At 43.0% G+C, this 72,089-nt stretch overlaps 1 protein-coding gene and 1 long non-coding RNA gene across 3 annotated transcripts; one reads left to right on the top strand and one right to left on the bottom strand.

The window, feature by feature from the left end:
• The first annotated feature begins 41,245 nt into the window (after nt 1–41,245).
• On the top strand, nt 41,246–52,543 carry LOC127681413 (uncharacterized). Its single transcript, XR_007977119.1, has 3 exons — nt 41,246–41,385; nt 50,660–50,770; nt 51,168–52,543. It is a non-coding gene; the product is annotated as an uncharacterized LOC127681413 (long non-coding RNA).
• A 5,926-nt stretch (nt 52,544–58,469) lies between these two features.
• Prss23 (serine protease 23) lies at nt 58,470–66,943 on the bottom strand. Of its 2 annotated transcripts, none has more exons than XM_052159085.1 (2): nt 66,795–66,943; nt 58,470–60,243 (listed from the first exon to the last, which is right to left on the bottom strand). In XM_052159085.1, the coding sequence occupies exon 2, from the start codon at nt 60,230–60,232 to the stop codon at nt 59,084–59,086; it is 1,149 nt and encodes a 382-aa protein (XP_052015045.1). In that variant the 5' UTR covers nt 60,233–60,243; nt 66,795–66,943; the 3' UTR covers nt 58,470–59,083. The 2 variants fall into 2 exon arrangements, with proteins under 2 accessions (XP_052015045.1, XP_052015051.1); XM_052159091.1 differs by lacking the exon at nt 66,795–66,943 and adding an exon at nt 66,450–66,608.
• Nucleotides 66,944–72,089: the final 5,146 nt, after the last annotated feature.

Genomic DNA, 72,089 nt, shown 5'->3' with positions numbered 1-72,089 from the left:
GATGGGGAGCTGTGGGGGGGGGCAAGAAGAGGAATCCAACTGGAATGTAAAATGAATAAATAAATTAATTAATGAATGAAAAAAGTCAGCGATTTGAAGAACATGAAGAAAGAGCAAAAAAATTTAACAGTCTTAGCAACAGGAAAGGCATTATCAAGAGTCTAACATGCATACAATTGTGAGTGAGTCAGAAAACTTGGCAGAAAGCATTTTTGAAGAAATTATGCTTAAAAGCTTTCCAAATGTAACAAAAGGCACACTTACAGAGTCATGCTTAATGGATCTCTGAACAGACTAAGTACAAAAACAAGCACCCCAGAGTTCAGCAGCAAACAGCAACAAAACCTGTGGTCGCTTATAATCACGCGGTGAGACCTTGTACTTCTCCACTGGACACTAACCTCTTTCTTTGGAGATGGACATGAACAAACCACCTTAAGAGCCACATCTTTTTAACTGGTAGTGCAGGAAGGCAAGTGGCATTGCTGATATTGTTGGTTCTATGGCAACACTTTTGAAATGTAAAACCCAGTTTGAGGGGGATGTGACAGAAGAAGACAGAGATGAAAGTTCAGGATCATTACATACAAAATATTTTCCACTTCCTTTTCCTCTTTATTGTAATACAATCATTTGCTGATTCATGTATTCATTCATCATGAAACTAGTGTAGGTACCCACCAAATATGGGAAGATTCCTAGGACATGATTAAAAAGTAAGGTCACACTTAGTATTTAGATCTTACCATATCATGACCCCTATTGGTCACTTACATTCTGCCGTGTATTCAAATAACTTATTATTTTTACTTCATATTGCACAAGGAATAAACAGGACATTTAGAAGACATCAGTGATCAATACTTCTTTATTGAGCCTGCATTTTGTGCTGGCAATCATACATAATAGAATAATAGAAGGAAGAGGAGCTGGGAAAATGGGTGAGAAAGACGGCTCAATTACCAAGCCTGAGAATCTGAGGATATCTAGGCACAAGTAAATAGTTGGATATTGAAACCAGTTATGGCTCTGTGCACAGCCATAGCCCAGGTGTTGAGGGGACAGAGACAGGAGATTTGCTGGGGGGGTACCCGCTGCTCTTATAGTTCCACATTTAGCAAAAGACCCTGTCTCAGGGAATAAGACAAAGTGGGAGAAGAGGACCCACTCACCATCCTCTGGCCTCTTCACATGTATGTACAGGTGTGCTCACTCACATACATGTACACATATACCATGCTCAAACATATACCTGTGTGATATTTTTTTAGAAACTGTGCCTTTTGTTTTAATAGATGAGTTATACAAGAGAAAAGTAAATAAATGGGTATGTAATACAGTGATGTGGGGATTTAAAGAAAATGAAGCCCATACTTATTGAACAATAAATAAAATATTTACAGTGATAAATATGGGCATTCAGAGGATGTATTTTGTTTTCTTAGTGGTTAAAGAAGGCCAACGCACTAAAAGTACAAAACACACTGGAGAACATAGACATTTCTGTGTGAGATTTCAGTATATGCCGTTGGGTTACATATAGGCACACAACCACAAACCATGAGTCATGTTCTCTGTCTGTAGGATATGTTCTAGCTGGGCTGCCTTGTCTGACCTCAGTGGGAGAGGTTGCACCTAGCCACCTAGAGACTTGAGTACCAGGGTAGGGGATGGCCAGGAGAGCCTTCTCAGAGGAGAGGGCGATGGGGGTGGGTGGGGGCAGGGTTATGGGAGGCAGTGACCAGGTGTGGGGCAGTGAGTGGGATTTAAAGTGAATAAGTAATAAATGAATGAATGAGTGATGCAATGAGTGACTAAGAAGAGTCATCTTCTGCAGGGAGTACTCCTACTGTCCCTCCCCTTCCCTACCTGGAAAGCAGCAGGAGGGCTCTCCTATCCCGGCAGTTTCCAGTGCTCTCAGCCATGTGCCCATGTGTCCCAATATCTGTTGCTGCCCCTCAAGCTGGCCTCTCCTAGTTCTGCTCTAGCTTTGATACTTGAGCTCAGTCAACTTCCCTTCCAACTTGATTTCCCACTTTGAACGTGTGTGTGATTGAACTAGCTGAGAGTCAAGATGGCTTCCCAATGAGGGACCTTCACTTCTGAGGTGGGTCACACCCTCATCTCCTAGACTGGGAATCCGGTGAACACCACAGGGACTAAGGGCCTGTCCTCAGGAACCTCAGCTTGTTGACTCCTTCCCATGAAGTCAAATCTAAAGAAAATATTAGGTGACTCACTTCATACCACAGACTAGAAGCCAGGTACGCATACCTAAGCCAAGCAGGGTGGGGTAAATTTTGTTTGACTGGGGCTCATGAACAGAAGATGGGCATAAGCTTATCCTAAATTATGCTTGTCTCTGGGAGGTCACTGAACTACAATTTCATTTCCTCATGTGCAGAATGGAGATAGCAACTTCTGTGCTAGCCCACACTAGGGCTTGAAGACTTAAGTGAGGGAGTTCATTTAGTGGACATCTTTGTTCTTTAAAAACAGGGTATGTTAGGAACAGCCACTGAGAATCTGCCACTTTCTCATTGCTGTGACCCAATATGTGACAGAAGGAACTTAGGGGAAGAAACGTTTATTTGGTTCATCCTTTCAGGGATGTTTCCATTCATGGTGGACTGAGGCCTCATGGGTCACGGGGTTCTGGGAAGCACAGCACACTTCAGAGTAGCAGAGAAAGCTAGACCAGAAGCAGAACTGGCAACAACTAGCAGCATCCAGCCAACCGGACCTACCTCTGCCATCTGGCCCCGCTTCACAGATGCACCACAGCTGCTCCAGAAAGAGCCATCAGCTGGGAAACAAGTTTTAAATACATTATCCTGTGAGGGACATTTTACATTCAAAGTCTAATGTGTGTTAAAAAGCAAACTGATTCTGTAGGCCTAGTATGATGGCTACTCTTGGTTGTCAACTTTACTCCATGTGGAATTCACTAAAACCCAAATGACTGGGTACACCTGTGAGGGAATTTTTTCCTTAACTAAGTCAGCTGAAGTGGGAAGACCCCACTAGTCTAGGGTTTTTGATGTGAGAAGATACACCCTTAATTCATACCACATGGAGGAAGGAAGCTCTCTTTCTTTCCCTGCCTGCTCTCACCCTTGCTAGAACATTAGAGTCTGCTTCTTCAAGATTCTGGCGAATACTGAAGACCAGCTGAGACAACCAGCCTCTTGGACTGAACAGCTACTGTATTCTTGGACCTTCCATTTATAGGCAGCCATTGTCCAATTAGCTGGACTACAGACTATAAGTCATTCTAATAAAGTTCATATATACATATATCTATATCTATATATAGAGAGAGACAGAGAGATAGACAGAGACAGAGAGATAGACAGAGACAGAGAGATAGACAGAGACAGAGTCAGAGACAGACAGAGACACAGAGAGAGATTCATTCTATAAATTCTGTTTCTCTGGAGCACCCTGATTCATACACCTGGAACTGAAAACTTCTCTATTTCTCCAAAGCGCTAGGGTGAGTCTGGCTGGTGGCGCCACTGCTGAAGCAGGCCCCATTCTGGATGGTAGTGATGCATGCCATTAACTGTTCTGAAAGTAAAAGCATGAATAAATGAATCCCTGTTGCTCACACTATTTTAATATAAGCATATATTTTAATATTTACATGTTTCTACAATTGTTGACTTTTAAACTTCTGTAATCATTATTTTCAAACCATATTCCATGTTGAAATAGCATTTATGCACTTATATCTGCATTTATGCATTTATATCTGCACCAAGTCGCCTGCTCACCACAGGAATATCCAGGAAGGGGAAACACCACAAACACCTGTCAATATATAAATAGACAAACAGCACGTACTGTATACATACTGTGGGGTGCTTTTCAGTCTCTGAAAAGAAGAAAATCCTGCCGTGTTCTACGTGAAGGAACTTGGTGATGACACCAAGTTAAGTGGAAGGATGTGGCAATAGAAAGACAAACATTACATGGCTTCACCTCCATGAGGTCCTTAAAACTCAGACGTTAAAATAAAAAGGTAAGTGCCAGCATTTGGGGGAGGAGAAATGAGAGCAGTATCTCAACTAGTACCGTTTCAGTCCTGCAGAAAGAAGCAGTTCTAGAGGGACTGCGACACGGTGCTGCGGCCTGCAGTATTGGATTCTGTACTCAGAAGTTTAAGAGAATAAAGCTTGTGCTAAATAAAGACTATTCCTCATAGAAGAGAAAGGACAGCTGGATCAATGTTACCATTAACATTTTGATTTCTTAATTTTCAATCTCAATTTGTTCCATGTACATTCACTGTAAATTTAGAATATACCAGGTATGTACAGTGCTAGGTACTGAGGACACTGCAAGGAGCAGTCTGTGGGCATACATACAGAGTTTATGATATTTATTTAGTAAAGTCACTCATAACACAAATTGTTTCCATTCACAGTACTTATGTGGAATGTGGAAAGAAAAACAAAATCATTAGTTATGTCCAGGGTGAATTAATGATTATGTTCTGCTGACCTGGGTGCGCGCATGCGTGCGACACACACACACACACACACACACACACACACACACACTTTTGATAATGTGAGAAAGATCATAGATGCTGGGGTAGATCCATGGAACCATGTATTTCCTGGTGTCAGTGAGCTCTTTTTCCAGGGCAGAGTGGATGGAAGGCCATGCTGCTCTTGTCTATTCCTGTTTGACCTCCCTGTGATCTATATTCCTCTAGAAACTATGTGCAAATGCTATCTTGGACTGAGGAGAATAAATGAAAAACATGTATATTCAGCAAAGTTATATATAAGGGCCCTAGCACAAGAACTCCATCAGTAGTTGACATTACTGCTTGCATCATCATGTGTGCTAGTGACAGAGGGCACAACAGTTCAAAAATTCCCTTGTAGTATATTGATTGCAGTGCTGCAAAGTCATCATGCCTTCAGAAAAGGCCAGTATCACAGAGTGAGAAGATATCCCAGCAAGGGGACTTTCCTCTTTCTATTATTTATTCAGAGGTCTCCTATGTCCTCAGCTTGGGGGATCCAGACCTCTCTCCCCATTTCATTACATTTTCTTCTTGTTCTTCTTGTTCTTGTTCTTGTTCTTGTTCTTGTTCTTGTTCCTGTTCCTGTTCCTGTTCCTGTTCCTGTTCCTGTTCCTGTTCCTGTTCCTTTTCCTATTCCTGTTCCTGTTCCCCCTCCTCCTCCTCCTCTTCTTCTTCTTCCTTCTTCCTTCTTTCTTCTTGTTCTTGTTGTTCTTGTTGTTCTTGTTGTTCTTGTTGTTCTTGTTCTTGTTCTTCTTCTTCTTCTTCTTCTTGTTCTTGTTCTTGTTCTTCTTCTTCTTCTTCTTCTTCTTCTTCTTCTTCTTCTTCTTCTTCTTCTTCTTCTTCTTCTTCTTCTTCTTCTTCTTGTTCTTCTTGTTTTTCTTCTTGTTCTTCTTGTTTTTCTTCTTGTTCTTGTTGTTGTTGTTCTTCTTGTTGTTGTTCTTGTTTTGTTTTTCTTCTTCTTCTTCTTCTTCTCCTCCTCCTCCTCCTCCTCTTCCTCCTCCTCCTCCTTCTTCTGAAGTAGCAGCAGCAGAAGCAGCAGCAGCAGCAGCAGCAGCAGCAGCAGCAGCAGCAGCATGTCTCTGTGTGAGACAAAGAACAAGAACAAGAACAAGAACACATGGGTGTGAGACAGCACCCATGCAGAGGTTAGAGGACCAGTTTGGGGAGCTGGATTTCTCCTATATATTATATGTAATGAGAATTGTGGTCTCTTTAAAAGTACAAATGTTATGGGAATATGTTTTTGTTTTAATCCCAGGTGTATGATATGGGGCAGCTTCCAATTGTTCACAGCAGCAGACTATGGTTTCCCTCATGCCCTGGCAGGGGTATGATTTTGTCAACTGTAGACAATTCCTACAAATGTTTAGCATTTGGAATTCTGGGGGCTCTTGAAAGGGTACAAAAATGTAAGAGCCTCGGGAACTGTGGTGGCTCCTGCTGTTCCTGCTCCTGCTGCTGTTCTTGCTGCTGCTCCTGCTGCTTCTGCTGCTGCTCCTCCTGCTCCTGTTCCAGCTGCTGTTCCTCCTCCTGATGCCACTGCTCCTGCTGCTTCTGCTGCTGCTCCCACTCCTGCTCCTCCTCTCCTGTTCCTGCTCCTCCTGCCCCTGCTCCTCTTCCCCCTGCTTCTGCTCCTCCTCTTGCTCCCCCTGCTCCTGCTGCTTCTCCTGCCCCTGTTCCTGCTCCAGCTCCTGCTCCTCCTCCTCTCCTGCTCCTGCTCCTGTTCCTTCTTCTGCTCCTGCTGCTGCTATTGCTGTTGCTGCTGCTGTTTGCTTGTTGGATATTTTGAATATGAAGATCAACATTGTCCCAAGAAACTCAATGCCCCTAATCAGCAGGAAGTAGTCTAATAAGATCGATACCCCCCTTTCCCCTCTAACCTTCTTTCTCTCCTATCCAGTCTTGGGAATTTGGCAGGGATTGGGGTGTAGAAGGGTGGTGGAAAAGGAACCCATAAAGTAGCCAACCAAGAGTCCGGCTACAGTTACATGGCTTGAAGACTGAACTCTGGTCATCAGGCTTAAGTGGCAAGCATCTTCACTAGTTGAGCCACCTTGCTGGCCCTAGACATTACTTTTATTAACCTTGACAATAGACTCTACAGATGTAAATACAGACATTTTCAAAGAATAAGTGGAAGAGAATTTATTAAAGAAAAGCTGAAAGAAATGGAGGAGGCAAAGCCTCGGCTCTAGGCTCTCAGAGCATCTCATGCATCTGAGGGTGGCTCAGGGCTTCACTAGAAATGCTTCAACTCAGAAAACGCCCCTAGGAAAGCTTGTGAAATGCAGAGCATCAGTCATTTCCTCTGAGATGTTTAAGTCTAGGGGGAGCCAGATTTTTAGGCTGGCTTCATTCTGTGTATGCTTCTGGGAGAACATTTCATGCACTATCCAACTCCCCACTCTCCCAGAAAGACCTTTGGTGATGTTCTCAGAGCAAGCATGAAGCTGTGTTTCTGGGAGATTTTCTTACTGAACCATAGCTTCACATGGTTTTCCATACACAAATGCCAATGAAGAAGATGGGAGATATTATTCCCATTCCTCACAGTTGTCACTTCAGACATGGAATGGTCTGTAAGGTTTAAGTATAGGAGGTACAAAGATAAGCAAGACCTCATCTCTGTCCTTAGGTGATAATCCAGTCATGGATAATAAGGACTTAACACAGATGTACACCTATGACTATTAGGTCATGTGAATGAATGCTCCTGAGAGTTAAAAGATGCGGGTGTTGTTCTCCTTTTAGAGACCAGAAATGTGCAGAGAGGTTAAGTGATATATTCAAAGACACAAAGCTGGCAAACTCCACTTTTCAATCCACTGAAGGAAGGTAGTAACAACTTACTGGATGGGAATTATGAGAATGCAACTTATAAATCATGAAAATAAAGACACTACTATGGTGTCAGAGAGCATCTTTCACATCTCCAAAATGAATGTGGGATCTCACCTGTTCCTAGGAAGGTGCCCTAGTCAACAATGTATGGTCTGCCCAGAGGAAGCTGCGCCTGGCTCATTCCTCCTGGTTTCCATCCTTTCACACACTTTCATTCTTCTTTTGTGTCCCCTCTTACAGCACACACTCAACTCCCCCTTCCTGCAAATTCCTCATCTCCCCTCTGTTGATCAACTGGAGAGTCTTCTTGTGGTTTCAACAAAAACATTACATGTTATTGGGACACACTTGTCTCCCCAGTATGGTGTATCTGCCTCAGGACAGGAACTCATAGAGCAACAGGAGTGGAGATTCCATTTGCTATTTCTCCAGACAATGCAGGGACCTACCACATTGACCTGAATGGATTTCTCAAAGGGCCTCTTTCCCTGCATTCAGTCTAATGGAAAATGGTGTCCTTGGCATTATGCTCCCCAATAATCTGTCTGTCTATCTGTCTGTCTATCTGTCTGTCTATCTAATATATATCTATAATTATATATTATATTATCATGAATATATAGTCTTCTTATAAAACAAATAGACTCTAATGAGTTATGGTAGCATTCTAAGATAGTTTTATACAGTATTTAGGAAGGAATAAATAGATCAGAATAATTTTCTTGTCCCATCTGGTTCCATTTTGGGATCTTCTTCATTATTATGTTTTCAAACATGCCCGGAAATGGAGGCAAGTGAACCCTTGCCTCTCCACTGCACTATTGATATTATACCTGGGACTTAAATTATAACTGTGAGGTTCTCATTGAAATGAAAGGTTTGCCTTGGGGATTAAATTCCTAGCTTGGTGTGTAAGATGAGCCCCTCTTAAAAACTAGCAATGAGAAAACTTGGGATTTGGTTTTGAAACATTTCCAAATAATCTATGGGGGGTATTATAAGTCTATAGCACTACTGTTGGATTTAAAGCAGAGTTTATCTATCTGTTTTGCTAAAGAGATTTCACGAGGGGCTAGGAATCGTGTTGATTGCTGCCAGCCATTTATGTCTCCAATTGGCTCTCCATTGATATTGGTTTGAAAAAGAATGATGAAAAGACACTCAAGGAGAAAAAAAAGAAAGAAAGATAAAGCCATTTTTATGTTCTTTGACAGTGATGGTCATGGGGATAGTTACTAAGTATCTGTGGTAACTATCTTGCTAAGTTGTATGCTGTTTATCAAGCACTGTGCCAGGTCCTTCAAATATAGCATCTCTCTTTCCCATGCTTCTGTATGCCACTCATTTTTATTAAAAAGATAAGTGCTCAGAATCAGTAACAGAATCATCTATTGTCTCCAATTTATATGTGGCATTTCCAAGGGAACAGTTCGGACCTCATTTCGAATTGCTGAGTTCATTTTTCAAAAGAACTAAATTCTATGCCTATTTCACAAAAATAACAGGGCTAAACGTTTTAAAAATATTTCGTGTGTTCTTATTTCAGCTCCTTTATAATGTAACCCCATGGGGTAGGGTGGGGGGGTTGTAAAGAGTAAATCATGGGGAAAAATTAAAGATACATATATCAGTTTAACCCTGAAGGGTTAAACAGAATTGCAAGGGTTCAACATTACAATTCAAGGCAGGAAAGTGTTAGGAATTTGCCTTCCTCTGCACCACTGGGTTTTTGCCAAAGCTGCAGGGTAGATGTTACATTCATAGAAGATGGATTTGATGCAATAAGGCATCTTCCTGGTCCTTGTGCATGATTAGTCTGCATCGCAGTCGCTTGGTAACAATTTGGGATGGAGTTTGTTAGAAAAACATAGCTTTGTCTGGGCTGAGCCCAGAAATGGGTGACAGATGTTTATGCTGAGCGACTGAACAGATGTTTGGGGGAGAATTACAAAAAGGGTTTCTATCACACAGGATCTCAACCTTAACCTTCCTGGCTGTGCTGAAAGGAGTGCTTGTTTGTGAAACACGTTCTTACAAAACTGTTTGGCGGGTTGTGACAAAGATGAATGGCCGGATGCTATAATTTAAATTTAAAAATGAGGTAAATGGGAGTCCTTGTTTGCATGTGCATGTATATTACATTTCTTTGACATGGGTCAATGCCTTATTAAAGAATGGGAAAGCTGAACAAGCCAGCCCACTCTGCATTTCTCATTTTCTCATCCCCTCCCCCAAGCAGGAAAAGCAGGCAGTAAATGGCACCATACCTTAAAGTTCAATAAACTCAATAAAACACCATTCCTTATACACTTCCTGAAGTAGCTGCCTTAAAATTACATTTGGAAAAGAGGGGTGTGTGTGTGTGTGTGTGTGTGTGTGTGTGTATACACGCGCGCACAAACTAAATTTGTAGTCTTAATTAGAATATTTGAGATGTATTAAAATGTGTGTGGTTTGTATATATGCGTGTGTGTGTTTGTGTGTGTGTGTGTAGGTGTGTGTAGGTGTGCACACACACGCATGCTCACACATATGCCTGAGTTCACTGTGCTCTTTTATCCTTCTCCATTTGTACTCTTTTGAGACAAGGTCTCTCATTAAACCTGAAGTTCCTGAATTCAGCTAAGCTGGCAGACAGATGAGCTCCTGGGATCTGCCTGTCTGCCATCCCCTCCTGAAGCACACGCTGCCTCACTAAGATTTTTATATGAGGTCTGAAGATCAAAGGTCATGTCCTATGTTTGTGTAGTCAACGTTTTACTTATTTGATATCTTTTAAGACCCTTATTTAAATTGTTTTAGGAGACTCAATCTCTCTCTTTCTCTCTCTCCTCTCCCTCAGTATATATATATATATATATATATATATATACACAAATATATATGTGTGTGTGTGTGTGTGTGTGTGTGTGTGTATTGGATTTCCTTTTTTGCCATTTCACATAAAGATGATAGAATTGTGGTACTTCCTGTCAATTTGCTTTAAAAAAAAACCCATGGATTAATCAGAAGCATTCATTAGTTCATCTTAGTTCATAGGTCAAAATTAATATAAATGTGATCTTTTATTAATTCTGTGTTTCCATAATGATGCCAAACATCTGATTAAGTATATAAATGCAGTAACAAATTTAGATGATATATTTAGTGATGATTATCATTGAATTTATGACAGAGACCTCTATATATAATAACATCATATATCACAATAACCTGTAAGATGAATTTACTATTGCTATTTAATGTACAAGAAAGCAAAAGCCTAGAGAAGTTAAGAGACTTGCCCCAGGTCACAATGTGATTAAGTACAGTATCAGCACTGAATATCCCTTGGTGTGGGATAGTCAAATTTCTTCTCCTTTCTAATAAGTCAAACCACTGTGATTTAAGCAGATATTTAATTCTCTGATTGAATCCTTATGGGTTACTGTAATGTCACAATAGAATCAGATATAAAGTTGTGATTATCAAGCTCACTTTAGTATTATTCAAAAAGAACTGTGGATTCTGTGCAGATGAAAGGAGAAGCACAAGGCTCCCTTTCTTGCTCTGCAGTGCGGAGGGTCTGATGGGCAGCAGGGTACAAATGTGTACAAGGACAGTAACGGAAGCAGTGGTGTACCAAAAGCTGTGTGGGTTAAAATGATAAATAGGATACTTGGAGCTTACAGAAGAGACAAAATCAAAACATGAATAAACAATACGTGGTGAGACAGAAGGCCAAATAGCAAGGAGTAGTAGAGGTTGGGAGAAAAGGAGATCTTAGCTATGGTGATGGACCAGGCTGCTTGGAGGAGACAGGCTGTGAGCTCTGGGCTTAAGATACCCAATAAGGATTTATTTTCCTTCTTCCTTCAATCTGATTTGTCCTTTCTATACTTAATCCACACGTCAGGAGAACATCCTCAGTATTACCAAACTTCTTAAAGAAGTAATAAAATTGTTCTGCCTTCACTTCCATATTTCTCATTAATCCTTTAACCCACAGCTTGCTACTTGTCTTTTAATGCCTACTTTGTCTGTGATTTTTTCAAAGAGATATCTTCATTTGTATCTGGGCACATGAAAAAAAAACCCTGTAATTGGCAACCTCTCCCACAGCAAGTTATAGACATATGTTACTTGTGCTTAGTAGAAAATGATCACAATCCCTGGGTGATAGCCTTAGAAGGAAGTGGGATTCCTCTACATAAATCCCTTTCCTGTTGAAAGCAATGTAGTTATGGCATTGATCCTGGTCTGTATAAAGCAATACCCAAATGATTGGAAGGGAAAAGATTAAGGGAGTTTGTCCCTGACAGTTGAAAGTTAGCATACTCTTGCTAGAATGAATACACAAAGGCACAGACACATACATATACACATACAGAGACACACACATACACACAGAGAGACACTGAGAGACACAGAGACACATGAACACAAAGACACACATATACACATACACACACAGACACACACTTTCTTGTCAAGTACACAAGGGAATTTTTATTTTATTTTTTAACTATAAGACATTTCAAAATTTTCAAAGACCCTCTACCACCTTTTAAACCTTTTAGTATTCTAAAGAAACTGGCCAGTTTTCCTTTGGGGGCATTATTAATAGTGATAACCAGTACATAATTTCCCTAAGTATTTTGCATACAATTTACTTCAGTCTTCTAACCGGTTACTGTGTTGATCAGGGCATCTTTAATCTGCTTCCACCTTCTTCCTGTCTCGGAGTACCTCCCTTTTGCTAACCTTGGCCATCTAATTTTATTGACTCCTTAGCTTCCTACTTCCAAGGGTGAAAAAGATCATATTCTGTCTGTGTGCCGGTGGTCTAAGAGCCGGTGGACAGCAAAAGTCTTAGAGAAGTGAAGTAAGAGGTTAATGAAGCAAAGCTCCACCGAGGTGATCCAAGCCTCACTATAGGAGTTTTCCACAGAAAGAAGACACACACACACACACACACACACACACACACACACACACACAGAGAGAGAGAGAGAGAGAGAGAGAGAGAGAGAGAGAGAGAGAGAGACAGAGACAGAGACAGAGACAGAGACAGAGAGAGACAGGCAGGCAGACAGACACCTCACTGAGGCCTTTAGTGATTTTAACAAAGCAAACCCTGATAGCATCAGAGCTGGGGTTCCTCTTCCTTCAGCTTAGGTTACCTGTTTTGGCCATGATCCTTGATGTGATGCTATGTGTCACATGGACAAGATGCTCTGTTGTGTGGATAGGACCTAGTCTGGAGCAAGATCATAGGAGGAAGAGTAAAAAGTTTGATTACTTAGCATAAGGAAGCACAACAAAGAGAAGAAAGACCAACTTTCAGATTCTCTCTCTGTCATGCTGTTAGCTGAACTGGGCACCTTTGGAGGGCCCAGGGAAAAGGCTGAAAGTCAAGGACAGCTATGTTCCTAGGCCCAGAGAAGCTGTCAGCAGCCACAGGAGCTAGACAATTACACAGTGTTATCATTTCCCAAGTGATTAGGAGGGCTCCCTTTGGGAAACGGAAAGATAGCTGCTCATTTCTCCAAACCAGGACCTCAAAATAAGAATTCATGGATGAGGGGGCAATGGAACCATCGGAATGTGGCTTTGGTTTCATTCCATCTTATTAGACCTGAGGTAATTATCCAGGTAATTCAGAAAAAATAAACTGCCATGGCCTGACTTACTCAGATAATCACATCCATGTTCCATTCCAGGCCAGAGCCAGCTGTAGATGTCTCAGGGGCCTCCACATGATAACTCAAAACAGGCGCAGTGACTGAGGAGCCAGGGTGAAATATGCACGCCCCTTGCCAATAGCGGGAGCCTGGGTGTTTTGGGTCAGGCTCTGCCGTGTGCTGTCTGCTTCTTCCTGCGAGCCTGTCTGCCTTCTTACATCACATGGCAAGTGCCTGGGCAGTGTAAGCAATAATTATGAACAGCATTTTGCTTTCATTCGTATCATCAGCAACTGATATAAAGTCTGGCATAAGGCTAGATACAAACATGCATGCTTTATATTGAACTGTGAAATTCCAGGACAATATTTCTAAACATTAGTGCCAACAATGATTCCTCTGGGGAGCTTTAAAAAAAACTGAGACTTTCCCAGGCTCCAGACCAAATAAATTTAAACCTCTGGGGTGTATTCTTCAATTTTGTACTTTAAAAAATTTAACCCTGATTAAAATGAGTGCTATCATTTTGATTACAGTACTTGTCATGACACACCACACACACACACACACACACACACACACACACATGCTTATGGATATGTGTAATTTTAATTTTTTTTCAAACCTTATTTTTAAATGCCTTAACCTCTGTTGTAGCCCACCATCTACCAGAGGTAGTAGAAAAAGAAAGGATGCCGGGAAGTGGACCTGTTTAGAAACGTTCTTTGGAGCAACTCCTGTCTGTGTTGTCTGGAAATCGGCAGCTCAGTTTGCAGGGTAGCGGCAGCTCGATCCACAGCAGTGACACAACCTACGAGATTCACCCAGGCCCCAGCACTGGCTCAAGTCAGCAGAACGGGGGAAGTTGAGCCTCTCTCAGGGAAGCAAACATCAGTGAAGACTTGAGACCCACAAGTGTGGCACAGATAGCTGTACCCGCCAGCCAAGTTCCCGCTCTGTCACTCTGCCGATTCCTGTTTCTACCCTCCAAACATCACGTGTCCTCCACGTGCCTGGCCTCAGCACAGGTCTTGCTTCAGCATGTGCATCCTATCAGCCCCATTCTGAGGAGCCCCAACAAATGCAGCTCAACTACTCAGTGTAAGGTGGACCAATACATGCTTGTCCTTAGTGACGAATCCTTCATCGCGTGTCCTTTCACGTGTTTGCTTTAGCAGAACATCCTTTCTCCCGTGTCTGCTTCAGTGAAACAGTCCTTCACAAGTCTGCCTTAGTCTTTCACCTGTGTCCACTTCAGGAAAACCCTCTTTCATGTGTTTGCCCCAGCAGAACACCATCCAACACAACTAACTCTCCAAAGAACGCTTCCGTTTCGCTCAGGCATGCATACAAGTACGTGCACATGTGTGGGAAGGCTGGAGCAAGCTGGGGCGTCGTTCCTTAGCAGCTGTCTACCATGTTTTTGAGACAAGAAAGTGAGACCTGAGGCATGCTTATTAGGATAGACTTGGTGCTCAGCAAGCCCTCAGCATAGCCCTGCCTCTGTTTACCAAACGAGCTATCTCCCCAGCCCTGGCATTGGTGTTTTAAAAGATTTTTTTTTATTTACATTTGTGTGGTGAGAACACACCTGTACACAGGTGACTGTGGTGAAGAAGATGTTGGGTCCCCTGGAGCTAGAGTTACAGGCAGTTGTGAGTAGCCCACCAGCGTACTGACAATGGAACTTAGTTCTTCTGGAAGAGCAGTAAGCTTTCTTAACCAGCAGCTATCTCCCGAGCCCAGACATTGGTGTTTGTAGAAAGCTCTCTGGCTGATTTAGGGGGACAGAACTAGTGCACAAAAGAAAAGGATTCAGAATAGGGGAGGAGGTGTATTTCTATTGTTCATGGGTTAGATCTAAGGTTTGGCATGTATTGTGGTAAAAGTCTCAGGGTGGGAAATAAGCTGTCTGTCTGGTCAGTCTGTTCCCCCAAGAGTTGCGGGCAGGAGTGTCTTTCTTGGCTGGGCCTTGGACTGAATGTGTGTGTCTCTCCAAACTTCACATTGACCTCTGTCCTCCAGCACAGCAGCATCAGGAGGCATAACCATTAAAAAGCAACTGGGTCTTCAGGGCTCTGCCTCACAGGGGGATTTAACTTTTATGAACCATCTTAAGCAGGTGAATTCAGTTCTATCTTTTGCCTCTTCTGGCCCCTCTGTCAAGTGAAGTCAACTGCACTTGTCCCCTCTGGGTGATGTAGCAACACGTAAGGCTGTTGGCAGACAGCAGTTCTGCTGGCAACCACAGTCTTGGCCTTCCAAGCTGGAATTGTGAGAATTAAAATTCGATTCCGTATAAATTGTTCAGTCTCTGTATTTTTGCTATAAGCATGGGAACAGACCCTCATTATAATGAATTCTTTTGCTTTAGTGCTTTGGGTGTTTCCTGCGGTGCAGAAAATACCAAGACAGAGACTGACTCTCTGGGCAGCAGAGGTCCCTGATCTGCAGGGCAAGGGGTGAGCTTGCTGTGTCCATCTTCTGGCATTCACTAACTAGACAGGAAGTGTGAGTAACAGAAGGACTGTCAAAAGCCTCTTAGCTTCTACTAGCGATTAACAGAGATGGGCAGAAACCATCATTTCCACTTCCTTTAAATCTTCAAAAACATCCCCTCTGAAGGATTCCGGCCAGGCACATCCCCAGGTCTTTGTAAGGTGTACTACATCAACATCCATTAAAAATAACGAGGCAGTAACTGCAAAAGACATGACTTCATCCTGGCAGCAAATGCTCCGCAAGTGCAAACGTGCCATCTGCTAGGCAGTGTGACGAGTTAATACACTCTTCCTTCTGAAGTCATTCAGTTGGATCCTCCTGCTTTGAAGCATCTGGCCAGTAGCTGTGCTGTCAGCATGAAGCTACCTTCTCAATTTCAAACACCCTCTTGTTGGAGACTGGGGATAGAATTCCTGTGGTCTAGACACAAAAGCCCACTACCAGGACCTCAGATGGGGCTCGCCATTAAGCATTGAGGGTTGTAGCTCAGAAATGATTGAGTAACCTTTCAACAAAGTCTCAGGAGTGATCAACAGTCTCTCAGAATGCAGAAGACCATCTGCTTCCTGCATGTAACTCCGCCAATGAGGCTGCCTTCCCCACACACGTGCTTGTCCTGCAGGGTTTTTATAACATGTGAATTCAAAGGAGGGCCATTTCTTTTGCTCCCTGACAAACCTTTCAAGGGGTGAACTGCCTGGATTTACAGCAATTCTCCCAGAGGATTTTCCTCCCAGTTGTTGAAATCTGGAAAATAACAAGTGTTCATCATCTATTGTCAAACAGTGAAGTAAGGACTCCTTGTGTTCTGCACCAGAGAAAAGCACAAGATAATGTGGGTCCTCTCTTCTATGCAGGAAAGAGGAGTGCCTTAAATACAGATGGCTCTGTTACCCTTCAAAGACTCGTGCAACTGTCACCTCTGCTGAAAGCCTTCTGAAGTCCTCTTGCACCAACACACCTTTGTTGTCCAGTTTACACTTTGTACTAACTTGATGTTCAGTAACACTGTGTGCTGGCTTTTGTCTGTTCATTTGCTTTTTCTGAGCTTCTCTTGTTCTTGTGTATGAGTATCTGTGTGTAGTATCTGTGTATGTGCATGTGTGTGCACTTGTGTATGGGTGTGTTCCCCTGAGCATGCTTGTGTAGAGGCCAGGCTGTCTTCTGCTATCATTGCCCACCTTACTTTTTGAGATAGGGTCTCTCGCTGAACTTGGAACTCATCATTTTAATGAAAATGGTTGGCCAGTCGACCCTCCCGGGATATGCCTGTCTCCACTCACTCAGGGATGAGATTTGAGGCATATGCTACTGTACATGTAAACTTGGTGCTAGGAATTGGATTCATGTCTTCATGTGTGCTCTGCGTGCCACTTATGCATTTACACAGACACACCCCCAGCCCCTTGTGTGGAAGGCTGGTTTGTTGTTCAGTCTCTGAACCCACCTCTATTCCCATACACTGGACTTCAAGCTTCTGAAGTCAGAGATCAAATGGGTACAAAGCAAATATTGCATGTATTGCATTGAACATGATTGCTAGGACAGTTGTATTTTTATAGTGGCTATTTGGGCTCTTTGACTATAAGCTGTTTTGATAAAGCTATATCTGAAGTGCTTGCAAGAAATGTTTTCTAAATCTTCTCATCTCTCTCCTTGTGCTCTTCTCTGTGGCTATGAAAGTTCTGCTGTGACACTCGACTTTTTTCCTAAGACTTTAATAGTTGTTTTCTTCCGGGACCCCTGTTTTTCCTCATGACCCTTCCTGGCTTTCGTAAGTGCAATCTTATATGTTGGGCACAGCTGACATTTGATTACGGCTCACTACTCACCCAGGCTGGTACTAAATTTTACCCAACAGGGTTAATTCAACTAAGCTATCTAACATCACTCTGTAGAACAATCCAAGGTGCATTCCCAATCTGAGTGTGACTGACACCAAAACCATTCCCACCCTACTCATTCTGTCCTTTTCTAATCACCAGAGCCTTTCTTCACACAGTTTCAGGAAGTAGGTAGACAGTGGATAGGGACAGGGTTGCTCTGTTCATGGAGTTCTTCATATGTAATAGTTAAACTGAGAACATTTTTGAGCTACTCATTGCTAGGAAAATCCCATGTTGTAATATAGTATGTGGAATAGTACTAAACAGAGGGACTGTAGATTTTGACTATTTGTTTGAAACCAAACTTTACCTTAGCACAGGTATACAAAGAATAGTAGAATACATATTCTGATTCCAGAAAGCATTTTATAACAAAAATATATAAGGCAGTATAATGAAGGAATTGCTTTATTGAGGATACAGATATAGTATATTTTGAGTATTGGAGAAGTAATTTAAGTGTGTCTAGGATATGAAAAGTGCTTTCTGGGGGAATAGACTCTAAGTGATGCTTCAAAGATACCAATTGGAAGAAATGATAACCATTCAAGATCATGGAAATATGAAAGAGACAGACATGTTCAATAATTTGCATATATTCTGTAAGTCTAAAGTAAGATGCGACAGTAGAGGGGCACTGGTGAGACATGATGCTGGCTAATGAGTCAGTGGCAGTATCTTGGAAGCTTATACTATGACAGGGAGTCCAGAGATTGTTTCATAGGTGTGAAGGTTTGAATGACAATGGTCCTATAGTCTCATCTGTTTGAATACATGGTCCCCAGTTAGCGGAACTGTTTGGAAAGGATTAGGAAGTTGTGATGATTTATATATGCTTGGACTAGGGAGTGGAACTATTTGGAGGTGTGTTGTCACATTGGGCGTGGACTTTAATACCCTCATCCTAGCTGCGTGGAACCCAATCTTCTTCTGGTCGCCTTCAGATGAAGATGTAGAACTCTCAGCTCCTCCTGCACCATGCCTGCCTAGACACTGCCATGCTCCCACCTTGATGACAATGGACTGAAACTCTGAACCTGTAAGCCAACCCCAATTGAGTGTTGTTCCTTTAAGAGGTGTCTTGGTCATGGTATCTGTTTGCAGCAGCAAAACCTTAACTAAGACAGAAGTGTAGTCTTGTCGGAAGAGATGTGTTACTGGGGGAGGGCTCTGAGGTTTCAAAGGATCCCTGCTAATTCCCAGTGTACTCTCGTCCCTGTGCTTGTGGCTCAAGATGTGAGCTCTCAGCTGCTGCCCCAGCCACCAGACTCCGTGTCCTCACTCCAACATCGCAGACTCTAGCCCTCTGGAACTGTAAGCCCAATTAAACAACCCTTTATATATATATATATATATATATATATATATATATATATATATATATATATATATATATATATATATATATTGCCTTGGTCACAGTGTCTTTGTAAAAATAGAATCCTAGCCAAGCTAATGGTGAATGAGGTCTTTAGGAAAATAGTATAATAACATATGAGTAGAAGTATGGTCTGGCAGTGTGGAAGATGAATTGGAAGTGTTGATACAATAGGAAAGGGCTGATAGTTCAAACCATAAGGGGAGAGATGAAGATGGGTTGTATTTGAGGACAGTGTTGGTAGAGATTAAAAACAGAGGCTAGTATACGTGGGAGAAGTGTGTGTGTGTGTGGGGGGGTGAAGGCAATAAGGACAGGTAAGACTTTTGTCTATAGTAACAAGAGAGAAGTAGGTGGTATGAGATGTTTCTAGGGTTTCTGTTTTGAGGAGTTAGCTAAATAATGATTCACTTACAATGCTAAAGATTGTAGCATGAGCACCAACCTGAAGTAGAAAAGGGTAAAATAATGTTAATTGACATTAGGAATCCTAATTGAGGTGACTGGAAATCATGAGGTTGATTGAAATTCATAAAATGTGTAAACAAAACCATGTGCTCAGACTTTCTGATTGCAATGCTCAACCAAGTTACACTAATGAATACTGAAATACTAGAATTAGGGTTGACATGGTTGAATGGACAGTCATATTTCTGATAAACTCTTTTCTGGGGGTGGGAAGAGTGGTAAATAATCAACTTAGTGAGAGCAAAGAATAGTCTTCTTAGACAATGGTATCAGGACAATTAAATAATCGTATGCAGTTGAAACACTTCTTGTATTTCCTACTGTCAATAAAATTTAAAATCGATCAAACATCTGAATGTAGCATGCAGCACCATGAACACCTAAGTAAAAACAGGTTGATGTCTTTGCTCACTCCTATTACATCAGCAGCAGCCATTTGAACATAACATTAAAACATAAACAACAAAGGAGGAAACATATGTGATAAACATTAGTGCCGGCGTTTCAGATGGTATGCTGGAGAAAGTGAAAACACAACTCAAAGAATGGAAGAAAATACTTGCAGACCACACGTGCGGTACAAGTCCATATCCATAATCCAGAAAATATGGGAAATTCAGAGTATGGAGAACTCATACAGAACAATATAGAGACAATCCATACATATCAAAGGGTTTGAACAGACATTCACAAGTTATGGCAAAGACATTAAAAGATGCTAAGAATTAGTAGCCATTGGAGATAACAGTCTTTTTCTTTTTCTTTTTTTTAATTTATTCTGTATATTTTTTATTTACATTTCAAATGATTGCCCCTTTTCTGGCTCCCCACTCCCCGAAAGTCCCATAAGCCCTCTTCCCTCCCCCTATTCCCCCATCCACCCCTTCCCACTTCCCTCTTCTGTTTTTTCAATGCTCTTTATATTATATAATATTCCCCTCTTACATTTATCCAATATTTACTAATATTATTTATTAATATTGGATAAATTAGACAATTTTGTAAAGCCTAAATTCAGTGGCTGTTTCTTATTTAAATATCTAGAGTGGTTTGATTATTTGAACTTTTGGTGTTGAAACAAATTATGAGGCCATAATTTTTCACAGGGTATTTTGGTATGAAGAAACCTTCATAAAAGTATATTCATTAAAGAAAAATGTGTGGGGTGGGGATTGTAAGCAAAGGACTGAGAGAACTTGTCTGAAATATAGAAGGTATTGGGGCTTGATCTCCATTACTACAAATAGTCATTCAGGTAGCAAGTCATAATCAATTAATCAATCAAAATCTATAACTTATGTATATGCAAAGACTAAGAATTTCTGAGATGGGTACGCATGCAGAGGGGCCATGGAAATGCTAGAACTATCTAAAGAGCAGGAAAGGGTACCATATTGGATGGAATGGACATAACCCATCTATTCACTCTGCATCATAGTGATGCTGAGAATTTAGGACTTGCAGAGAAGATACACATCTTTACCTTAGCCCCAAGAGCTCTGCAGTGCAATGGAGGAAACCAGCATGAACAGAATAGAGGACCTGATAGACAAGGAGGGATGAAGTGGGGTAAGTGCTTGTTGCCCGGCCTACATACTGCCATCTTGGCTTGATTTTGGTTACCACAGTGACCCAGTGTAGCATGAGGCATCTTGTTCATCCACTGAGGTGACTAAAATGACTTCTGTGGCCAGGCCTCACCCACGCAGGAAGAGAAGAGGCCACTCATCTCAGGCTAATAATAGAGACTCTTTATGTGTTCAAAATCCCACAACTCCCGGGAAGTTCTAACTAAACTAGTTCCCATAGGGGCCCGCTTTTTCATCCTCCCTCTTGCCCTCCTTCTTTCTCCCCCTCCCTTCCATTTTTTCAAACAAATTCAGACCCCCCTGCCACTACTGAAAATTATGAAGTCAAGTTTCTCAAATCTAGGGAAATTTTAGGGGATAGCACATCAAGAATGCAATGACCTTGTGATTATAGTATCTCCTCTGCCAGAAAGTTGGGAGATTATATGTATAGCACAATACTCTGTTGCTCTGTCTTTCTCCATTTTCCTCTGTGTCTGTCTTTCTGTGTCCCTGTCTGTCTCTGTCTTTATCTCTGTGTGTGCATGCATGTAGAGGCCAGAGGACAATATCAATTGTTATACCTCAGGTACCACTCACCCTGTTCAGGAGTCAGAGGCTCTTGCTGGCTTGAAGATCATTAAGCAGACCAGGCTAGATTTTATTAGGTTATTTTGCATTGGTCAATAGGTCACTTTATAATGGATCTGGAATTGTTCTATAGCCTCTATCAGACTATACTTCTTTTAAATAGGTCACTGAATCATTGGCAGTCTCTATAAATTCAGATTCTGTGGGTCTGGGTGAAACTTGAGACAAATTTCTAACAAACTTCGAGACAACATCAATACTGATGGTCCATGGTTCCTTTTGAGTAGAAGGGTAAGATTATATCTTTAATGTTTTAATATATATCAAGAACTTCAGGGCCTACCCCCGCAGAGACTTAATGGGGATATTCAGAGGGTTTTCCACCCTCTCAGAGGAGAAGGAGAGGGGGTGGGGTAGGGACTGTGTATGGGGAGACCAGGAGAGGAGGGCAGTGATCAGGATGTAAAGTGAATAAAAAAAGAACTTCAGTGATTACTATTTATGTATTTAAAAATCTCATCAGAAGCTAATGTGCTTATGTCATTGTTTTTGCAATGACAGAGGACGCTGAAGGACACACTCACTGGCGAGTGAGAGGGAGTCAGGAAATGCTGTAGCTGGAACTCGGCTTTCCAGTCAGTGTTTGAGTGATTTGGAGCAGACATGGTTCTGCCCTTCTTAGCCCTGATCATCTCATGTCAGGACGTGTTGTTGATCATCTCAGTGCTTGGCAGCAAGCATCTGATGGCGGTTCATCCGGAGTTTCTTCTTTAGGCCCAAAGTTACTGTCCAGTGTCTCACAGCTTCATCTAACACTTGCAGATCCAGTTCTCACAGAGCCGCACACGTGGAGGAAACTACAGAAAGCTACCTGGATAGGCATGAACCAGGGAAGTAAAATTTGAGTCTATTTTTGTCTCTTGAAGGAACTCTGTTTTAATTCACTTTTAAATTACAGAGCCATTTGTACTTCCCACAGTGAAGGAGTACTGGTCAAGAAACTCTTTGTCTATGACTGGCGTCGACGTTGTCAGAAGTCTTTAGGAACTTGACCGTGAGAATGAAAATTGATCTGCACAAGATGTCTGAAGATAAAAAGGCATGACCTCATCTTCCGTGTGCACACACTCCCAGCTGCTGCCGCTGCCACCCCCAGCTTTATACCAAATAACAGAGAATAATTGATGAAATTAGCGGGCTCTGCCTAAAAGGCAAATCAACTTGGTCTGAGGTTCCTGCTATCTATGCCATTGCTTAAATTTTTAATCAAAGATTTTGTTAAGAAATAGTGCAGAACAAAGTTAATGGTCGTCTGGAGTTCTTGGGGGCCAGTCTGAAACAAGGCTGGGGGAAAACTCTGTGCTGGGGGCTCACAAGCACTTTGCTCTTTGTGAGAGAGCTGCTTCTTGCCAGTGGAGAGTCTTTGAGTGACATCAAGAGGCACAGTGAGTTTTTAGCAAAGATGCTCTTAGCTTGGTCGATACATCCATATGGCATGTTAACAGCTTGCCTATAAGATCTTTCAGATCAAAAGAAAAGTCTCAACCACTTACTTCTTTTTGGATACAGGGTGGCTTGGGATTACTTTATCCAGTAGGATGCTACAGAAAAGAGGCTAAGCTCAAACCATGCCATTTCTGCCTTGTTTACTGAACATGTAAAAAAAAAAAAAAAAAGTTCAGTTATCCCAGGGACGGCCATGTTGGAGGAATTCCTACCCACAAGGAGCAGACATGTATAAGTGTTCTGGTTGGTATCACAGCTGAATTCGGTCTTCAAATCAGGCCAATCTGGACATGGGATGGCACGTGAGGGAAGAAGCTTCCAGGTGCTTCCGTCTATTGAACACTTGTTCTCTGCATGCCAGGTAAGGCGTAAGCCATGGTGGGGCAGATATAAGCCATCGTCATTGTAATCTGTCCTAATTAATGATTGGCAGGATTCATAGGCATAGTACTATGGTTTTTATTTTTACACTATGAGTTTCAGGTGATTTGTTTGTATTAATAATAGTAGTCAGGACTCCTTGGGCTACAAGTCATGAAAACAACAGCACACTAGCTTAAGATAAGAATCTACTATTTAAGAAGATAAATTTGGGAAGAGCACCAAAGAAGTCCCAAAGCGCAGCTCTGCCACTGTGAGAGCGAAATGACTCACAGTCCCTTTGGCTTCAGTAAGATCCATTAGCCCCGACTCCTCTGGCTCCCTCTGCATTTTCTGTCACCAACATCTGCAGAGCTTACATGTCATAGTAATAGCCAAGGAACCCCACATGAATGAAATAATTTTGACTAACCAAGCCACAGTGATAACTCTGGATAGACTGAGGGCCAGGGTCTCAAGTCTTCCCCATCACCTTTGGCCCATTTCTCCTTTCTGCTTCCTTCTGCTCTCACCAAAAATTGAGTACAGGCCCCTCCTACCATTAGTGACAAATTGCACATGACAGCTCTTGTCAGTCTTTGTCATTAGAAATCACAAGCTCACAAGGTTTAACAGAAGATCAACTCAAAACCGGAGTTGGAAAGATGAACCCAGGGACTGGAGAGATGGCTCAGTTTGTTAAGAGCACTGACTGCTCTTCCAAAGGGCCTGAGTTCAGTTCCCAGCTACCATGTGGTTGCTCACAACCATCTGTAATGGGATCTGATGCCCTCTTCTGGTGTGTCTGAAGACAGCTACAGTGTACTCATATAAATAAAACAAATCTTAAAAAAAAAAGATGAACCCAAACAGGAAACAAAAGTCTTAAGGAGGGGAAGGGGAAGGGGTAAACACTGAAGCCTGGGGCTGCTGAGGTACGGGTCGGGGCATTGTGGGGCAAACAAACAAACAAACAAACAAACAAAAACGGAAAAAGGGGATGCTGTTCAGAAAAGGAGCTTCAGATTTTCAAGGAGGCTGGATACTACACACATACTTACTACGTAAATAGCATACCCACCGTGTGGCAAGACCCCACAAGAACTCACAGGGAACTGAGCAGAAGGAAGGTGTTCCAGAGATCTCAATGTGCTTGGAAGTGTTGGAGTTATAAACATTGGAACATCATCTCACCACAAATGCTGAGAATGGGATAAGACGTTATAGAGGGCACACTTTCAGATTAGCGATCACACCTTGAAATAAAGACAATTCTGATGCACTCTAACAATGCGCGTCGCCAAGCCCAACATGCGTAAGTTGATCTAGGAACTTATCTATCTAACCAAAACGGAAGTCCACACTTTTCAAAGGAAAAAAAATCATATGTCTTGCATATTATAAAAAGTATTTAACCTGAAAAACCCAGTCAGGAAGTAAGTTTGTGGAGAAACATAATCTCAGAGATGATGTAGCATCTGGAGTAAAGGCAAGCAGATAAAAAGTGAATATGAATATCTGTACCAGTTTAAAGGAAAAAAATGGACATTCCAATTGATGAGATGGGTTGTTAAGCATAAAAACTAGAAAGATTAAAAACAAATGGGCCAGAAAACTGTAATGTCTGAAAGGAACATTCTGCTGAGTAGACATAAGAGGAGATTGGCTCCTGGAGAAGGGAGGGGAGCGATTCGAAGGTAGGATAAAGGAAACTATCCAAATAGATGAACAACTGTGAAAACGCCAACGAGAGAAACATCAGTCCTGTCCATTACTCACACACGTGGCTACGTCATAAGCAGCCCCCCAAGAAACAGGATAGGTAGTGCTAATTCCGGTGGATGATTGGGAAAGGCCCTTTAGTTCTGGAAAAGTGCATCTGCTGAGTTGGAGGGGTTGGGATGCTGACTCTGTCCAAGCCCGCCCTCTGCTGGTCAGAAAGAGATGTTAAACTCTTCCGTCGTCCCTGAAAACAGTAAGAAAAAAATTATTTGAGCCTTGTGCTTTATGTATTTTTAATCATGATAACTTGCTGGCATGGAAGAGAAAAGGAAGAAAGGGGGCCGGATCAGGTGGGAGGAGACAGGGGAGATGTTCAGAGGGTCAGGAAATTAAACGGAGGCGGAGGCCTGTAGCACTGAGGAATGGGGAACTGGGAGTAGCCACCAGAAAGTCCCGGATGCCAGGAAAGCAGGAGGCTCCCAGGACCCAACGGGATGACATTAGCTGAAATAATCAACAAAGGGAAGAGAGAACCTGTACAGACTATATCTGGAGGCTAGGCATGGCTCCTGATTGAGGAATGGGGCCAACCACCCATCACAAAAATATTAACACAGAATTGTTCCTGGCTAAAGGAAATACAGGGACAAAGAGTGGAGCAGCGACTGAAAGAAAGGGCAGCCAGAGACTGCCCCACCTGGGGATCCATCTCATATGCAGACAACAAACTCAGACACTATTGTGGATGCCAAGAAGTGATTGTTGACAGGAGCCTGACATAGCTGTCTTCTGAGAGGCTCTGCCAGAGCCTGACCAATACAGATGCGGATGTTTGCAGTCAACCATCAGACTGAGGACAGGGACCCCCAATGGAGAAGTTAGAGAACGGACTGAAGGAGCCAAAGGGGTTTGCAACCCCATAGGAAGAACAACAATATCAACCAACCAAGTCCCCCACAGCACCCAAGGACTAAACCACCAACCAAAGAGTACACATGGAGGGACCCATGGTCCAGCTGCATATGTAGCAGAGGATGGCCTTATCTGGCATCAATGGGAGGGGAGCCCCTTGATCCTGTGAAGACTCAATGCTTCAGCATAGAAGAATGCTAGAGCAGTGAGGCAGAAGTGGGTGAGTGGGTGGGGGAGCACCCCCATAGAAGCAGGGGGAGGGGAGGGGGAGTTTTCGGAGGGGAAACTCGGAAGGGGGATAACATATGAAATGTAAACAAAAAACAATAAAAAAGAAACAGATCAATAGATGTATAGTGTGTCTACTAGCAGGCAGGACTAATTTTTTCTTTGACCAGTATTAGACGAGAGGCTTGTCCAGAGTCAAATGTCTTGGGTCTGTCCTAGACCTGCTGTACTTAATAAAGCTAATTGACCTTAAACTAATCAGATCTCACAAATCTAAATTCCTTTTCAAAACACGTATAGCGGGACCAACTCCTCCAATCCCTTTCAAAGGCAGAAAACAATCTGCATCACTGCATTGCAGTCGTTTGTCACGATGTGTTGACCCGCAGAAGCTGCAGCCCAGGAATCCTCCCATAGGCACTCGTTACATCCCAGAGTGACCCATGATGCCAACACTGACTTTCCCACAGGATCGCCATCAATTTAAGGGGAGGAGCCATCTGTCCTCCATCTTCATATTCCCCCAGAGCTTAGTTTTGGGTTGGAGCTGGATGAATGAGTAGTAATGATTGTGGCGGTGCCTCGTTCTTGTTTCTTCAGTTTTGTTTTCCTCTAGGTAAATTTGAGAGTGATTAAAAAACGTATCCAAAGCATCAGAGGTGAGAAGTGGCAGAACAAGGCTGTGTTCCAAGTGTCCTTGCTCCTAGAGTCAGACCAGTGCAGTCACCATGATGCACAGCTCCTCGTGCACCACAGAGGGACAGGAGGGACAGGAAGGGCAGCCTTCGCCTCTTCTTAAGGAGCCCGGCAAGATCCCACACTGCAGGGAATTGCTACTTGGTCTTATGCTCTGCTTAGCTCTTGGGGAATATGAAGCCGTTGCCCTTTGTGCTCATGAATGCCCTGGGTGTCTCTTGGGAGCTTCTCTCATCCTACCCACAGCTTGAAGAGTCTCAAGCTTCTTTGTTATCCTCTATCTGCTGTCCTCTTCCCTACCGTCTTCATCTACCCTCCCTCTACCCCAGTTTTGGTCATTGGGTCAAGTTGTCATTCATCACGTATCCTAGACCTGTGGGGTGTCCTGAGGTGAAGGGGGTGCTGGCAGCCTAACTCCCAGCCTTATTGGAAGGGCTTCTGTTTCTTTGCCTGGAATTGCATTGCAGAAGGCACCCGGGTGCTGTCTTAGCTTCCTGTTCACTCCTCATAAGAAGCATGGCTATACCCCTGAAAGGGAGGGGTTGAGGCTTGCTGACACCCATCTGAGCCTCTCTGTACAAACACGTTCTACAGAGCTGATGAGGAGCAAACACAGCATGTACAGCACTGTGTTCCAATTTAGGAAACAAGTAAATTCCAGTTCTTGTGGGAGTCAGGTATGGGTATTGTAGGAGGAAGAATAGGGTTGTTTCCCCTTGTTTGCTATACTGAGAATCTAACCCAGGGCCTCTTATTTACCAGACAAGTGCTCTACTACTGAACGGTAAATTCAGATCCCCCCATAATAGCTGTGAAACATTCTGGGAAAGACCTTGTTTAAGTCTTAAAGGATGAGATGATTTTACCACCAAGATATTGTGGAGAAGGGACTTCTCATGATAAGAGTGAGGTAAACAAAGGCACAGGCACGTGCGTTTTCACACAAAGATTCTCTGCTGTGCTACAAGCATAAATTAGATAGCCCATCTTTTCTCTGCCACACGTCACTGTACAGGGTCTCTTTTTCTGAACAATCAGAAGCCATTGTAATGCCTAGCACATGGGCTAATTCTGAGTGCACACTGGAGGAAAAGCTAACTTCAAGTGGCCTCCATGGGAGAGAAAGCCAGCTACAATCTTCTTTGCAAAAAAATAGATCTAAGGAAACTGGTGGTGAGCTATTGAGTCAAACTGGGTTGAAACAAAAAAACCTCATTAATAATGACAAGAATTTAAGAATTTTAATTTACTTGCAAGATGTCATTGTTAAATATGTCATCCCAGCATACACTGACCCTACTCTTGAAATTCAATTCTTTTCCCCCTTTCTTTTTATGTGTATAGTGTTTACGTGTTCATATGTACTGGGTGTATATATGTCAACATTTATGTAAAGCCCTAAGTTGATGCTTGAGGCCTTCCTTACTTCCTGTTCTACCTTATTCTTTGGGGCAGGGTCTGTCACTTGAAACTACAGCTCATTGATCCAGCTGGTCTGGCCCAGTTTGCTCTCAATAGCCATCTCCCCAGCCCCACACCACACTGTTCCCACTGTCCACAGCTCCTTACCCTGTTCTCGGCACTGTGGACACTTTATTTGCATTTCCAGGCCATGTGCTTCTCTAAGGTGGCAGGTTTACTCTGTGTGGTCGTACTGCACAATCAAGCTGGGCGCTAGAAGAGAATGTGCCACTTTGAGATGCCAGTTAAAGCCCCGTTTTTGTACATGCAAGAAAAAAAATCCTAGGCTGGGTCTCAGTGTTCTCAAAACATCTCTATTATATTTAGAGCCAGGAAAGCAATCCTCTCTCCCGTTCCAGAGACAGGGAGTCTGACTCCCAGACACAGCTTCTGTAAAAAGTGATGGATGACTAGTTTCCCAGGTGTGATTATTTAATCCCATAAGACTTCCGTAAGAAACATTTGGCAGCTTCAATTCAAAGGACCATGTGTAAGCTGATGTTCTGTGTATGGAAAATCAATTTTCAGCAAGTTATCCTCTTATCCTGGCTTTGCCATTTCCACTGACTATGCGAACACCTTAGCAGCATTAGGTAAGTAAAAGGAGGGTCCGAACCTTGAGGCACTAGTCATTGAGTAATCAGTGGGAGCAGAGCCAGGAACTGGCTATCTGAGTAGAAACAGCCAACAAGGGATGAGCACAGGCCTGCTAACTGCTGCCCTGAGAGTCTGAGCATATGCTGAGCTTGGTCAACAGCCTCTCTACCACCTGACCTCTTAGCGAGAAGACTCATCTGCCATCCACCAAGGCTCACCCGGGAGCCATCCTGCCTAAGAGCCTTTTGGCATAGCATGGCCTTCACTATGTACACAAAACTTGCTTAAACAACACGAGAGTGACAGTGATGATAGTGGCTATGTGCACTGTCTGTACTCGGATGCACTGTCTCACATAACAAATATAGCCATATTATATTCTTCCCACAAGAGGGCACTCAAACTCAGAGAAACTAAGTAGCTTAAGTAACCCCTCCAAGACCATGGTAAATGACTGAGCTGGAAACCGAATCTCAAGTGTGCCTGGCTGCAAAGCCTATATACCTACGCTTTTAGAGTGTAGGGATACTGCTAAGTGTTAGGTTCTAGGTGTTAGGTGCTAGATGCTAGGTGCTAGGGACAGCTTCTCACCAAACTCCTCCTTCTTTGTGGTAGGCAGAATAATGCTGCTGCCTCTCTTGCTGCTTGGTTGATTCCTTATCTTTCTGATGCTTAGACTAGGGCAGACCCCCAGATCAGTTTCGGATTGTCTGACCTCCAGCACGAGAAGATGGTAAATTTGTGTTGTATGAACCACTAAATTTATGATCATTTGCTATAGTAGCCATAGGAAATCTATCTAACCCGGAAAAGAAGACTGATAGATATTCAGGGGTACATTTCAGGTCACCATAGGAAGAAGGTACCACAGAGCTAATACTGTTCAAGGCAGAGAGACTGGTGTCATTGGGCAGAACTGGTGATACGATTGGCCAAAATTTTCAGATGTAACTGCATGATACTTATGCACTTTTACTTATTCACTTTACATCCTGATCAAAGCCCCCTCCCTTCTCTTCTCTCAGTTCCATGGGGAAGATGCTCGAATCTCAATCAGAAGCAGAGATAAAATAGATACCGGAGGTGAGTGGACGAAGGGAACTGGGTGGGGAAAGAGGTGGGGAAGGGAATGGGGTGGTGACTGGTGTAGAGACAGCAGGTGTGGGGGTTTGGGGGAGTAGAGAGAGCGGGGCTGCAGTGGGAGCAGGGAGCACAGATGACACCCACTTCTAACTTCAGCTCCTTGCTCTCAGCACCTTCCAATGTGTACTTGTTCCTCACCACCCCATCAGGGAGTGAGCCAACCGCAGCTGTCAAAAATCTCAGCCAGGGCTGGCTCCACTACTTCACATCTTTATCCAGTGGCCTAGTCCCATGTGAGGCTGTGCCAGCTATCTTTGACTGGAAAGATGATGTGATACAAATCCCCATCACAAAGCGTGTGGTATGTGCAAAGTCTACAGTTCCATAGTCAGGGCCGGATTCCTTCTATCTCAGCACTGGAGATCTGGTTTGTAAAATGAGGAGAAGAACCCAAAGCTCACGGAGCTGTCAGGAGGAAATGAGATGAAAAATGTGGACTGCACACTCCAGTGTGAGACTCATTGCCAGTCCCCTGCATAAACAATGCTACTACTGTTGTGGCTCTGCACTTTACTTTTTAGTCGTGGCCCTGGGCTCCAGGTGACCTCAGGCTTAATAGCCGTGCAAATATTTGCAAGGAAGCCACCTTGTTTGTGTCAGACATTGTATAAGACAGGGTTACACAGTTATAAGAACTTCGCTCTATTATTCAGACTTCAGTTTGGATTTTTTGTTGTGCATAAAGTGTGTGGCTTTTTTGTCTTTCTTTGTTAATCCTTAGAATCCTTAGACATTGGAAAGTGTCTCCGGAGGTTGTTAAAGCATCGAAGTGTGGGAAGTCATTTTGTGTTAGAGAAAACAGGTCTAGTAGCTGCTGGCCGTGGGGACGATACGGATACTTGACTTAGTATTACAGCATTTGCGGATGTTTGTGGGTTTTAATTTCTGAAGCTTGAGATTCGGCAGTAAGAAATGTTCCCCACATAAGCATTTAGAGTGCCCCAGGGGTCCTCTCTGAGACAGTGCCTGTGGTGTACTGAGTTGCCTTGGTACCCTCAGCATCTGGATGTTCGCTGTAGGTGGCTGGTGAGGGAAATCTTTGGAAAGCACTTAGGAGTACCTGGCGCATTTTCAGTACCCTGCTGCATGCTATGGGGAGCTTGGGATGTTTGAGGCTGAGGTCTTTAAAGAGCTCTTGATCTATCAATTTAAAAAAGTTATGTGGCAGCTGCAGAATTAAAGAGCAGCAAAAGAAAGCCGTATCTTTAGCAATATCTCCAGATATGCCATAGGAGCTGAAATCCACAGAACACTCTCAGTGTGCCCGGCATTTCAGCCTCCTATCATTGCCTTGACACTCATGCCTTTGGCACTCATGACTCTTTGCTTACACATTACAATGGACACCTGAGAGCACCAGGATCTTGGACCAGCTTGCCTGATTTTTCCATTCTGCACTCAAACCATGTACCTGACGTTAAGATTAAATAAAAGTTTCACTGGTCTACAGTCCAGTGTTGGTGGGTGATCCTCGAGAGACTCTGACTCCTTTGCCAATTTTCAACATTTCATCACCACCTGGCTGAAGTTGCCACCTGGCTGATGGCTCCTTCCTTCATTCTCAAAGCTCATCATTCCAGTCTCTGATTCAGCCATCCCATTGCTTTCTCATCAGACTTCCTATTTTCCTCCCATAAATACCCCAACCATTATACCAGGCACACCCAGATAGTCCACAATAACCTTTTGCCTCCAAACCCTTAATCATAACTATAGGCTTCTGGTATATAAGGTAATGTTGTGATCATAAAAAAAGAAAAGGGTAATCTATGGGGTGTGTGTGTGAGGTGTGGGGGAAGGCCCAGGCAGAGGCATCCCATCTCCCTGAGGGAACAGCCACAGACTATAGCATAGAATAGAGTTTATTCAGGGCATGGGGAGGGGAGTTAAGAGAGTAGTAGAGGCAGAGAAAGGCAGAGAGTAGAGAAGTAGAGGCCGGCCATGACCATGTGGAGAAGAGGGGGAAGGGAAGGGGGAAGGCAAGAGAGAGCAAGACAGCAAGAGAACCAACAGGCAAGAGAGTAAGGGAGGGAGGAGGGGCCAAGCAGTCCCTTTTAGAGTGGGCCAGGCCTGCCTGGCTGTTGCCAGGTAACTGTGGGGGTGGAGTCCAGACAGAATACCAACAGGCAGTGTTCAGCGGGTTAGGATGCAGACCTGCTCTGATGGTGGCCATCATTTAGCCTACCACAGGACTACTGGCGATTGAAAGGGAAAGTACGAGCCGGGTGGTGGGGGCGCACGCCTGTAGTCCCAGCACTTGGGAGGCAGAGGCAGGTGGATTTCTGAGTTCGAGGCCAGCCTGGTCTACAGAGTGAGTTCCAGGACAGCCAGGGCTACACAGAGAACCCTGTCTTGAAAAACAAACAAACAAACAAACAAACAAACAAACAAATAAACAACAACAAAAAACAAAAAAGGGAAAGTGCGATGGCATGCGAGTGGCCGCAACAGATGCTGCGCACTGGGAGCTCTAATGCACCAGGGATTTGGTGCATTTGCTGTATTTCAGGTCACCCTTGTGTAAAAGGGAACAGGAAGACAGCAAACAAGCAAGGTGTGGTCACCTTTCTGGGTCCAGCAGGAAGCACAGGTGTTCAGTTCCAGAGAACCATCCTCGACCACACTGTTTGCCTCCAAAGGCAAGAGGCAAACATTCATTACTCTTGATTTTTCAGTTGGATTTTTTTCAAATGTACAGAAAATGTGCAATAGCAAGACAACTCTCATACAGTCTTCAACCATATTCACCAATTAAAAAAATCCCCTACACTATAACATGTTTCTCCGTGTTTCTTGTTTGCTCTGACTCAGTGTCTTTATAGCACACACACAAACACACTGCTACTTTACAAGAGGGTGGAAGGAGGAAGAGAAGAGAAGAGAAGAGAAGAGAAGAGAAGAGAAGAGAAGAGAAGAGAAGGAAGTCTCTCTCTGTGTGTGTATGTGTATGAGAGAGAGAGAGGTTGAGAAAGAAAGAGGGAGGGAGGGAGGGAGGGTGGGAGGGAGGGAGAGAGAGAGACAGAGAGACAAAGAGACAGAGAGACAGAGAGAGAAAATAGCTCTTAAAACAGCTGTCTTCTGAGAGACTGCCAGAGCCTGGCAAATACAAAGACAGATGCTTGCAGCCAACCATTTGAGTGAGCACACAGTCCCCAATGGAAGAGTTAGAGAAAGGACTGAAGGAGCTGAAGGGGTTTGCAACCTATAGGAAGAACAACAATATCAACCAACCAGGCCCCTGGAGCTCCCAGGAATTAAACTACCAATCAAAGAATACACATGGAGGGACCCAGGGCATGCATATGTATCAGAGGATGGCCTTGACAGATGTCAATGGGAGGAGAGGCCCCTTTGTCCTGTAAAGGCTCCACTGTAAGGGAATGCAAGGGCGGGGAGACAGGAGTGGGTAGGTGGGGGGGTGGGGGGGGGAGGGAGGGAGGATGGGATAGTGGGATAGGTGGTTTCAGGGGGGGAAACCACCTGGAAAGGGAATAACATTTGAAATGTAAATAAATAAAATATCCAGTAAAAAAAAAAAAATCTTGATAAAAAGAGAAAAAGAAAAAAGAAACCTTCATTTCCAATTAAACCTCAAGGTGTCTCTGTGACCTCCCATCCCATGTTTGTATATCCCCGTCTTGTACAGAGAGAATCCCAGCAGTGCTAGGTGTTCAGCCTCTCAATGTACCCAACATAATACCAGGTCTGAATCCTGCTAGGAAAACACGAATGTAGAAGAGTTCAATGTTTCCCCTAAATCTGGATGACATGACCAAAGTTCTGTACATGACTTTGACTGGTCTTCCTCTTTTTCAGTATGAAAAAGGTTTATTATTATTATTATTATTATTATTATTATTATATCATCCCTATTATTATGTTTATCATCATGAATATTATTATTAAGAATAATGATATTATTATTTGTATATATATATATTTTTTTCTATATTCTTTGTTTACATTCCAAATGCTTTCCCCTTTCCCGGTCCCCCCCATATGTCCCATAAGTTCTCTTCTCTCCATCCATTCTCCTGTCATTTCCCCTCCCTTTCTCTGTCCTGGTACTCCCCTACAATGCTGGATCAAGTCTTTACAGGATCAGAGGCCTCTTCTTCCTTCTTCATGGGAATCATTTGATATGCTAATTGTGTCTTCAGTATTCAGAGCTTCTGGGCTAATTAATATCCACTTATCAATGATTGTGAATGATGATAATACCATGTGTATTCTTTTGTGATTGAGTTACCTCACTTAGGATGATATTTTCCAGTTCCAACCATTTGCCTAAAAAATTAATGAATTCATTGTTTTTAATTGCTGAGTAGTATTCCATTGTGTAAATATACCACATTTTCTGTATCCATTCCTCCTTTGAGGGACATCTGGATTCTTTCCAGCTTCTGGCTATTATAAATAAGGCTGCTATGAACATAGTGGAGCATGTGTCCTTATTGCATGCTGGGGAATCCTTTGGGTATATGCCCAGCAGAGGTATAGCAGGGTCCTCTGGAAGTGTCATGTCCAGTTTTCTGAGGAAACGCCAGACTGATTTTCATAGTGGTTGTACCATCTTAAAGCCCCACCAGCAGTGGAGGAGTGTTCCTCTTTCTCCACATCCTCTCCAACACCTGCTGTCTCCTGAGTTTTTAACCTTAGCCATTCTGACTGGAGTGGGGTGAAATCTCAGGGTTGTTTTGATTTGCATTTCCCTAATGACTAATGATGTTGAGCATTTCTTAAGGTGCTTCTCAGCCATCCTAATTTCTTCAGGTGAAAATTATTTGTTTAGATTTGTACCCCAGTTTTTAATAGGGTTATTTGGTTCCCTGGGGTCTAACTTCTTGAGTTCTTTGTGTGTATTGGATATTAGCCCTCTATCAGATGTAGGGTTGGTGAAGAACTTTTCCCAATTTGTTGGTTGCCATTTTGTCCTTTTAACAGTGTCCTTTGTCTTACAGAAACTTTGTAATTTTATGAGATCCCATTTGCCAATTCTTGATCTTAGAGCATAAGCTATTGGTGTTCTGTTCAGGAACTTTTTCCCTGTGCCCAGGTCCTCAAGGATTTTCCCCAGTTTCTTTTCTTTTTTTCTTTTCTTTTTTTTTCTTTTATTTTTTTATTCGATATATTTTTTATTTACATTTCAAATGATTTCCCCTTTTCTAGCCCCCACTCCCCGAAAGTCCCGTAAGCCCCCTTCTCTCCCCCTGTCCTCCCACCCACCCCTTCCCACTTCCCCGTTCTGGTTTTGCCGAATACTGCTTCACTGAGTCTTTCCAGAACAAGGGGCCACTCCTCCTTTCTTCTTGTACCTCATTTGATGTGTAGATTATGTTTTGGGTATTCCAGTTTTCTAGGTTAATATCCACTTATTAGTGAGTGCATACCATGATTCACCTTTTGAGTCTGGGTTACCTCACTTAGTATGATGTTCTCTAGCTCCATCCATTTGCCTAAGAATTTCATGAATTCATTGTTTCTAATGGCTGACTAGTACTCCATTGTGTAGATATACCACATTTTTTGCATCCACTCTTCTGTTGAGGGATACCTGGGTTCTTTCCAGCATCTGGCAATTATAAATAGGGCTGCTATGAACATAGTAGAGCATGTATCCTTATTACATGGTGGGGAATCCTCTGGGTATATGCCCAGGAGTGGTATAGTAGGATCCTCTGGAAGTGAGGTGCCCAGTTTTCGGAGGAACCGCCAGACTGATTTCCAGAGTGGTTGTACCAATTTGCAACCCCACCAGCAGTGGAGGAGTGTTCCTCTTTCTCCACACCCTCTCCAACACCTGCTGTCTCCCGAATTTTTAATCTTAGCCATTCTGACTGGTGTAAGATGAAATCTTAGGGTTGTTTTGATTTGCATTTCCCTAATGACTAATGAAGTTGAGCATTTTTTAAGATGTTTCTCTGCCATCCGAAGTTCTTCAGGTGAGAATTCTTTGTTTAACTCTGTACCCCATTTTTTAATAGGGTTGTTTGGTTTTCTGGAGTCTAACTTCTTGAGTTCTTTATATATATTGGATATTAGCCCTCTATCTGATGTAGGATTGGTGAAGATCTTTTCCCAATTTGTTGGTTGCCGATTTGTCCTCTTGATGGTGTCCTTTGCCTTACAGAAACTTTGTAATTTTATGAGGTCCCATTTGTCAATTCTTGCTCTTAGAGCATACGATATTGGTGTTCTGTTCAGAAACTTTTTCCCTGTACCGATGTCCTCAAGGGTCTTCCCCAGTTTCTTTTCTATTAGCTTCAGAGTGTCTGGCTTTATGTGGAGGTCCTTGATCCATTTGGATTTGAGCTTAGTACAAGGAGACAAGGATGGATCAATTCGCATTCTTCTTCATGCTGAACTCCAGTTGAACCAGCACCATTTGTTGAAAAGGCTATCTTTTTCCATTGGATGTTTTCAGCCCCTTTGTCGAGGATCAAGTGGCCATAGGTGTGTGGGTTCATTTCTGGATCTTCAATCCTGTTCCATTGATCCTCCTGCCTGTCACTGTACCAATACCATGCAGTTTTTAACACTATTGCTCTGGCCACTTTGGTGAAGTTGTTTATCAGCTGTAGGAGCTGTCTGGTGGAGTTTTTTGGGTCACTTAAGTATACGATCATATCATCTGCAAATAGTGATAATTTGACTTCTTCTTTTTCAATTTGTTTCTCTTTGACCTCCTTATGTTGTCTAATTGCTCTAGCTGGAACTTCAAGAACTATATTGAAAAGATACAGAGAGAGAGGGCAGCCCTGTCTAGTCCCTGATTTTAAGGGGATTGCTTCAAGTTTCTCTCCATAGAGACTTTCATGCTAAAAGTCTTGGAAAGAACAGGAATTCAAGGCCCATATCTAAACATAGATAAAGCAATATATGGAATTTCTGTTCTTTCCAAGACTTTTAGCATGAAAGGATGCTGAATTTTGTCAAATGCTTTTTCAGCATCTAATGAAATGATCATGTGGTTTTTTTCTTTGAGTTTGTTTATGTAGTGGATTGCATTGATGGATTTCCTTATATTGAACCATCCCTGCATCCCTGGGATGAAGCCCACTTGATCGTGGTGGATGATCGTTTTGATGCGTTCTTGGATTCGGTGGGCAAGAATTTTATTTAGTATTTTATTTAGTATTTTTGCATCAATATTCATAAGGGAAATTGGCCTGAAGTTCTCTTTCTTTCTTGCATCTTTGTGTGGTTTTGGTATCAACATAATTGTGGCTTCATAGACCGAGTTGGGTAATGTTCCTTCTGTTTCTATTTTGTGGAACAGTTTGAAGAGTATTGGTGTTAAGTCTTCTTTGAAGGTCTGATAGAATTCTGCACTGAAACCATCTGGTCTTGTGCGTTTTTTGGTTGGGAGACTTTCTCTGACCCCTTTTATTTCTTTAGGAGTTATGGGACTGTTTAGATGATCTATTTGATCCTGATTTAATTTTGGTGTTTGATATCTGTCTAGGAAACTGTCCTAGACAGTTATTATTATTATTATTATTAATTATTATTATATCATCACTATTATTATGTTTATCATCATCACTTTATTATTATTATTAATATTATAATGTTTTATTTATTTACATTCCCAAAGTTTCCCCCCTTCCCAGTACCCCCTCCCCAAGTTCTTCACCCCCATGCCCCCCACTTCTGAGAGGGTGCTCCCTCACATGCCCAACCAACCCCACCTCACCCCCACCAGCGTCCTTCTTCCCTGGGGCATCAAGTTTCCATAGGATTAAGCACATCCTCTCCCACTGAGGCCATATGAAAGTTAAATACAGCTTGCTGGAAGTTTTTGTCTTAGTATTTTGCTGTTCTCAAAGGTTTAATGGTTGACTTTCAGTTTTAGTAAAGCACAATTTTAGCTGACCCCCTTTGCACCGCTACCGGCAGCTTCCTGTGAGGCACTTTTAATTGATTTCTGGGAGTCCCATCAGCTCCCTGTCAATGTGTAGTGCTGGGCTTTGTGATGCTGCAGTGTGGACCCTACTTTTTATTTTTAAACATCTCCCCACCCCCCACCTCTGAGAGCGCAGGTAATCTAACTGCTGTTAACTTCTCTCTTTCTCATTTGTTATGAAAACACTGCTTGAGTGTTAGCCTAGGGCCAATTTAGCCCTCCTGCTGGACCACACCCTTCCGCAAGCCCTGCTGAATGTCCTCCAGTGCAGTGCGACTTTTCCATTCTGGCCAAATGGAACCCAGCTGCAGCTGTGCCAGCTCTGAGGTTTGCTTACTTTGCAGTTCTTTGGGTTTTTTTTTCCCCTGGCATGTGGAGTCTCTCTCTCCACGTGCCTTCCTTCTCAGCCACAGATTCACAGAGATTTCTGGTGCTTTTCCTTGTGATTTTTCCCCTCCAAATTCTATTGGTATATTTAATTTCCCCTTCTTATAAGGAATAGCACAGCATTCTGCCCTTTGCTTTCTTTAGGTTAATATATCCTAGAAATGGAGCTTTGCCAACCTTTGCAAAGCTTCCCTGCCTCTTTTACTTCCAACTATGCAATTTCTTCAGCTTCCCGGAATCGTTTCTTCAAGTCCACAGAATGTTCCCTTGTCCTGAAGTTCTCCTATGCAGCACAGTAGCCTGAGCAGGAGTGACATGTTGGTAATGCCCATAATGCACTATTTGGAATCATTTGCCCATGTACAGTGTGCAGTGTTTGTTTGTTTGTTTGTTTGTTTTTAGTTGTTTGTGATGAACGGGCAAGTTTAGAGGGAGTTAATCTGTCATGAGGATGCACTCAGGAAGAAGCCCTCTATACAGAACAGGATGAGTTAATTTTGCTTAGCCAAATAGGGTTGTTCTTCTGAATGGACTGATACATCTCATATTTGTAGAATACTGGGAAAGATTAGTCAGCACTTGCTTTCTAAGATTTTAGTGTGGTCCATTACATCAAGTGCAGTCTTAGCCCAGACTCCTAACACCTATTTTCTTTGTCCTCCTGATGTGAAGCTGAACTGCCCAGAATGCCTCCCTTCCTGTACGTCTGCCTGGCTCTTCTGGCCTCCATGTCTCTTTTAATCCTGTTCCTTGTCCTGCTTGGTTTGTGTGACCTCCTGTTCTGATGTTTTGTTGTTTACATGTAACATGCATACATTTGTGTCATACTTTTAAGCACCATACATTTACTAACTCATTTCAATCTTATATCAGTGTATGTCAAATATAAGTCAGGGTCCTCCAGAAACACACACACACACACACACACACACACACATTCTTACAAGCATTTGAAGATGAGCTCATGCAATCTCAGGGACTGTAAAGGCTACTTATAAACTAGTAGTATGGCTGTCTCATTAGAAGAAGCCTGGTACTTCCAAATGGGGGGGGAGGGGGGACCAGCGAGGTACCTCCCCATTTAAGGCCTCAGGCTTAGAGTCTCAAGGGCTCTGAGGGCCACAAGTTCTTTTTTTTTCTTGCTTTTTTTTTTTTTAATATTTTTTTATTTTTTATTCGATATAATTTTTTATTTACATTTCAAATGATTTCCCCTTTTCTAGCCCTCCACTCCTGTAAGCCCCCTTCTCTCCCCCTGTCCTCCCACCCACCCCTTTCCACTTTCCCGTTCTGGTTTTGCCGAATACTGCTTCACTGAGTCTTTCCAGAACAAGGGGCCACTCCTCCTTTCTTCTTGTACCTCATTTGATGTGTAGATTATGTTTTGGGTATTCCAGTTTTCTAGGTTAGTATCCACTTATTAGTGAGTGCATACCATGATTCACCTTTTGAGACTGTGTTACCTCACTTAGTATGATGTTCTCTAGCTCCATCCATTTGCCTAAGAATTTCATGAATTCATTGTTTCTAATGGCTGAATAGTACTCCATTGTGTAGATATACCACATTTTTTGCATCCACTCTTCTGTTGAGGGATACCTGGGTTCTTTCCAGCATCTGGCAATTATAAATAGGGCTGCTATGAACATAGTAGAGCATATATCCTTATTACATGGTGGGGAATCCTCTGGGTATATGCCCAGGAGTGGTATAGCAGGATCTTCTGGAAGTGAGGTGCCCAGTTTTCGGAGGAACCGCCAGACTGATTTCCAGAGTGGTTGTACCAATTTGCAACCCCACCAGCAGTGGAGGGTGTGAAGACTGAAGGACCTGGAGCCTGAGCTCTGAGAGCAGCCACAGGAAGGTGGACTCTCACTGAAGACCAAGCAAGGCACCCACTCTCTTTTCCTTTTCCATCCCACGAGATAATAGAATGGTGCGGCTCACGCTGAGATGGGTGTCCTCCGCTCCACTGCCTGGCCTGTACCACAAAATGCTCTGCAAACACAGACACGCCCAGAATCAAGGTTTCGCCCTATTTGTAGGCATCCTCAACCTGGTGAGACACTTCAAATTAAACACACTGTCTCATTTTATAGATGAGGAAACGGAGAGGCAGGGCGCTGGTGATTTGCCTCTGACCACACAGAAGCTAGAGCAATGCTGACATTTGTTCAAGTGAGTTTTCCTCCAGCAGTCAAGTTGACCTTGGACAATAACTTCGATTCACTCATTATATGTCAAGTTTCGAGTCTATTAAGTTGGGGATAATTTAACTTAGATGGAGGGGCTTAGGAGAGTACTTGCCAATGGTGTGCTTATATGATGACTGGCCATTGCAGCTGCACCATAGATTAAATCTCTTACTTATGGCTTTGTAATTAGAATCTCCCTTCCCTAAATATGTATAGAAGCTCCATTTGGGGAAATTTGACATCAATGTCCACATCTATCTCATTGTCTAGGACATAGTGGGTCCATCGTATGTATTGGTTGATACATTGGGGGGTATGTAGTTGTGAGAGTTGAATGATGTCCACAGCGCTGGCAGTGCAGAGCCTCCTCTAAACTGACATCCTTGACACTCTGTAGGGCCTGCAGAAGGCTCAGCCTGCCCAGCCCCCGAGAATGGGTGGGTGGAGACTGTTCTCTCAGGCCTTTGACAAAGCACATATTTATTTTCACAGATCAAGGACTCGCCCAATGCTCTTGTTTATCTATTGCCTTGAAAGTGATCTATGTGTGACTACAGAGGAGTCCCAGCCAGCATTTGGAGTTGTTTCTTCCCCCTGGAGCACAGTATCTCTGAAATCAGCTGACTGGCTTCAGTTCTAGGAAATCTTCAAAACTTCAGAATTCCTAGCTAGGCTGATCTTTTGTCAATGTCCCTGCTATGGTACTTGAAGGGTGATTCTCAAATACACATCTGACTGCTTCCTTTCCACTGAAAACAAAGTCTGGAGGTACAATCTGGAGTGAGACATCTGGACTGAGACACTCTTCTGTTACCCACTTTCTGTATGAACTTGGGTAAGTAACTTAGGGGCACTGGTTGATTCCAGTTCCCTCATCTGTGTGGAGCAGTTGACACTGTCCCACCAAGATAGTGTTCAGTGTCAGTTGCCATGGGTCCTTTAGTCAAGACACATTTTAACTTTAAGTGCTGATGGTGCCCAGTCATTGCCTCCTTAAAGAAGATGCTCCCTAAACCCACTTGGTCCACTGCTTCCAGGAAAGTCCTGCTGCTGACAAATCCACCCACTAGAGCCAAGGGATGCAAGTTTACTGACCCAAATGTCTAAATTTCTGGCTATCGCTCCTTAAATTCTGGAATACCTCCATGCACTGAACTCATCAGTGTGTCAGATCATGACAGGAATGGGGACTTGCTGAGTATTTGCTCCTTTACAAATGGGGTGTGGCAAACTCTGAAGGTAGGAGAATAATAACATGGGATCACCACCACAGCATGAACTGTGCCTTCCAACCTCCAACCAGAAGGGGTCTGATTTCTTTTTGGTAAGATGGCCATTTTCACTATGTTAATTCTACTGATCCACGAGCAAGGGAGATCTTCCCACCTTCTGATATCTTCCTTAATTCCTTTCTTCAGAGACTGAATTTCTTATCATACAGAAATTCCTTCATATGGTTAGAGTTACACCAAGGTACTTTATGTTATTTGTGGTTATTCTGAAGGGTACTGTTTCCCTAACTTTTTTCTCAGCCCATTTATGGCTTATGTAAAGGAGAGTTACTGATTTGGGAGTTAATTTTATATTCAGCCACTTTGCTGAAGTTGTTTATCAGCTGTAGGAGTTCTCTGGTAGAATTTTGAGGGTATACTATCTTATCGTGAATAGCAATACTTTGATTTTTCAATCCTTTCCGATTTAAAACCCCTTTGATTTTCTTTAGATGTCTTATTGCTCTAGCTAGAACTTCAAGTACTAATCGAGAAAAGTGGACAACCTTGTCTTGTCGCTGATTTTAGTGGTATTGCTTTAAGTTTCGCTCCACTTAATTTGATGTTGGCTATTCGTTTGCTGTGTATTGCCTTTATTGTCTTCAGGTATGCCCCTTGTATTTCTGCTCTCTCTAAGACTTTTTACATGGAGGAATATTGGATTTGACAAATGCTTTTCTGGCATCTAGTAAGATGGTCATGTTTTTTTTTTTCTTTCAGTTTGTTTATATGATGTATTTTGTATACTTGATCCACCCCTGCATCCCTGGGATGAAGCCTACTTGATCATGGTGGAAGATGTATTTGAGGTGTTCTTGAATTTGATTTACAAGTATTTTATTGAGTATTTTTGTGTCAAAGTTCTTAAGGGAAATTGGTCTGATGTTCTCTTTCTTTGTTAAGAGTTTTGGTGGTTCAAGTATCAGGAAGACTGTGGCTTCATAGAATAAGTTTGGCAGTGTTCCTTCTTTTTCTATTTTGTGGAATATTTTGAAGAATATGGGCATTAGCTCTTCTTTAAAGGTCTGGTAGAATTCTGCATTAAAACCATCTGGCCCTGGGCTTTTTTGTTTGGAGACTTTTAATGACTGCTTCTATTTCCTTAGGAGTTATAGAACTATTCAGATTGTTTATCTGATCCTGATTTAACTTTGGTAAGTGGTATTATCTTAGTTAGGGTTTCTATTCTTGCACAAACATCATGACCAAGAAGCAAGTTGGGGAGGAAAGGGTTTATTCAGCTTACATTTCCACATTGCTATTCATCATTAAAGGAAATTAGAATTGGAACTCAAGCAGGTCAGGAAGCAGGAGCTGATACAGAGGCCATGAAGAGCTATTACTTACTGACTTGCTTTCCCTGGCTTGCTCATCTTGCTTTCTTATAGAACCCAAGACTACCAGCCCAGGGATGGCACCACCCCCAAGGGGCCCTCCCCCCTTGATCACTAATTGAGAAAATGCCCCATAACTGGATCTCATGGAGGCACTTCCTCAACTGAAGTTCCTTTCTCTGTGATAACTCCAGGCTGTGTCAAGTTGACACACAAAACCAGCCAGTACAGGTATCTATCTAAAAAAAATCATCTATTTCGTTTAGATTTTCCAGTTTTATGGAGTAAGGCTTTTGAAGTAAGACCCAATGATTCTTTGAATTTCCTCAGTGTCCATTGTTATGTCTTACTTTTCATTTCAATTTTGTTAATTTTGATTCTGTCTCTCTACCCTTTAGTTAGATTGGCTAAAAGTTTGTCTATTTTGTTGATTTTCTCAAAGAACTAGCTCTTGGTTTTGTTGATTCTTTGTATTGTTCTCTTTGTTTAATTCTTCTAATTGATTTATTTCAGCCCTGAGTTTAATTATTTCCTGCTGTGTATTCCTCCTGTGTGAGTTTGCCTTTTCTTCCTAGAGCATTCAGATGTGCTTTTAATTTGCTAGTATGAGAACTCTCTAATTTCTTTATGAGGGCACTTAGTGCTATGAACTTTCCTCTTAGCCTTGCTTTCATTGTGTTCCATAAGTTTGGGTATGTTGTGCCTTCATTTTCACTGAATTCTAGAAAATCTTTAATTTCCTTCTTTATTTCTTCCCTGACCAAGTAATCACTGACTAGAGAGTTGTTCAATTTCAATGAGTATATAGGCTTTCTGTCATTTCTGTTGTTCAAGTCCTGCCTTAATCCCTGGTGATCTGATGAATTGGGTTATTTCAGTCTTCTAGTATCTATTGAGGTTTCCTTTGTGACTGATTATATGGTCAATTCTGGAGAAGGTTCCGTTAGGTGGTAAGAATATTCTTTGGTGTTTGGGTGAAATGTTGTATAGATATCTGTTAGGTCCATTTGAATTATAGCCTCTGTTAGTCTTGATATGTCCATTGGTGAGAGTGGGGTGTTATGTGTCATAGGATTAATGAGTGTGGTTCAATGTGTGATTTAAGCTTTGGTAATTTTTTTATAAATGTGGGTGCCCTTGCATTTGAGCCATAAATTTCACAATTGAGATGTCCTCTCGGTAGATTTTTCCTTTAATCAGTATGAAGTGTTCTTCCCTGTCTCTTTTGATTACTTTTGGTTGCAAGTCTCTTTTATTAGATATTAGAATGGCTACTCCAGCTTATTTCTTGAGTACATTTGCTTGGAAAACCTTTTCTGTTTATAGAGTCATATTTCAAACATTTTCTATACCCCTCTAAAAGACTTGGGAACTCAGGCACTGTACCCCTGGGCCAAATGGATAAAACACATATCCAGTCAGAATCCATAATGCTAGTAGTACCTATGTGTTCCTAGACAAATCATTTAGCATTCCTGTTTTAGTTGTCTCATTTAAAAAAGTCAGACCAAAAAAAAAGTGAGAATTGTCTGAAATTATATCTGTAAAGGTTTTATCTAATTCTGTGCAAGAAAAACAAATGCACTCAGTAAATAATAGTCATTGCTAATAATCACAAAAGAGCTTGACATTAGGTCACACTGTGGTTCATGTGACGTTAATTATGTGAAAGTGAGGGACAGACTGCCAATGCAGTGACGGCGGTCATGTGTCTCATCCTCAGAGCTGAGGGAACAGCTTGACCAGCTGCCCATTCTCTATAGGATGAAACCTAAGCAAGCCTGCAGTAGCACTGAAAACCTTTCCTGATGTAACACACTCAGACTTTACAGCCTCATGCCTAAAGCTCTGTCCATCTGTCTGCTGTGTGTACATGGCGCGTGCATGCAGTCATTCAGGTGTACACCCCTGCGGGTGCATATGTGGAGGACAGAGGATGACACTGAGTGCCTTCCTCTATTCACCTTATTCCTTTAAGGCATCAAACCAGAAGCTTACTGAATAGGATGACTATTTAGCCACTGGGCTCCTGGGAACTGCCTGGCTCCACCCTACTCGTAGATCTGGGGTTACAGGCATGCATGGCCCTGTGCAGCTTTTAAATGGGTGTTGGGGATTGAACTCAGGTCCTCATGCTTGCACATTAATTAGGTGTTCTTAACTATTGAGCCATCTCCCCAGTCCCAGTCCCTTTCTTTTGAACAACATCAACAACAAAAGATGCCTGTTTCTGGAAGGAACCTAGTCCTTTGTTCACACTTCTCTTTCAGCCCTGGGTACCATCCCCCAGACTCCATGTTCCATGTCTCTTTTTTATAAAACCCCTGCTTTCATACAATGTAGTTATAACTGGTTCTTGTAGTTTTCCAACCTTTCATGTCCATATGGGATCTGCTTTCTATGATGTTTATTTCAAAGCACAGACAGTTCTTTGCCTTGGACTCTTTGGAATATGGGGCCAGAGCTTTATTTATTAGGCCCTGTCTGCTTCCATCTGGCATCCCATCTACCCTGTGCTTATATATTGAAATTCTCTATATTCCTAAAAGCTCAGCCCCGGAGCTCCGTGGTCATTGCCAATGGTCTTCTCCATGCTTGAACGTTCTCTGTCTGCCTCACCACTTCCTTCCACTGAACAAATCCTTCTCAGCCTTTAGTCTCAGAGTAAGCAGTATTTCCTCACAGAGGCCACCTTGGCCTCTAGACTAGGAGTTTTGTTCACTGCTGTATCTTAAAGGTTCAGAATTTCACCATCATTCACTTACCTAATTTATTTACTGAACAATCTATGTGTGTGTTCTCCATGTAAACTGAATGTTGTCTAATAATGACAGCCTTAGCGGTGTTAGAGAGGGGTCATTTTGTATCATAAAACATTTACTTAGCATCCAAACATGTACCTTTCTTTTGATTCACACATTTGGATTTCTGTATTTTATCACTGATTTAATCATATTTTAGGACATCAGATTCTTCAGCTTTAGGCCATGTAAAACCATATGAATGGAAAATCCATGTACTAAACCAGGTCTGTCACATCTCAGAAATGCAACCTTGCTGGCAGGGGACAGTAGCTGAGGCCCCGTGTCTAGCATGGCACTGACTGAGTTCAAGTCCAGGCTCATCTACAGAGCTGAGCAGCCTGGAGAAAATGACTTAATTCTTTACCCTGCAGCTCTTTCATCTTTGAAATGTGTATAATGATTGCTTTGTGGCCTCATGGGCTTTGGCTAGATTCATGAGATCATGAATTTGTGCTTTATGAACTGTGAAGAGCAGCATATACTATTGAGAAAATGTGATTTTTAAAAAGATCATTAAGGAAAGAGAGCAAAAGAGATGTTTAATTGTAAAATGTTCCAAGAAATTCAGTTATAATGTTTTTTAAAAAGACACTATAAAAAGAACACCAGGTAACATGTTTTGTTTATGGATCAGTAAAGATACAATTCTTTAACAACCACTTTTAGATTTTATTTCTTATCATTGTGTGCACATTGTGTAGGGCTGGGCATGCATGCGCCACGGCACACGGATGGGGGTCAGAGGCAGCCTTATGGGGTCCGTCATCTCCTTCCTCCTTTGTGTGGATTCAAAGGCCCAAACTGAGGTCATTAGGCTTGCAGAGCAAGAGAGTTTACTGAGCTTGTCAACCCCAATAGAATCAAAAGAAAACTTTTTATAAACATCTATTAATCATATATATCAGTGGGATTCCATGTGATATTTCCATGTAGACGTTGACTAAATCTAGCCTATCTTCATCCTCCTTTCTCCTTTCCATGCTTCACTCCTGATTCCATATCCAGGTCTGTTATTTACCTTCCACATATGAGAGAGAACATGGAGGATGTTGTGCTCTTCTGTGTTGAGTTTACTTCACTCGACACATATCTTCCAGTTCCGACTATTTTGCTGCCAACAACAGGATTGCAGATTAAAGACTATATGCCATTCTATCTATCTATCTATCTATCTATCTATCTATCTATCTATCTATCTATCTATCTATCATCTATCTATCTATCTGTCTATCTATCCATCTCTTCATCCATCTATTCATCCACCTATCATATATCACTTATAAGAGAATGCTTGCTTTATCTGTTCATTCATGGATGGCTGTCTATATTCTTTCCCTGTCTTAGCTATTGTGAGTAAACTACAGTAAACATAGATGCTGAAGTATCTCTTTGGTATTTGTCTTAGTAAGGGTTTCTATTCCTACACAAACATCATGACCAAGAAGCAAGTTGGGAAGGCAACTTCCACTTACAATTTTGCATTGCTGTTGATCTCCAAAGGAAGTTAGGACTGGAACTCAACAGGATACAGGATACAGGAGCTAATGCAGAGGCCACGGAGGGATGTTACTTACTGACTTGCTTCCCCTGGCTTGATCATCTTGCTTTCTTATAGAACCCAAGACTACCAGTGCACCACCCACAATGCACCCTCCCACTCTTGATCACTAATTGAAAAAATGCCTTACAGCTGGATCTCAAGGGAGGCTCCTTTCTCTGTGATAACTCCAGTTTGTGTCAAGTTGACCCACAAAACCAGCCAGTACAGTATTCAATTCCATTGAATATACCCACTTGGGAGCTTGACATACTTTGTGAAAAATACAAAATAAACACATATGAGGGGTGTTTACTGTGGCTTACAGTTTTAGCAGCTCCATTCTTCACCCATCTATGGCATTGACCTATGGTGAGGCAGAACATCAATGCAGGCTGAATCTCTTGGTCTGACACTGCTCACTTCACAGCAGTCAGAAAGCATCAAGGCAGAGGAAGAAGCTGAGAGGGTCACAATATTCCATGGAAGGGCAAACTCTTCTGATCTCTTTCCTCTACACCTTACCTCCTAAAGATTTCAGCACTTCCCAATTATGTTCAGACTAATTAATTACATAGGTCTCTGTGGGGGTAAATCATGTGTGTGTGTGTGTGTGTGTGTATACATAGATGTTGAAGTGTTAAAGTATCTTTGCACATTCATGGATGCTTTTAATGTGGGTATTTACATGCATACTCATGTGGGTATGCATGCACTTTCACACATACATGTGGAGGCTAGAGGGCAACCTCAGGTGTGTCCCAGGAGCTGCTTATCTTGTGTTTGTTTGCTTGAGGCAGGCTCTCTATTGGCCTTGAAATCACAGGTTAGGCTAGGCTGGCTGGCCATTGAATCTCAGGGCTCTGCCTGTCTCCATCTCTAACACACAGGGATTACAAGTGTACACTACCATCCCTAGATTATTTGTGTGGATTTTGGGATCAAACCTGGGTTCCCATGCTTTCAGAGCAAGCATTTTACCAACCAAGCCCTCTCTCCTCACTCAGATAAACCTATTTTTAACTTTCTTCAGAATTTCCATACCACTCATCTTAATGGTAAACTAACTCACATGAATGAAACTTTTTAAAGGGCAAAGAGGCACAATAACTCCTCTCTATCAATAAATGCCAACAATCGATCAATCAGAACCTCATTCCTACAATCTTCCAGAACTACCACTCAGAGTCCAGGTTCAATGATACCATGGGGTTGTTGCACTATAGAAGACTCTGGGTCACAGTCCACAAAGCTGAAAGGCTTGCTCTTTTAGAAAGTCATTAGGTATGCCAACCTGTCTTCCAAGTTGTTCTGTTGACATAGGCATCTAACCTTAACCACAGCTGCATCTACTGGGGCCAACAGGAGAAGAGACAGCTTCCCACCATCCTACTCTTCAAAGACTCAGAAAGATGGGCCCTTTGGCTTAGCAATAATCTTTTGCATTCTAGACAAAGTCAAGGCACCATACTCAATCACATCCCTACCCTTCCAAGGCTGGTATCCAAGTTTCTATCTCAGTCCATTGCTCATACATAACACAGACTCTGGACCAGGATTTAGTAAAGTTTTGTTAAAAAGAGACATAGAAATAGATATGATGTTCTAGCTATGAGCATCCTCGAAGATGCTCAGAGAGCTAACAGGTGCCCTTTCTACTACTCGCCAGGTCTTGCACATTTAAGGATTACAAAAGACAAGTGGATTTCACCACGACTTCAGATCCTTAGGCCACACCGTACATTCTCTTCAACCCCCTCTTCTGGGTGTTCTGGCTTTCCTTTGAAACTTTTAACGTCTCATATCCAAGCCTCCTGTTACCAGTACTTGATAGAAGTCATGGATCCTTTGAAAGGAGTGGACCTAGAAGCACGAGGTAGTTGTTAGCAGCATAAGATTTTGCTTTGCAGCCTGTTTATGAACCCATGTCTTTTCCACGTCCATGAACTCTGCAGGGCAAACCATAAACTTATTGATCCTAGTATTTCTAATCAGCTGTTGGAACACAGAGTTTCCGGGACTGGAGGCTTTGAAATGGAATAGGAATTGCTATGCTCACTCCGCTTTACCTTCACAGATTAGGGCACAGGTCCTAGGCAAGAGAGGAACACATAGCTCACCTGTCTCAGTCCAGTTTCCATTTTTCCCACTGCGTGTGGGCCAGAGGTTCCTGGAGTAGAGGAACCACACAGACAGCACGTTTAAGTCCTATCTTTGCTACTAAATTAGCTGTACAGCATTAGGTTAATTTCTCAACTGTTCAGTATACTCATCTATAAGACAGAATTAAGTATATTTATTTTTTCATATTTTTTATGATTGGAAATATTAAAGTAAGAAAAATAAGAGCTAAGTGAATCATACAGATATTATAACCCCCACAGCCTCATGTTTGTGCCTGGTTGCTAGAGCCAGGCTCCTGGTTTTTAGAAGAGAGTGCCTGACAGGATCTCCCCTACCCTGACCCCTGCTTGAGCCTGGGCAGATCCAGACTCGGGCACTTAATTGCTAGAGGCAGAAGATGTCGGCAATCTGTGACTCTCGGTCGGTTGTTGTTAGCCAGAGCAGATCCTACAGTTCTGCTCCCGCTCTCCCTTGTTAACAAGACACACAGCCATGGCAAGGACCCAGCTCCCATCACAGTCCCAGTAATTTACGTTAAGTAACAGAAGGAACCATGGATTTCACCTATTCCCTCCTTGATAATACTGCAGAAATTCTCCATACTAAGTCCCAAATATCTTACAAACTGTTTCCATTGAGAGGAAAAACGCAGGCCATGCTCCTTTGTTCCCTCTAGCAGCTGGTCATTCTGTCTGCGGCCAGTGCTGATTGTAACTGAGTCTTTTCTCCATTGAAGACAACAGATGCCCCTTAGGGTCCATGTATTGATCCTGGCTCTCCTTTTCCATAGTCATGCAGAACACAAGATCCCTTAGCTTACTAGACCTTACACATCTCTAAAAGATGAGCTCATTTTTCATAGGCTGTCTCTTTGGATGTGGCTATGTGAAGTTCACAAGGGCATATGCCATTTCAGTTTTACCTAAATGAGTACCTTGTCAATAACTATAAATACAAATAATAAATATCCCCTACCATGTACTTTTAAACCACTTTATACTCTTTCTATTTTTAAATTTTGATTGTATGTACTTACCAGAGTGCACGTATACATACCGTGTTCATACAGACACCCAGAGGCCAGAAGAGGGTGATGAATCCCACGGAACTGGAGTTACCAGTGATTGTGAGCCATTGAGAATTGGCTGATGTGAGTACTGGGAATTGGGCCAATGTCCTTGTCAAGAGCAGCAGGTGCTCCTAATCACAAAGTCACCTCTCCATCCCCAGTACTCAAACCTTGCTGGGAGAAGTCTCTAATCCAATTCTACAGACACTGTTGCTCGAGAGGAAAGATCATTAGTTTGGGTTACCAACTGTCTTCTTACAATTTAGACTTTAATAAAAGTAAGATTTTTTTCTTTAGAATTTTTTTCAATAAAGTCATTTTGAATTTTGAGAACTTCTTGGTACTCTTTAATGAGCCAATAAATATTTAGATTAGTAGTGTTTGTTGCACTGAGTTTCCTGGTACAGATGTCTAGGGTCCAACATGCAGCAGAGAGCCAGGTATGACACTGATCAGGTCTCTCCTTCATTTTCTACAGGATCTCAAAGGCTTTCCAAGACTTTTGGATGAAGTTCAAATGGTTGGGCGTGGACAAGTCACAGTTCCAACTATCCAGATGGAGCCAAGAAGTCTGGGACCAACTGCAGGCCCCAAGAGTGCTAACTTGTTTATTATGGATGAGAATATGGGACTCGCGCCCAGATGTATTCAGCATATATAATTGGCATTTTCAAAGGGCAACACAGCCTGTAAGTCATCCCAGCACCCCTAGATTACCTGGCATCACGCCAATGTTGACAGAGAAAAATGAACACCAGGCAAGTGGAAAACAGCGCTGAGGGAAAACCATAATGGAAACTTCTAGGAAGGATTTCACCGTGGTCAGTAGAATGCATGATCATCACAAAGTGCCTGGACTACTTTGCACATTGCTAACTTTCCATTCAAGAGGAAAGGGAGAGGCTGTGTTTGGATGCCCCCTTTCTAAACGGGAGGAAATGTGCAAAAGACAAAGTTAAAGTCAAATACTTAGTGCCACCAGAAAGCCCTTTTTGGGTTCCGAGAATTGGAGGATATCAGCATGGATATACGTCAAGGGAACCACCAGGGGGCGACCCAAGAATGGGAAAAAAGCAGCAGCGGCCAAGAAAAGTTGCTTTTAGAACATCTGAAGAAAGCTCAGGTACCCAGTAAGCAGAACAAGGTGATATTTCAACGTGTTGATTTTTATATTTCAACGTGTTGATTTTTACCCAAGGTTACTCTTGACTTGGGAATTCCTCCTAAGCGATCAGAAACACTAAGCAACAACTTTCTAAACAGAATTGTGCTATCAGGAGAAACAGCAATGCCGGGACAGTGCAGTTGATGAATTTAAATCCCTTCTCCAGGGCAGTGGAAAACTTCTAAATGCTCGCAAATTGGAAAGAAATGCAATTAATAGTACCAGAGAGTAAAGAAAATCTGAGCACACTTGACTAGTGTTTATATACAGATAGACTCACACATAGATTGCCCTATTACCCAACTCTGACTGTTTGGGGAAAGACATACATACTGATTACTCGTGTTAATGCCCAGGTTAGAGATTGAAGTGTGATCACAATGTTTTATCTTTTTTCCACAAGTCTCATGAAAAAATTATTTTTTCAAGTCAAATTCCCTTTTCTCCCAATAAGTCTTGATGACATTTTACTATATTTAAGAACTCCCAAAGAAGGAAGCAAGGGGCATTAGAGACTTTATAGAACAGAAGAAAAGTCAACTTAAGTGGGCAATAAAAGAATGGTTCTTCCTGATCCTATACTCTAGTTGACCAATAAACATCTTTCCTACAGTGGGAAAGCAAAAGGAGATATTTTTGTGGGATTTCCTATCTTTGTGTTTGACTGCTCTGGCAATTATCTGGGAGTAGTAAGGCATGTCACTTTTCAAAGGAAAATGTTCTATGTCCCAGAACTGCTTATCCACAGAGGACATTAGTCACGCTTGGGTCACCCTGCTTTCCCAAACATGGCATTTTTCCCCATCGGGGAACTGGATATAGAATCAGTATTAATAAATCCAAGAAAGGGAATGCAGCAGTGAGGTTGGACACTAACTGGGACATTTATTAAAGTAGATGGCAGATACTCGGCTGGTTTAACTCACGAAGCAGTAATTACATTTCAATGATGCCAAGATACTTCTGCAGAGAGGGGGATTCCTGAGCCTTGGGAAACGGGGCCAGTGTCTTCACTGTAGTGACACAGGAACATCTTGAACACATAGATGTGCAACATTCTCAAGTTCTGGGATGAGCGTGGGGGTGGGACTAGTGCCCATTGTTGAATATTTGCTGGGTAAGTAATTAAATAACTGGAGAGATAGGAAAGGCAAGCTAAGGGGAGGCAAGCTTGGCCAATGACAGAAGATAAAAAACACAGCTGTGTTTAGTAGGGCTTGGCTGAAAGCCAGACTGTATGAGTCTAGAGAACAATGGAGCAGAAACTTGATCAATATATATATAATGTATATGTATATTTGTGTATATATATATATATATATATATATATATATATAATGTATATGTATATTTGTGTGACAGTGTAATCCCTGCTAGGACAAGACAGGACAGGATATGTTGTATAAATAAGATTGGGTGGGTAGGGTATGGAGGGAGAGAATAAGAAAGGGTAGGCTGGGGTAAATAAGTGATTTCAAAGAATCATATGATCATCTAGTCAAGGGGAAACACAACGGGATCAAGTCTTTGCTTCAGATGTCTGAGGCAGCCAAGACAATCTGTGAGGCTCACCATGCTCTAGTCTAGAGGCTGTTGACATCTTTTTTTTTTAATATAAACTTTTTATTAGATATTTTATTTATTTACATTTCAAATGTTATCCCCTTTCCTCAATTCCCCTCTGGAAACCCCCTATCCCATTACCCCTCCCACCCACTCACTCCTGCTTCCCTGTCCTGACATTCCCCTATACTGGAGCACTGAGCCTTCTCAAGACCAAGGGCCTCTCCTCTCTTTGATGTCCAACAAGGCCATCCTCTGCTACATATGCAGCTGGATCCATGGGTCCCTCCATGAGTACTTTTTGGCTGGTGGTTTAGTCCCTGGGAGCTCTGCGGGCACTAGTTGGTTTATATTGCTGTTCCTCCTATGGGGCTGCAAGTCCCTTCAGCAACTTGGGTCCTTTCTTAGCTCCTCCACTGGGGACCTTGTGCTCAGTCAGGTTGGCTGAGAGCATCCACCTCTGTTTTTGTCAGGTACTGGCAGAGTCTCTCAAGAGACAGCTCTATCAGGCTCCTGTGCTGACATCTTCTTAAAAAGGAGCGAGTGGAATGAGTTGTGGTAAGGAGCTGCAGAGGGGCAGCCAGCACAGACCACTAAGCGACCAATCACCTGATTGCATGTGAGATACGCTGAGGGAAGCAGACATTGGATTATTGCACAAGTCACGACAGAGATCTGTTTTCTCGCTGAGTGATCCTTATGCTGGGCCACGGGACAACAGTGGGAGATACAACAGAATTCAACTGCTCTTACAAGGTTCATACTCTAGCATCAAAGGCAGATATAAATGACAGTGACAGTGTAATCCCTGCTAGGACAAGACAGGACAGGATATGTTGTATAAATAAGATTGGGTGGGTAAGGTACGGAGGGAGAGAATAAGAAAGGGTAGGCCGGGGTAAGTAAGTGAGATAGGATGGGTCCAAGACACTCCAAGAGTCTTATTCTGGCTTCAAATAATTCCAACTGTGGCATTATAGATTATCTAAACCTAATAAGACCATTTATTCAATGCTTGCCTTGGAATACATTCTTTAGGACATAACCTGGGCACTGGGGTAGGGATACAAGAGATAAAAGCCCCATCCTCTTGAAATTGTAGTTTAGCAGCAGAGAAGATCAGCAATGTAGTACCGAAGTGGAATGCAGAGAAACCCGGCAGAGAAAAGCAGCAACGTTTGTCTAGGAGAGGCCTGGAGGCTGGGTTTACGGAGACAATGGGGAGGATATGCGCGTGTTCCACGTGTTCCGACAGAGACATTCTAGGGATGTCACCATCTCACTGTGCTTCCCATACTGAGGAGCCCAGGCCAGTCGCTCACTTTCCTCATTCTACTCAACTGCAAACACTTCAGCCTTGTTTCATTGAATTTGGGCTGTTTCTCAAAACTGTCATTTTTCTTTATGAAAAAACACATCTGAAGTCCTTTCAGAAGTCTAAGGACAGGGAATGTGATGAATCAAAACCAAGAGAGCATTGGACACCTATGCTCTTGATATACACAGAGAAAGCATTCTGTGAAGCAGACCCACACTTTTGCATCAAGCTGGGCAGGGCAGATGGCAGCAAGTGTCTTAGATCCATTTCTAGTGCTGATTTAAAAAAAAAAAAAACAAAACACTGACAAAAGGCAGCTTATTGGGGTGGGGGGCGAGGTTTATTCAGCTGCTAGTTCAAGGTTCCAATACACCATAGCACAGGATTACAGTGGCAGGGACTCTAAGAGCTGAGAATAATTCCCACGGGAGTGCTGGCCTGGATCTACAGCTCAGGACTCACCGTGTAGGGAACGGTGTCACCAGAGACCACTGGGGTTTTCTCCCACACCCATTAACACTTAGGACAATCTCATTCAAACGTACCCTCAGGTCAACACAGTCTTCCCAGGTGACTCTTGGTTGGCGTCCGTGCATGAAACCACCATTTTTATGTCTCACTAGAAACTGCACATGCCCAGGAAGGTTTGGCCCTGGAACTCTGTGTTTGCTGTGGACAAAGCTGTCCCAAGTCCCCACAGGAAGATCTGGCAAGTCAACCATTTATTTGTAGGTGATGACTGAGTACATGGGGCCAACAGGGTTAGCTTTTTAATAAGGAGCATGAAGAGTCACAAAAGGAGGCTGTGTTCATCTCTAAGGAGCTGGTCCCTTCCCTTCCCTTCAGTACACTGCCATCCATATGCACCTTGGCCCTGGTTAGATCCTCTCAGCACCCCTGCTAGAAGCTCTTCGTTCACATCTCACAGCAACAACAATGAATTATAGCTCTCTGCCTCAACTCTCCCTTCCTACATGAGCTGGCCAGAATTGTTCTCTCCCAGCAGCCATTTTATTATTATTATTATTATTATTATTATTATTATTATTATTACTTAGTCTGCTCTGGCCACAATGCCCTCTGGCTATTTCTTTAATAGTACAGATCTGATCCAGACGTGGGCTTTTACGCTCCAATCCACTGCATCGGGAGCACTGTTCCTCTCCAGATTTGCTGCTGGCAGCTCTCAAATATCGAAAGCCTGTTGGTCCTAGATGATGTTGGTCCTAACCATTCCAAGATGGTTAGACTTGGAAGATAATGACAAGGCTTGGAACCCTTTGCTGGTTCACTGTTGAAGTGTTGTAAGTGTTCTAAGATCACTGTGACCCACCAGCAAGAAGGGAACGATTAAAGCAGCCGAGGTGGTAGCCGAAGGGAGCAGCAGGATTCACTCCCAGTGAGCTAGTTAGAGGTGAGTCTCTTTCCCTTTCACCTGCTTCATCCCAGGCCTCTGCAGGAGCTGGAGACTGGAAGAGTGAAATCTTGAAAGCACATAGAAGGGTTTAAGCTCTAAATTAAAATGCACTGAGATTTATTGGCTAAAACAAACCAGATAGCTGTGAAACCAAGCTGTCTTCTTGCATCTGGATAGTCTAGCTAGCCTGCTCCAAGGATCTACCATCTCCGTTTTCCTATGCCTGGAATTATAGACTTCCCAGCTCTTTTGTGGGTCCTGGGGATCTGAACTCCGGTCTTTACACTTGCAGAAAAAGTACTTTGCACACTGAGCCTAGCCCTACTATGACATTTTAACACCACAGTTTATCACTAATGAAATAAATGAACATATTAAAAGAGTTCACCATTTTCTTTTACTACTCTGCGCACGTGGGTACTATTCTCCAGGGCATTGCATCGGCTTGGAAAGTAAGAACTGATATTTTGATTTGTGCCACTCTCTAACTTTATTTTCTAAAAAAACCCAAAATCTAAAAATCAAGGAGATTCATAAAAGGATTATCTATTTTCCAAGTCCCCCCTCCATACTGCGTCTCTTTTGCACACTGCACATATGTGCAAAAGCAAACAAAACTTCCAAGTACCAGACACAGTAATGGACGTGCCTCCTCTTCCTCAAGTTGGATGAGATTTCTGCTAGACTGCAAAGCAAATTGTTCTGGAACTCAGCAGATCCCGCAGCCCTGCCGACTCCCTTTGCTCTGCCTTATGCACTTACACAATATGAAGAACGCCTGCAGCACAGTCTCCAGGGCCTTACCAGGATTATCCTTCATAAAGCTCAAGAAACACGAGCCACCGGGAGAATGCTTAACTGACAGTGTGATATTTGAATGTCTTCAGAGCCACAATGAAAGCTAAAATTACCGAGCATGCAACACCTCAAACATCAACCCCATATTGCTTGTCTCCTCACTGATAGAATTAGGTTAAGAGTCACAAGATGAAACTACAAAATAAGTCAGTAATTTCTTTTATGCTGTGATTCTGTGATTCTGTTCACATAACATTTACTAGAATATATTATTCTCGTTAGTTTTTGTATTCTCCCCACTGTTTGATTTATTTTATGTAGTGTGTGTGTGTGTATTGTCAGAAGGAGGACATCCAGTGTTCTGCTCTATCATATCCTTCCTTATTCCTCTGCAGCAAAGTCTCTCTCTAAACTTGTAGCTGGGCCAGAAGGCAGCAAGGACCATCAATCCTCCTATCTTTGTTCCTGACAGTGCTGGGATTATGAGTGTGTGCGTGTGTGCGCGCGCGCGCGCGCGCGCGCGCTTGTGTGTGTGTGTGTGTGTGTGTGTGAGAGAGAGAGAGAGAGAGAGAGAGAGAGAGAGAGAGAGAGGGAGGGAGAGAGAGGGAGGGAGGGAGGGAGAGAGAGAGAGAGAGAGAGAGAGAGAGTTCCATTTTTTATGGGAGTTCTGGGGAGTTGAATCTTGGTCCCCATGCGTTCTCAGCAAACATTCTTCACTACTTAGCCAACCCCCAGCCCTCTGATGTTTAAGTTACATTTGTTTATTTACAGGGAATGCACTGGTGTGCCACCGTGCATCTGTGGAGGTCAGAGGTCAACCTGTGGGATCAATGCTTCTCTTCCACATGTGGGTCCCAGGAATTGAACTCAGGATGTCAGGCTTAGCAGCAAGGGCCATCTTCCCCACCATCTTCAGTTGTTTTTCTGACTGCTGTGTCTCGTCATATGTCCCTGTAGCCCAGACTATTCCAGCACTAGACCCCACTTTGAAGCCAGGCAAATAAAGTTATACTGGTTTTCCTTAAAGCAACTTCCAAACATTTTTAAAAGCTATCTAATAAGTGCAGTGGGAGAGAAAAGCTTACGAACTAAACAAATGTAGAGCTCTCTGGAAACGCTGAAAAACTAAGCAGAATAATTGTGGATTAGGCTGTGTGATTATGCTAGGCTTCAAACAAGAGGTTATTCTGCTGTGACATCTATGGAGCAATGCATCTTTTGTTCTCCGGAATTTAATTCATTTTAAATTACTCATCCAAATGATAAACAGTGAGATGTGCCTCACTGTGGGGAGAAAATCCAAGGACTGTTTTTATTGTAGCCACAACTGCTGGCTGGGAAGCGTTTCAGCCTGTTCTAATTAGGCGCCACCTATTGTCTTTCAAGAAACTGTTAGCTTCAGATATGGGAATACAATCTTGTTAAGAGGAGGGATTGGGATAAACGGTCGTGCCTACTCTGGTGTGATAGTAAGGTTTGCAGAACTGTATACCGACTTTCCATAGAAGCAGAGCAGCAGTTTTTAGAAGAGAAAGTTTTATTTTCAAAACTAAAAGCAGCGTGGGGATTCTGTGCACTGTAAGATACAGTTTTATATGTGTATCAATATAGCCAATAAATTATTGTTTCTCTTCAAGGACTACTATGTAAATGTTTGAATCCAAAACATTATAATTGCCTATTGAAGGTGTTGCTATCACCATCTGGAAGCATTATAACCACACATTACAAAAATATCAATATATGACTCTCAGAAGAAAACATATACAAACACAAGAATTCATATACCCCGTATGTCACATATATGATATAAACCTTTGAAGCAAGTTTGAATAAGACAAAAATCAGAGTTCCCCAAAAACTGAAAGTTTAACTTACTTGACAAATATTCCCTATTACCTCAAACATCAAAATTTTAAACTCTCTATGCAAAAGTATACTTTCAGACTGCTTAAATGCTATAACGCACACAACAGTTTTAAAATAATATAGCCAATAGTTTTGCCATTTGAAAAATATTAGGTAAAAGATACTATGTGACACACACCACAAGAGTCAATGATAAAAAGCTAGCATCTCCTACAATGAGTGCAAAACGACCATCGACCATCGGTGCTGGCAAGAAGCCGCCTGTCACCCCTCCCTGCAATCCAGGTAGTTTCCTTTAATCCAATAGCAAATCTGGGCATATTTAAGAGGCGTGATTCTAACTGCCACATTGAAATCCTGTGGAGAACCATTCATGTCCACCCACTGGTGCCCTGAAAAGATGCCAATAATTTTTCTTTCCCATTTCTGCTGTGGTCTCTTCCACATCCTCACATAGACCCCTGAACCACTGGCCCCGGGCTGGGCATCACACTGCTGGTAGAGAAGGTCGTAAGTCTCATCTTTGACGTCACAGAAGCGGTACACCAAATTGCCAGGCCGGTCATTGTCATAACCAGAGAAGTGGATCCTGCCCCCTGGGAGCTGCTTTGCTGGAGGACTCACACCAATCTTCATGAACTTTCTTTTGTGGGGCTTCTTGAGTTCCAGAAGGGCGTAGTCATAATCCATGCCGATGTCATTAGCATTGCCCTTGATCCACCCCTTGGGCACATGGGTGCGTTTCACGCGGATCCACTGAAATTTCATCTTATCTGGCGTGGCTGAGCTCGAGCTGTTGTCTCCTCCGGCACCATCTTTATACCTGGGCTTCAGGAAGCCCACGCGGAGTTTCTGTGTCCCTTTCACATAGGTTTTCCCATCGTGTATGCAGTGGGCAGCAGTGAGGACGTGCTTCTCGGCCACCAGGGTGCCCGTGCAGCCAGTAGACAACTTCACCGAGGTTGAGAAAGGATAGTTGAGCAGGAAGTCCTTCCCGAAAATGCTAAACCTACCATCATAGCCATAAATCTGCCTCTTCCTGCGGGATTTCCCCGTGGCCTCCGAGTCTCTGCCTCGCGCCCTGCCTTCACCATCGCGGAGGACATAGATGCCCACCTGAGTCTCCGTGCGGCTTCCGTTGGCATAAAGGGTCTCATAAGAAAGGTACTGCTTGGCATCTTCGTAGGTGGGCAGTGGTGTTCCCTTGTGACACTGGGGTCCACATGAGGAGGACACCTCCAATTTCGCTTTGGCGTCAAAGTCTGGCTTAGCTAAGTTGAGGGTAGACTGAGGCAAGACTACAGGGAGGCGGTAAGCCGGCCACGTGGGTTTCCATGGAAAGTTGTGGGGACTCCCCTGCAGGAACACACAGAGCAGGACAAGAAGGATGAGGAGCCCTGGGATTCCAGCCATGCTGAGTGCTACTGTAGAAACAAAGACAAGAAGTCAGGAGGACAAGGCTGGACAGTTCATTTACTGCAGCCTGGCAAAGCACGGCTGCAACCTGGTCATGTTTCTAAGACTGGGGACATTCCTCAGGTTCCCAGCGAGAGAATTCCTCAGGTAATGGTCTCACTTACATGCAAGGACTTGCTTGACCTCGGGATCATTTCCACACCTCGGCCCCAAATGAAGCTGTTGTTTTCCCCATTCATGCTTAAGAAGTAAAGATATTACAGGGCCACATCTAGAAAATTTACCACTATTCTGCGAGCATATGGCCAGCTCTCGTTGTTATGAGATTTTGAATATTCTTTTTACTTGATTATATATACCTTTTCCTCTCCTGTCTAGCTACTCACCCACCCCTGTCCACTTTCCATCTTTCTTATCTTATTCTGTTACAATAAGTTCTTACATAATTTTCTGGGCAACATGCTTATTTAGATAATAAATCTAAATAAGACACTTTACTGGGCACAAAGGCATCTGGAAGGGGTGGAGTCATACTAGAAATCTTATCATTCCTACATGATGCATGCATGAATTTGGAAGATGACATGAGAATTTTGCAGATGCTTGCTTTGAATTCAGAAGAAGAAATGTGTTAGGCATTGCCTTTGATCCAACCTTCAGCAACTTGGGTACATTTCACCCCAAGGCACTGAAATTTTATATTTTAGGGCATGGCTGAAACAGCTGTCAGATCCTGAATAACCATCTTTATACTTCCATATAAGTAAATAAAGATATGTTAAAGATATAAAGCTTTAAACACTGTATCTAATAACCTTATGATTATTGCTGTTGGATATTTATTCAGGTGTCCGTATCTGTGTTTTCAGCTTGTCTAGAGCCTTTACCTTGGACCTATGCTAACATTTGAAAGAGTCATGGGATGGATGCTCACGCTGCTGGAAGAATAAATTAATATTGCAATTCAGGACATATATTTCTTGAATGATGCATGGTGACTTCTAGTGACAGATATGCATCGATGGTGTAGCAGCTCAGACAAAAGGGTATAAAGTTAGGTGCAGAGAGTAAGAGGAGCAGGAAAGGTGTTCTGCTGAGGGGAGGTGTGAAGTTGAAAAGGTGTTAGCTACATCAGGGGACAGAGAGGGGACACTCAGAAGGAACAACACGCAAGAGCATGGAGGACAACTCAGGAATTACGTTCGGCTCAGCAGGGGTGGCCAGAGAAGATGGGAGAGGCGGCAGATAACAACCCCGGTGAGGAGCGCTGTGTGTACTAAATGCAAGAGTACAAACTGTATCCTGAAAGATGTACTTAAAGCCCTGAGCAGTCAACCCTGGAGAAAAGCAATTACAAAGAGGGTTGGGAGTGCTTTCATCATTGCTTAAGCATCGGTGGACTCTGACTGGCTCCACATCTTCTGGTTCAGCTGACTCAGTGGGTAGGGTAACTCATTCACAATCAGGCATCCCAGAGTGGAATGGGAGGGGTATTTCTCAAGAGTCCAGCTAAGGGAACAAAGCCTCCACAAGGGAAACCCGTAATTTCTTTATTTTTACTCCCTTCCTCTAGTAAGGTACAGATATACTGGCAACTCCTGGGTGTCTTGGGCTTGCTTTATGGAGGGCCGAAAACTCTCCTGATCTTGCCTAGCCTACCTGAGCAAGCCAAGCCACATCCCTAATATCCGCACACTAAAATGTGTGTTCTGTCCCCTCTGATATCTCTTCTGACCCATTGCCTTGAACTCTACTTCTGCCAATGATAATAGGAATGGAGAACTGAAGGAATGAGGCCCTTAAAAAATTCATTTCCTCAGTATTTCCTAAGTCCTCAAAATTCTACTTCTCTCCATCTTTCTAAGTAGAAAAGATCTTGGGTATTTGGGAGAATACTTGAGTACTTAGGAGTGGAAAAACATTAAGTTGTTTTCTTACGTCTATGAAATCATGGAGTAAATGGATATGTGCACATGCATGTTTGTATGTGATTGTTGGGGACAATAACATCAGAACCTAATGCTTCAATGTGTCCAGGGAAGGTGTGCTGATGCTAACAGAGTCCAGCCTGCAATGGAGAGCTAAGCCATGTAGTGATGTTAACGTTTTGGGAGCTGTGTGGAGCATGGTTTCAGGCTGACTACATCAGTTACTGGCTGAGGACGCAGCTCCTGAGCTCATCTTTGGTGTGAACAGCCTTCACTCTATGGTAATCCCTGCTTTGGCTAGCCACTCCACTCCAATCAGAATCCCTGTCAAACGGGATCTACTAAAGAAATCAGGTGTCTTCCTCAAAGACTGCAACATACCTATCCTCTTTTTGTTTGACTAATGTGGAAAACATTAATTCTGTTATGCACAATACACCAAGTTTTATTTCATCTTGTCTTAAATAGACATAGAATCCAGAGGCCCAAGCTGTCAAGTGATCCTGATTTTAAAATATGTATGGGGAGCATAGAATATGAGGCAGGTCTGTGCCATACTTATAAGACACATATGATACTTTCAGTAGACAAGAAAACCTCAAGTGCTAAGATATGCTAATATCAGAAGATGAAATTATGAATTCCAAATCTGAAATAAGAACATAATTGGATAGAGCCTGAGTTATCAACTGGACCAAACTTGTACTGCTGTCTATAGCTTTATCCATCTATTTAAAAATGAAACAGTTGTTGACAAGGGTGTCAGGAAAGAGAATGTCAGGAAAACTCTGAAACCACCACAAACACATTTTTAAAAATACAACTAGGAACTTTGCTTTAATGAACTAATCCTCCTCTCAGGCAAAATTAAACCCTCTTTCCAAATGCTTTGCCTGTACAGCAAATCCCTATTTATTTAAAGAATACTTTCTAAGGTTCCAAAGTACACCCCATTTCACAAGTGCCAACATGCCATCCCCCCCTTAGTCTGTGTTTAAAAAAGAAGTAACTTCTTTAGAAACCAGTCAAGTGAGTGGTACTGAATGGACGGGAACCCAGTTTTCCTTGGATTGTGGGTGCTGGGTAGTCAGTCAGCTTGGCTCTTTTCCTGATAGCCTCTCACTATAGATGGTCAAATTTACTCCTTGGCAAAATGGTAGATGACTACATGCCAACAACTTTGGAGATCACTTACAAATGAAAGAATGCTAAAGGGTCTACTAAATGATAGGCTATTACCAATTCAGATTGCTAAAAACTTAAGTTCTGACCACATAGCCAAGAATCAGGGAGAAGCTGGCCATCTATGGGAAAGACTGTTATCCACTTAAGAAAAAACACAGCTTTCTTTGTGTAAGATCAAATTTGGGGGTACTTTGGAAGTACTATTTTCTCTTAGCTAGAAACAAGACTTAGAAGTTCCCAGTGGTGCTGAACTGTATTCATTGGTGTGAAAAGACAATCTTCATTCTACGTTTTCCTTAAGGTTTCTATGAGCCCCTGAAAGTTAAAACTTTAATCCAAACATAGAAAGGGATATAGACTTCGAGAAATTAGTGCAGATCATTTTTCCAAATTGGTCGGGCATATCTGGTGAGCAGTTGAGATGTAAAACTAAATGTGAAGTCCTCATGTGGACTTAAACTGGCATATGGCTATAAACGTTATAAGCATCCAAGGTAATCTGCTCTGTCATCCTATTTAAAGTGATTTGCACATAGACATTCAGGGACATAAACAGATGTAACATACACAATTTTAATCTCTTAGCTAGAAACATGATGCATGTTCTACTTAACTTCAAATCCTTTAAATATTTAAAAGTGGATCATCTTGTTCTTGTAGAGCTGTTTGGAAAAACCAACATCTTTTTAAAGGAATTAAGATTTCCAAACCTTATCTTCCTTATAGCTAAATCTGGATGAAAAAAATGTTAGTTCCGTCACATTCCATTTCTAGGAATGAACCTTTGCAGGATACAGGTTCCTCGTGCACATAAATTATCTTCTAAGCTTTCCAACTAAATGTTTTTATGAATTACCTCACCTAATGGCAAAGCAAAATGGACAGTCAAGGTGAGCAGCCATTTTTTTTTATCATGTTTAGTAGTACAGAAAATGCATTTCTTTTCCAACTCTGTCTGAGTCATAAGAAGACTGCACACTCCCTGCCCAGGTGGCAAATATTAGCCACCGTCTAGCTAGCTAGTGCGTCAAAATATTTACACTTTATAAATATACTTCATAAGTCCAATAATAGTTTTATGATAGAGGGAATTTGCACATTATCAGATGTGCCAGTGACATTAATCTTTCTAGGGACTTAGAACTGGGGACTGCAGTACTGAGATTAACTTTTGTGATTCTCTATGGGGAAGTCTTCAAACTTGCTAATGACTTAGTCCTCCTCCTGGGGGACAATGTTTGAAGGGATGATTTAACTCCTATAAGCAAGCAATTGCTACAAGAGAACATCTAATTTTTCAGGCATCTATTCTCTATTATACAAAGTATGGTTTCCTGTGACCACAATAAGAGGTAAGAAAGTGCATGAAGGTGCTCATTCGAGACACCAGTTGGAAGAGTGACAAAGGGCCCTCCTGAAATCTGTGGCCAGGGAGACTCAACAATGAGGCTTTGCTAATTCCCAAAGCAAATGCGCTGTGCACACTGAACAAAGCTCTGTGAACACACTGAAGCCAGGCTTGCTCTCGTTTTCCAGAGTCACATAACCCATTAAAGCAAGACAGGCCTAGTCACAGGAGAGCTTAAGAATGATGGTCTCCGAAGGAAACGGGAGGGGCCCAGCAAATCAAGCACAATCTCATGGTCACACAGAGCTTAACCTCTCTATCAGGTTTTAGGCAAAATGAGCCATCCTAGTAATCCCAAGACAACCTAGCAGCGGAGCAAGAATAGAGTGCATAAAGCTGTCAGTGGTGAGACCATGAGAAACGGAATCCCTGGGGTTATTTGGAATTATGCATGAATAATGCCTGGTGCATCTACTCCTCAAACATCCATGGGAGGAATGCTCAGGAGAACCTGAGACTGAACACTACAGACCTGGGAGGACAATGTCCTCAGACACACTAATGGGCACTTTGGCACTTAGACTACAGGCAGAAAAATACACCTACATCCACTATCTACCTGAAGAGTCTTCAATGAGACAGAAATGAAATCCATATTAATTACCTTGGAAGACTGCTTCCTTCCAAGTTCCAAGAAAGCATTACAAGTTAGTTGCCTATTGTCTGTTTATAATAGTGGAAAAATACAAGTGCAGGATTTATTCATATGTTTATGACACACTCAGGGACAAAAAAAAAGAAAAGAATGTAGTGCCTTCAATGGAATCCTCTGTTCCTTTATCCCACCCCCAATCCAGTTCTAAGAGACTCTTTAAAAATGTTCGCTGTATAACCCAGGCTAGCCTCAAGCCTTCCCCAGACTCCAAGTGCTGGGTTCACAGGTGTGCACTACTGTACCTCACTTCTAAGAGACTCCTAGAAAAACAGTTAGTAGTTAAATGCTCTCCCACTGGAGTATAGCCTTCAAACAATGTCTAACAATATCCTGATACTAATTGGTAATAGGAATTTTGGCAAAACCAAACTTCAAGTGTAAATCAAACTCTTCCCACAGAACCTGATGAGGCAATTTTAGTATTGGCCTCTCTGTCCCTGAGGAGTTCACTAGGACCCCTCAAGTTCACTTACAAGTCCTGGGAGAAGCAATTTCTATACTAACCGGCATCCTGGGTAATCTTGAGCTCTCCACATGCCACAGGCTGTTTCTAAATTCTCATGGATGTCACCCAGTGGACAATGAAACAAACAGGATTTTAATCAGAGGCTTTTCTCAAGAGATGCTTTGAGGGAGGTGGGAGGGAGAACCAGCGCCATTTCAGGAGAGGGTGGTATTGCTCCATGTAAATATGTTTTTCCTCTCTTAAAAGTTTTAGGGGAGGAAGAAATCTTTTCCTTCAGTTAACAATCTGTGATAAATGGCTACATGCTGAAGAAATATTTGCTTCCAACAACTGTTGATAGCCCAGATAGCATTTTCCAGGCTTAGCATACAGCGCGAAGTCGTCACCCAGCACAGAGCCTGTTCCCAACCTGTGTTTGCTGACTTTTTCTTGCTTGTTAAGGTGTGTTCATAATCACGTGTCAGGTTAAAAATTAATGCTCAGAGCATAATAAAGTCAGATACAGTAGGTGCAAAACTCAAGGAAAGCAAATGGTGGAGGTTACCGGTGTGTGTTCGTGGGGGAGAGCCTACCTTGACCACTCCAGGGACAACTTGGCAGAAACAGCTCCACTTGACCCCTACACAGCACCTTGCATCCAAGACAGCACTTTCAAAGCCTCCTTTCCCCATCCACTTTATGAGAGACACTGGGTGAATCCATATGCCCTACAGAGCGCGTGTCCGGGGAGGGATGCTCTTTCAGGCTCTCATCCTAAGCCCAGAGTCTGTGCGGAGGCCATGGCAAACTCTCCAGTGCCCCCCCCCCCGCCCCCGCAGCCACCTCACCCCGCGTGCACCCGACCCTTTGTCCGGCTCCGGCAGACGCCGGGTCCCTCGGACCCAGCCGGAGACGCCGGGTCCCCGCACTGCACTCACCCGCGTGGAGCAGCCCGCCGGGGTCACGGCTGTGCGACGCTCAGACAGGTGTGGGCGCCCGGAGGACGCGCACGGCTCCCATGCCTGCTCCACAGAGTGGCCGAGTGCGAGCCAGCGGTCCGGCAGCGCCCGCAGCGCCAGCGCCGGGTCCGCCCCCCACCCCCTCCGCTTCTCCTCCCGGGCCCTCCCGCCCCGCCCCGCCCCCGAGCCGTGCAGCCTGCCCGTTCGCCCTCGCCCCCCCTTCCCCTCGCCGCCTGCCTTCGGTCAGCATCACCCTGCCATTCAGAGATCTTGGACCCTCCAGCCCCACGCAGGTGGGTCTCCGCGACGTTTCACCACCAGCGGGTCCCGGACTCGATGCCTCTGTATCGTGTACGACGTGCGGATCCTACTAGTGACTGTTGTACTCTCCCGCTCTCGACAACTCACATCAAGTTCTAGGGGGGTCTGCATTGCCTGGAGCCTGCTAAAGCACTGCTCGAGCGTGGGCGGTCCCTTCCAACCTTCCAGTCCTGCAGCACCCGGGGTACATGGAGCGCCCCTAGGCAGGTTTGCAAAGTTGAATTCAAACATGGGAGCTCCTCACCCGTGTGCATTCTGTGCGACTTAAATAGTGACAACCGAGCTCCTGCCCACCTTAGTTCCTCCTTGAGCGCTTCTAGGGTAGACCGCAGTTTGTAATCCAGAGGCGGGCTACCAAGGTTGCAGGTCCTGCGGTTCAGCCACTAGCGTGCTGGGTCCTAGAGCACAGCAGGGGATCGCGGACTTGGCAGCTTCCCAGTGGTTGGCTGGTGACACCGCCCCTGGCCTGGTCTTTATTGGGGCACCAGGGCACCAGCTGGTGGAGCCACCTCCTAGCTTATGGTGCCTGCTTCCCTAAATCACTGAAGAAGTCCACACCTGGGGATCTTCTGCAAGTCAGCTTGGTGACCTCACTATTTAAATATTTAATGCTAGAGCCTTGGTAGTCTCTCCCTCACACATCCATTTCTGTGAACCAACCTTTCAAGCAGGCCATGAAGATGAAGAGTGGTACTGGGGATGTCCCCTAAGGACAGGAGGATTGGAGAGGCCTAATCTGGGTAGCAGTCAGGCAGCTCCTGAATGGTAGGACAAGATTTTGCAGAGAGGTCGTTTTTTTTTCCTCCTGTCAATCCCAGGGTAGCCTTCCTTTTTCCTGTCAAAACCTGCCCTCAGAAAGAGGGCCTGACATCCTATTCCACACCAGGATGTTAAAGACATGTCCAGTGAGCTAGTGTTTGCCTTGCCTTTACATAGGAAAGCCCTGAACACACTGTTGAGTGGTGTTTCTCAAACATAAAGGAAAATAGTATTGTTCATCATGTTAAAGGCAAAACCCTCTTAGATCTCTCCAGTCTTAGCTTACGTTTTCTTTTTAAAGACTCCATTAATGTGAGTGTGTATACATAAAGCTAGGTAAAAACGTAAACGTTTGAACAACTCAAGGATAGAACTAAAATTGATCGAATACAAAAATTATCTTCCAGAACAGCACAATTTAGCTTAATACTTCTTCCTCAAATGTTGATGGAATATGGCTTCTGACAGCCAGGGGGTTCTCCGCAGTTCTCAGTAGTACTTCCACTCCTGTGGTATGTGCTATGCCCTAAAGGACTCTTATCTCTCACTTCTTGTTCTCCCCAGCTCTCTTTCTTGTTAACATAACAGTGAAAGTGGTACCCCCCCCCCCAGGCAAAGCATAGCACATACAGGCACAGAAAACCAGATTAACTCTTAGTGTTATTATGTGGTGATTTGAGTGAGATGTGTCCCATAGTCTCTGGCATTTAAAATACTTGGTCCCCAGATGGTGGCAGTGCTTAGATAGGCTTGGGAGCTGTGGCCTTGCCTCAGGAAGTGTGTCACTGGGGGTGGGCTTTGAGGTTTCAGAGTCTAGCACCATTCCCCGTCCACCATCTCTGTTTTGTGCTTGCATTTAAGGTATGAGCTCTCGGCCTCCTGCTTGCCATGCCTTGCCTCCATGGACTCTAACCCTCTCAAACAGTAAACTGAAATAAACTCTTCTCTGACTTGCCTGGCCATGCAGTATTATCACAGCAACAGAAAAGAGATGGCTCAGTGGGTAAGAGCACCGACTGCTCTTCCGAAGGTCCTGAGTTCAAATCCCAGCACCCACATGGTGGCTCACAACCATCTGTAATGAGATCTGACACCCTCTTCTGGTGTCTGAAGACAGCCACAGTGTACTTAGATAAAATAAATGTATTAATTAAAAAGAAATGCAATACTGATGTTATCTCACTGATCCAGAATATGCTTATATTGATGCTTTGAAATCACACAAGTAAAACAAAGTAAATTATGGGCCTCCCAGGGTTTATAGCTCTCAATGGAATTGTATTTATGGTCTTGGAACTCTTTATGACTAAACCAAGTAAAAACCTAGTGAGTTCAAGAGGCCACAGAACTGACAAAGGCACAAGAATTATTACCAAAGAAAAAACCAAGATAAATCCTCCGGCTTCGTTTGCTCTTAGTTAAGTAAATAACTATTTACTTTCAAGGCCACATGGCCATGGGATATGTTGTTAGCTGCCTATCGGCTTTTAATACCAGAGCTCCTTTGATGTGTGGGTTAACTAAACTAGTGGCTTCGTTACTTTACAGGAATATGGAGGCCCCGGGCCTAAGCTGATGGATAACTAAGATGGGATGAAAGACTTGGTCCCTCTGTTGTTATAGCATGTCTATCCCAGTTTTGGATTGTTGGCATCTCACCACTACATGTAAACACACTGAGCATTGAGAACTATTTTGTCCAAGACTATAATACAGGGTTATCCTGCCTATTGCCTGTGAAGTTGATACGAGTTCCTTTCCCCCTGCCCTTGTACTTTCTCACAAGCTCAAGCCCTCTAGTCTAGACATCATGAGGCTTGGATCAAACTGGAAGCAGAGCATCTGGGCAAGAGGATGACACAGCCACAGTATGGACTCGTCATTCTTGACGAAGCATTTTCAGTCCTCAGCCGGCGGGGTGGCACACACCTTTAATTTTAGGACTCCAGAGCAGAGGCAGGATAATCTCTAAGTCCGAGGCCAGCCTGGTCTATAAGGTGAGTTCCAGGGCAGCTAGGGCTCCACAGAGAGACCCTGTTTCCAAAACAACAAAATGAAAACAGAATCCAAAACAAGTCTTTTGACTAATGCATAATCTTTAAATGTCATCTCTGTTCTTTCCCAAAATGAATAAAAGCTTGTTGGTTCTCTGTTGAGTGAAGCCTCCTGATCATCTCCTTTGTTCTTCCAATAAAGGAGCTTTGCCCATCTTATGCATATGTGGCAGTGGCAGTGCTACTGTTTCTATGTCAGCTTTGTGTGGGGACCCTGCCAGGACTGGCTCCTTACTAGCACTGCTGCTACTAAGGCTTCTGTCCTAACCTGTCTCTGCCTCAGTAGCCTCTTCTATACAACCAGAGTTGCTGGGGTCATTTTAAAGGTTGAATAGATAATTACACAGAAAGTGCTTGAGAATAGTTCTCTATGTGCAGGGAACAGGTAATAAACACCAGCGGTGGTTAATCCACTGTGCAAAAAGACAGTGTGTTGAAGCCTTCTTTTACAGCAGGACCTCAGCCCATTGTTGACATTTATTGCTTATTTTTCTTAGCAGTAGTAGTTTTCAAAGCAGAGCCATGAAGAACAAATATTACTTCCATCAATCATAAAGAAAAACTGGGGCACAGAGGGGCCTCAGAGCACTCTCCTCTCTCAGCCAGCTCCAGGTGTTGCTGTCTTCTCCTCCAACAGCTAACAAACAAAGAAGAGTTCTCAGAAATGATGGGCATGCAGAGGGTCCAGGGCTCAAACAGGACTCTGGCTTCAGATGGACCCTGAAGGTTTGTTTGTTACAGAAAAATAACTCGGCCCTTAGGTCATCTGTATGATGTCCATATGGACAGCAACATGATGGATCTGCAGTGTACTTTGACCTTTGAGAGAAGTGTGCTGTGTAAACAGCAGGTGTTCCCATGCCACACAGAGATGTCTGCTGTTTTCTTTTTCTGTACTTGTCCATCTTCCCCCCAGGGGGAAAGGACCCCCAGCCCCCTCACTGCCTTTTCAAACCTTTTTATGTGTACTGCAGTTGAGGAGTTAATAGTGTGCTCAGGGTGACGCTTGCAAGGTGGACTGTCTGTCCACTCTGTTGAAAATTTCTGGGGTTGTGCAAATGCCCCTGACCCCTTTGGTGCAGGCCATTAAAAGCTGTGAACACGAAAGAAAATTCGACACAAGGAAAGTGGAATTATAGTCTAGGTCAAGGAACAAACATGAGCTAGAAAATGGGAGAGAATCATTGCTTCTTATCATGCTAGGTCTGTCTGAAGACTTCCCTGAGGCTATGGGATTTGAATTGAAGCTCAAAAGGTGAAGGCCCGAGTTTCATTTTACTGCCTTTTCTCACTTTGAATTGCTGGAGATCGTATACAGCAGCAGCGTACTCACACCGGTTTGATGTTTTACCACTGGGATACATCCCCAGATTCTGGGCAAGGTTTTAAAATACATCATCTTACTGGGTCTGTTGAACCACACTGCCATATGATGAGAAGAGAATTTCCACCCCATAGATGAGAAATCTGCAAGGTTCAAGGGAGTGGAGCTAGGACTCAGTTATAAAGATTATGGGTGTGTTTCTTAAATGCACATAATGTTTGGTGATGTGGAGTATGTTTTATTGCGTGTAATCTTCAAGATAAACAGAAAAAGAGAGATATGTTAGTCTGCCGTATGCTGCTGCAAAAGAGCTCCACACACTGGATAATTTATAATGAACAGAAACTTATTTGGCTCACCAGTCTAGTGGCTGAGAAATCTAAGATGGAAGTGTCTGTGCTAATAAACTAGGTCACTGGGCATCACGTCATCATGTGGCAATATGAGAACAAACATGGATGGCTCGCTCCCATTTCAACTGCAACCTCACAATACAAATCCTATCCCCTCCATGATATTAGTTTATGTCTAATTATGTCTACCTCATAATGGTCCCACTAATTATACTGAGAATTCAGGGATTCACCCTACAGCAAGGGGCTATGATTTTCTCCATTTTACAGTCAGGACACTGAGGTTACTGAGGTTAGCATGTTCAGTTAGGGTCCCAAGCTCTGCTCTAGTAGACAGCATGGCTGAGGCTCCTGCTGGCCTGTCTCTTAACTCAGCTGAGAGTCTGCACTGCCTCCAGTACTCTCCTATTCTAGAGCTTCCAACTTTCCGTCCTTTCAACTGTCCAACTTTCTCTGTCCTTTC

The sequence above is a fragment of the Apodemus sylvaticus genome, chromosome 1, assembly GCF_947179515.1.
Source record: "Apodemus sylvaticus chromosome 1, mApoSyl1.1, whole genome shotgun sequence".
Taxonomy (NCBI): Eukaryota; Metazoa; Chordata; class Mammalia; order Rodentia; family Muridae; genus Apodemus; species Apodemus sylvaticus.
Note: the sequence above shows the minus strand (reverse complement) of the source record. Positions and strands in the feature narration are given on the sequence as shown.

Bases quoted from the DNA above. Each gene is read 5' to 3' on its own strand.
- Prss23 (XM_052159085.1), bottom strand. From the start codon at position 60,232: ATGGCTGGAATCCCAGGGCTCCTCATCCTTCTTGTCCTGCTCTGTGTG.